Source organism: Pogona vitticeps, chromosome W, assembly GCF_051106095.1.
Source record: "Pogona vitticeps strain Pit_001003342236 chromosome W, PviZW2.1, whole genome shotgun sequence".
In the NCBI taxonomy this organism is placed as follows: Eukaryota; Metazoa; Chordata; class Lepidosauria; order Squamata; family Agamidae; genus Pogona; species Pogona vitticeps.
The window spans coordinates 4,026,180-4,097,409 of record NC_135798.1 but is presented as its reverse complement, the minus strand read 5'-3'; the positions used below and the strand labels follow the sequence as shown (position 1 = coordinate 4,097,409).

General features: G+C 46.9%; 2 protein-coding genes and 2 long non-coding RNA genes across 4 annotated transcripts in view; 2 read left to right on the top strand and 2 right to left on the bottom strand.

Annotated features, from left to right (window-relative positions):
- Positions 1–12,345: 12,345 nt before the first annotated feature.
- On the bottom strand, positions 12,346–17,579 carry LOC144583046 (uncharacterized). The gene is made up of 2 exons (XM_078382484.1): positions 14,456–17,579; positions 12,346–12,362 (listed from the first exon to the last, which is right to left on the bottom strand). Exons 1-2 carry the CDS (start codon positions 17,172–17,174, stop codon positions 12,346–12,348), a joined length of 2,736 nt encoding a protein of 911 aa, XP_078238610.1. The 5' UTR covers positions 17,175–17,579.
- A 4,420-nt stretch (positions 17,580–21,999) lies between these two features.
- On the bottom strand, positions 22,000–59,397 carry LOC140702918 (uncharacterized). Its single transcript, XR_013539529.1, has 4 exons — positions 58,823–59,397; positions 58,136–58,203; positions 25,137–25,220; positions 22,000–22,094 (listed from the first exon to the last, which is right to left on the bottom strand). It is a non-coding gene; the product is annotated as an uncharacterized LOC140702918 (long non-coding RNA).
- On the top strand, positions 55,648–56,354 carry LOC144585025 (jupiter microtubule associated homolog 1-like). Its single transcript, XM_078382466.1, has one exon. It carries the CDS (start codon positions 55,749–55,751, stop codon positions 56,214–56,216), a length of 468 nt encoding a protein of 155 aa, XP_078238592.1. The 5' UTR covers positions 55,648–55,748; the 3' UTR covers positions 56,217–56,354.
- An 8,528-nt stretch (positions 59,398–67,925) lies between the features above and the next one.
- The window catches only part of LOC144585047 (uncharacterized), a 5,910-nt gene continuing 2,605 nt past the window's right edge, over positions 67,926–71,230 (top strand). The window contains exons 1-2 of the long non-coding RNA XR_013539535.1: positions 67,926–68,375; positions 71,050–71,230. The exon at positions 71,050–71,230 is cut by the window's right edge and continues 2,605 nt beyond it. This is a non-coding gene — a long non-coding RNA (uncharacterized LOC144585047). The remainder of the gene's footprint in view (positions 68,376–71,049) is intronic.

Here is a 71,230-nt window from a genome sequence, read left to right as displayed (position 1 = left end):
ACTGCTGTGAATGGAACAAGGAACTTCGGCAACAGGCGCTGCTAAAAAAACTGAGCCACTCTGACATATGCACTACTTAGGCTGATGAAGAGTTCTGGAGGACTCCAAAGCTTACACACCAGGCTCGAATTTAATTTGGCCCCAATGAAGGAAAGCTCACCCACTGGACCACCAACCCCCTGTGCACAAACAGACCTCTTCGCTCTTTGCTTTTCTTCCAAAGCACACTGGGGTAAAGATGACTTGAAATTTACAAGATGTATTTAAAATGAATTCGGATTGTTTGAGGAATGAGATAAGTCAAAAGATAAAGGAATATAAAGCATGAAACATTTTGTGGTTTGGCAGAAGTGCATGAATTAAAATGAAATAGATCCCTAAATTATATTTCCTATTCTGGATGTTACCAATAAAGATTTTGGGTAAGTAGTTAAAAATAATGGAGAGTGATGATTCATACATATTGCAATAATACTAAGAAAGCGAGAATTAATAAGAAATGTTGGTAGATATTACAAAAAGATCGTCAGATAACCAGTATTAAATGTTATTATATAGCAAATCAATTGAGATATATTTCAGGTATTATAACCAACAATAAGGATTTAATATGAAAATGTTTAGAAATGCATGGAAGGGAGGGAATTTTGGATAAAAACATTTTTCTTAGAAAACATTGGAGAAGAGGTTAAGAGGATTGATAAACCTGTTCTTAAAAAAATACTGTATTTTTCCATTTATAAGACGCCTTTGTTTAGAAGACCCATACAGGCTATTTTCTAACCCCAAAATTAAGATAACTTAGCTTTGAGTATTCAGCCTTTGGGTTCAGAATGCTCAGACATTAGGAGTCCCTGTGGCTTCTGAGCCTGCAGTCTCCACCTCCAATGAGATGTGTCCCAACTGGCTTGTAGAGCATCAGCTGATGTCAGTTCCAGGGATGCAGGTTGTGGGGAGTTCCAGCTGGGCTCCCCCCTCCTGTCTACCCCTCCAGGGTGGGCTGGGGGAGGGGGAAGGGTGGGGGGTGGAGAGGGGGAGGGGAAAAGGGGCAGAGGCTGCCAGGTGGGATGGCAGCCAAAGGGGACTGGGTCAGGCCTCCCTGCGGACCCATCTTCTCCACCCTCCAAGCCCCATTCCTCTGGGCCCCTTCATATCCCTCCACCCCCTCCACCCACCCACCCATTGCAGCCTCCTCCTCCCCCTACCAAAAAGGCCTCCTCCCCACTTGGGGTTTTCCAGGAATTTCCCCCAAGCTTTGGAATAAAAGGGGTTTCGGGGGGGTCATGCTCAGGCTTTGACTGGAGAAGGTGGGGGGAGGGAGAGGCGAGCCTGAGTGGACTCACTAAGAAAAACACACAAACACACACAGGTACACAAAGGGGGCCCGGGTGCCTTGCTTGGGGGGGTCCTTCCTGTCCCTTAGGAGTATCGGGATCTCAGCCCCGCCCTGACTTTCCATCTCTCTTTCCCCCCCAAACAAGCCCCACTTGGGGGCGGGGGTATATTTCTCCCCTTTGGGGGAATATCTTTCTAGGGACACCCCCCCTCTCTCTCCTCTCCCCCCCTGGGGCCATTGCCCACCTCTATCTGGATCTTCAGGCAAAGTTTCTGTGTAGGGCGTGGGGGCATAGGAGGGGCCCCAGAGAAATGGGGCTTGGAGCGGGGGAAGATAGGGGGTTGGCTGGGAGCGAGGGATGCTAGATTCAGGCCCCTTAGTCTGCCCTCTGGCCAGACGGCCTCTGCCCCTTTCCCCCTCCCCCAGGCCAGCACTGGAGGGGTAGATCCTGCCGGCCAGTTCCTCTGGTCCCCCCAAGAAAGGAGATCTCTGCTGGAACGTTTTCTCCTGGCTGCCAGGAAGAGCCCTTTCTGGGGGTCGGGTCCCAAAGGCCCCCTCCAGGGCCAGCCCGTTTCCCAAAGTCTGGCTCCTCGTTTCCAAAGACGAACCACCTCTCCTGCGGCCTCTGATTTTGGAGGCTGCTCTTGACGGACAGATGGAGGGGGCTTTGGGAAGGGTCAGAAGAAGAAGAGTCGTCCCTCCTAGGTGGAGGGCTGGAGAAAATAAAAAGAGAAATGCAATCCAGAAAGAGTCCCTCCTCAGAGGGATCATTTCAGCCTTTGCATCTGGAGGTGGGTGGGAGGCAGGTCTTTTGTAAAGCCAATGGCTCTGAAGCATCCATTTCAGACCAACCCAGGCATCACAATGGGAGGGGGGAGCCCAGCTGCAATACCCCACCACCTGCGTCCCTTCCAGCTCCTGCGAGGGTTGTGAGTGAAGTCAGAGAGAAGCACAGGAGTGGGTAGGTTGGAAGATAACTGGGAATGTGGATGATGATGATGATACTTCATTTCTATGGTGTCCATCTGGCAGCCAAGGCAGCTGCTGATGCCCCTGCAAGGGAGGGAAGTTCCCAGCACAGGAACCTGAATCCTGACCCTCCATCCCCCCCATAGCAATGGGGGCAGGAGAGCCCCTGGGGAGAGGGGGTACCCATTTCCTACACTAGGAAAAGTGTGTGTGTGCTTGTGCGCGCGTGCACGGATGTGCATGTGTGTGTAGTCTTGTGTGTGGTTTGCTGCTGCTGATTTTGGGTTCAAAAAAATTCTCAGGAAATTCTCTGAATCTCCTCTTGGTTTCCCCGTTTCCTGTATATCTCATACTGTAGATGTTGTTGTTGTTTAGTCCTTTAGTCGTGTCCGACTCTTTGTGACCCCCATGGACCAGAGCACGCCACAGGCCCTCCTGTCTTCCACGGCCTCCTGGATTTTGGTCAAATTCATGTTGGTAGTTGTTGTGGGTTTTTCAGGCTCTTTGGCCCTGTTCTGAAGGTTGTTCTTCCTAACATTTCACCAGTCTCTGTGGCCGGCATCATCGGAGGACAGGAGTCAGAATTGCACCAGAGCAAAGCTTTCCGACTCCTGTCCTCTGAAGATGCCGGCCACAGAGACTGGCGAAACATTATTTATTTATTTATTTATTTATTTATTTATTTATTTATTTATTTATTTATTTATTTAAATTTAATTTATATGCCGCCCACTCTACCCAGAGGTCTCTGGGCGGCTTACAATAATTAGCAAGAACAACCTTCAGAACAGGGCCAAAGAGCCTGAAAACCCCACAACAAACATGCAAAAGTATTCAAATTTTAAAATAAATATATACAAAGTAAAAAAGCACTATTTGGCTGTGTGTTGTTAACACAGAGAAAATTTTTTTCTCACCCCTCTGTGTGTAAAATCCATTGCAGGCTGTCACTGCCACATGGTTATCTTTCCGCTCTTCCAAGGACTTTCACCCGGCATCAGTTCCATCGTCTGTTGTACTCCATGAAACCAAAAATCTATGGTTCTCAGTTCCTTTCTAATAACAGTTTGTGGGAGGACTCTCCCAATTTTTATATTCCTTTATTCTGCATAAGCCAGCCTCTGTGAAGGTCAGATGTTAAGGATCAAAGGATTTGGTCATCTCTGACCCAGTGCAGTCCAAGGCCCGAAGAGACCATACTTTATACAGTGGTGCCCCGCATAGCGAGGTTAATCCATTCCGGATTAACCCTCGCTATGTGAAACATCGCTGTACGGAACGGAAAAACCCATTGGAACGCATTAAACTTTGTTTAATGTGTTCCAATGGGCCCCAAACTCACCATTCAGCAAAGTTCCTCCATAGCGCAGGTAGCCGGCTCAAGGTTGACTCAGCCTTCCATCCTTCCGAGATCGGTAAAATGAGTACCCAGCTTGCTGGGGGGGCAATGTGTAGCCTGTATAATTAAAATTGTAAACCGCCCGGAGAGTGCTTGTAGCGCTATGGGGCGGTATATAAGTCCAATAAATAAATAAAATAAATAAATAAATTTTCACACCCTCGGTAAGCGAGGGCAGGGCGCGAAAACGCTGCGCGTGGCCATTTTGGGTGTCTGGTGGCCATTTTGGAACCGCCGATCAACTTTTCCCCCGACATCGCTATGCGAAAAATTGGTAAGCAAAACACTTACCGATCATCGCACAGCGATTTTTGCCCATAGGTGCCATCGCTAAGCGAACGCTCCAGCGATGGCCCCGGACCCCTCGCTAAGCGGTTTCATTGCTTAGCGAAGCGCTCGCCAAGCGAGGCACCACTGTATGTGTGTGTGTATATATATATATATATATATATATATATATATATATATATATATATATATATATATGTATATATATATATATATATATATATATATATATATATATATATAGGTGCTTCCTTATCTGGCTGGCCTGACTCCAACCTCCCTGCCTTCCTCCAACGCAAACATGCATTCAGCTAAAGCGAAGAAAAGGCAGCGAACCAGCCCCAACAAGGGGGAGGCCAATGTTGTGAAGAAGAAAAAGAAAGGAGGAAAAAAACAACAGCCTTCTCATCCACAGATAACCCCCTACCTTTCTACGGCCTCGCCGAACGCTAAAGATGCCAAGGATGTAAGTGCCAAACCCCCCCCTTCTCCACCATTCCATGCTGTAGCCGAACCTGGTCGCCTCCCCCCGGACTCTGAAACCAGGGAGGAACTGGGAAGGGAAGGGGGACCTACCGACTCTATGTTGGAATTTGACTCAGAGCGGGAGCAGCCCTGGTTGGAAGCAAGTTCTCCACAGAAGATTCTTACTCAGCAGATGAGAGACACATGTATGATATCTGCTCGTACCCTGCTCCTGATCCTTGAAAGGCTGGGTGAGATCGGAAGTCAGGTACAAGCAGTATCTCAAAACATCTCCCAACTTGCTAATTGGTGTAAAAGGCAAGCTGCTACTGAGAAGTTCGCCACCCCCCCTCATGCTGTGGACAACAAAGTGGGTAATAATTTACTCCCAGCAGACAAACCTGAGAAATTTCAGCTGTCATTATCTCCTTCAAATATTGTGCTTCATTTCCCTTGCCGGGATGCCTCATTATGGTCCAGCAAGCGAAGAGTTAATAACTCACTAGAACAGCTGCTGGGCCTTGCCTTAAGCCCCAAGGCCCTAAAAAATTTCTTTTTTCTTCCAACTTGGGCCCAACGTAAAAGAATTTTTCTGTCTTTTAGCTCTGACCAAATACCCAACAGGTTACTAAAACTCAGAGCTCATTTAGGACTTTACGATATTTCCATTCAAAGAGTGTTCAAGCAAGCAGCCTCTATAAGGATATTTAAAACAAAATTTTCCAGAGTCAATCACAAGGGCCCACAGCCACTCACTTGCTCCCCCTTTTCCTTGGGTCATCAACCTAACAATCAATCAAACAAAGCGAAGCCCACCCTGTTCTGCAGTGAAGCTAGTGCTCTGGATAAAGTGGGAGAACACTTAGAACCTAACCAGAGACCTTCCAACGATTTACTTACTAACCTTGATACGGACTGTTCTTACCCAGGTCTAGAAGGTTCCTCACCCCCTTCAAAGTGCTTCTCACTTGTGAAAACACTGAACTCTCCATCAGCATCACATAAGACCCCTTGCCCTAAGGCCAGTGCCAGAGCTACTGCCGAAACATTCCCGCCTGCCCTTAACAGCAAGTTACTGGAAGCAAACCTGGTACACAATTCTGAGGAAAATTCAGTGAGACCGCTGTCTCCTAGGCTGCTCCAACAGACAGATACGTACCACCGGATCTCTGACTCTGGCCTCGGGCCTGATTCTCCTGCACCCAACTCAAAAGCTTTAAGACCAGGGTCTATTTTTTGCCATGACCCACATTTTGATAGTCTTACCAACTTGTTATTCCCGACTACTCTGGCCAAGAATGAACTAGAGGCAGGGTCCTCGTCAGTAAATGCCAACCCGGACACTAAGGCGATCCATCTACGCCGTGATCAGGTGTGTAACTTAAACCCAGAAACAGTCCTTTCCCCCCTATCCCCAACAGAATCTATCTCCACCCTACCTCCAACAGTATCGGTCCCTTTATGACCCCCTATGGAAGTATTAAACACATTCCTTAACAACCCAACTTTTCCCCTTAGCCTAGAAGAAATATTAACCATCCCCGTTTCCTGCACCAAGCCTAATCAGTCAGACTTTACTAGCTTCCCGTATGAGCTCTCCACTTCGGACTCTTCTCACATCAAGACCAATTTAACCCTCACCCCGGCTCTACAAACTCTTAATAAATCTTTGACTATCGACATTGAACCACCTATTTCTAAACTTACTCTCTCTTCCTCTCAAGCCTCTCGAGAGGTGATCTCTATCGTCTCCTGGAATATAGCAGGATGGACCTCAAAACCTTTGGATTCTGATTTCATCAAATTTTGCTCTAGTTTTGATGTCATCCTCTTCCAAGAGACATGGTCAATCAAACCCACACTCCCTTCTCTCCCTGGCTACACCTCTCTCACTAACCCAGCTACTAAAGTTTCAGCTAACGGACGTGCCAGAGGGGGCCTGGCTACTTTGATCTCAAACAATAAATTCCACAAATACGAGGTCTTAGATATCTCCAACAGTTCAAATCTCATGGTTTCATGTGTAACACACACATCTTCTTTTAAATTTCTTCTGCTTAATATATACTGTCCTCCTTCGGATCCTCTTCGTCTAGGATCGCCAATGTTCCTGGAATTAAATCAAGCCCTGTTAATTTTGTATGAGAAATATCCGGACACTAGAATACTGATTGCTGGCGATATGAATGCCAGATTGGGACCAAACAACACCAATATCGGAAACTCTCTGGGCCTGTCGTCTGAAGATCTTCTATTTCTCCCTAATAGAGTATCTCCTGATCTGGTTGTGAATCCTGCGGGTAGAGCCCTTTTCAGCCTGATTTTTAAATTTCATTTATTTATTTGTAATGGATCAACCACTGACTTGGATGCCTCCTCATTTACATTTCACGGTCCAAGGGGCAACAGTGTGATAGATTTCATGCTTCTTTCTTTCCCCCTCTCGACCTATTTTCAATCTTTTAAAGTCCTATGCAGACCCGAAAGTGACCACATGCCAATTTCTTTGACTCTTTGCTTACCTCCAGGCCACAACCCAATAACTAACAAACAACGTGTTCCCACCCCACCCTACTGCCTAAGAAGGCTTCCATGGAATGAGAAAATTCAAAACCAGGTTCTACTTCTACTTGATTCTCCTAATATGCTCGCCTTAAGAGATTCTGTTTCCGATACTTCAAACCCCTTGGATACCTTTAATGAAATTACAGCAGCAATTAAGCCTCTCCTTGTCTCCTCTAAACCCCCTAAATATGACTCTTCTTCAGCAGGCGGCTGGTTTGACAAAGACTGTCTAATCCAGAAGCGCGTACTTTTAACAGCCCTCAGAAGACTCCGCAAGTGGGGTTCTACTGCTAACTATTATGCCTTCACTCGACTGAGGAGGGACTACAAAATCCTGCTCAGAAGGAAGAAAGATGAACACACTAAAAAGTCATGGCAGGCCTTATCCTCGGCCGCCTTACACAAGGAACCTGCCAAATTCTGGGCCTTGGTCAACAGAGGTATGAAGTCTTCATTTGAGCCCTTGGACCATCAGATTTCTTCTTCCCAATGGCACCAGCACTTTTCCGCCATTTACCGGGAAAAGGATGATACCAACTCGCTCACTCACTTACTCGAGCTGAATGTCCCCGCACTTCACCTGCTACCTGAATGGGACCCAGTTTCTAAGGAAGAACTAAAGGAACTTATTACCGCCATTGCTAACAACAAAGCCCCTGGACCTGACATGCTGCCAGGTGAACTCTTCAAATGTAACCCAGACTGGTGGTCTGATGTTTTATCCAAAGTGTTCTCCTTCATTAACCACTCAGGTGAATTTCCCTCGGTGTGGTTAGACAGTATTGTCTCCCCCATTCACAAAAAAGGATCCAAATTGGACCCAAAAAACTACCGTCCCATAAGTCTTCTTTGTGTGGTTTCCAAACTATACACGAAGTTCCTGCTCCTTAAGCTGGAGAAATGGGCATCAGAGAATTCTATTATCGCTAAAGAACAGGCTGGCTTTCAAAAAGGGAAATCAACGCTGGATCATTCCTTTGTTATCCACCATTTGGTCCGTAAATACACCCAGGCGGGGAGGAAAAAATTGTACGCTGCCTTTGTCGACCTATCCTCGGCCTTTGATACAATAAATAGATCCCGTCTATGGCGGAAACTTGCAGAAACCAATATTGACAAAAGACTCCTCCTTCTTCTTATAAAGCTTCACACAAACACCAATCTCAGAGTTAGACTCGGCCCACATGGTATGCTTTCAGAGGAAATTACTACCGAAAAGGGGGTCCGCCAAGGTTGCTTACTGGCTCCGTTTCTTTTCAACTTTTACATAAACAACATTGTACCTGAGCTCCAAGGTCTCGATTTCTTTCCGCCGACAATTGGGGACATAAAACTTCCAATATTATTATATGCCGATGACATTGCTCTTTTTTCACTCACCCCGGTTGGGCTACGCAGACTACTGGCCAAATTAAGTACCTACTGCAGCCATGAAAAACTAACAATAAATCACGCAAAAACCAAAGTGATGACCTTTGGGAACCATCGCAGAAAACATACCTGGAGGCTTGGGGACTTCCCAATCGAGCAAGTGTCAGCCTTTCGTTACTTGGGTATTATTTTTGGCCCTCATCTTTCCTGGTCAAAACACCTGGACTCAGCAAGGCTCAAAGCCGCCCATGCCATCCAAGCCCTCCTACACTTTACTAGGTCTAAAGGAGGCAACTTGGTTCCCCCCGCTACTGAAATTTTTGCCAAAAAACTGATCCCCCAAATGACCTTTGGGGCCGAAATCTGGGGATACACAAATATTTCGACCCTAGACGCCGCACAGAACACCTTCATTCGTTCCATCTTGTGTGTCCCGCGGAGTACTCCAGCCTCCTTACTTAGGGCAGAAGTAGGCCTTATCTCTGTAGCTGCCACCTGCCATTTAGCACTAGTCCGGTACTGGCATAAACTGTCCCAAATGAATGATACCAGTTTACCTAAGATCTGCTTCAGAGAACAACTGGCCAACCCCTCTCTTAAATCCTGGGTGAGTGCTGTGAAACAAATAACTGACTCCTATGGCATCGACTTAGATTCTTTAACCGCTCTTCCGCTCAAATGTGTGAAAGCTAGTCTCAAGGACACAATTCGCCTCTTTCATATCAGAAGTGACCTCTGCACCATCTCTAGCTCACCTTATTCCTCTTCACTCCCACTCTATAAGTCAACCTTTGTCATGGAAAATTATTTGACCTGGATAACTACATTCGCCCTTCGCAAGGCCTTCACCGCTCTACGTTTTCAATGTATGCCTTCAAGAGTGTTAGAGGGCAGACACGAGAATCTGCCCTATCATCTAAGAATTTGTCCTTGCCACCTGGGAGAAGTCGAAGACATCACTCACTACCTTTTGAGATGTCCACATTACCACTCCCCTAGATCAAGGTTTTTGGCAAGTTCTCTGACTTCCATCCAAGACAGACCTGATCTCGCCCAGGTCTGTTGGCTCCTGGCTGACATCAACGCCAATACCACCTTAAACGTGGCAAACTTTGCCTTGGCTGCAATCAACATCCGAGCTCGCTTGTTTCCTGTACATCTGTCCTTTTGATTCCTATTTACGTCTCATTGTATTTGCTTTTTAATTAATTATCTCACCTGCTGCTTTTATTTTATTTTAACGTATTTTAATGACTTATAGTTGATAAATAAACTCTGCTCTCTCTCTCTCTCTCTCTATATATATATATGTATATGTATATGTATATATATATATATATATATATATATATATATATATATATATATATATATATATATATATATATATATATATATATATATATATATATATATATAATAGAGAGTACAGATTCATTGGTACCCTCTTTAAAACTCAATTACTATTATTATTTTTGAGGGCAAAGCTTTATAAAACAAATGACAGCTTCTCTCTCTTCACTACTTGCTTTTCTTTCATCAGTTAGCCTTAGAAAATCCATCCTTTTCTCTATTTACACTAATTTTGTAAAAGCTTCCATTGCACAATATGTGCTTATTTTAATGTTTTAGCACAAGGTTCCACATCTATTTTGTGATATCTCTCTGTTAATTAACGATGGAAGTAAAACACATCACAAGAGGCACTTCAAAATGTACTCCATTTATTCTCTTTTCTCTCTGTTTTGCATTACTTCAGCATTTTGTTGTTTATTCTTTCCAGTGGAAACCAGCACAAAATTGAATGAGCTCCTTATGCCTTCTTAACTTATCAGGAGCTCTGACTAAAGCTCTTTCCACATTCCATGCATTTATGTGGTTTCGACCCAATGCGGGTTCTTTGATGTTGTAAGCTTCAACAGTCCTCCTAAGAGAATCTGAAAGCCGGAATAGAGAGGTTATATGTCCAATGTACCCCTATTTGGATTGAGATGAGTCCTTGTCTCACCCAGGGCGTCCCACTGGCACTCATACACCAAGTCTATTCCCAATTTAAAATCATTGAGAAACCAAAATATAATCATGAGTCTTAGAGTCATTCAGAACTCCCAGAACTCAAGAAAATATTGGACTCAAAGTACCATAGTTTGTGGCCTGTTAGAAAATCAAATGAAGTATGGTAACAGGTTGTCTGTTCAAGACACCAAACAAAAGTTCTTAAGTATAATTGTTTTATTAGAAAAATAAAGATTTAGATGAATTCAGTATATTTGCAAAGCATAGCATTCAAAATCATTTCCATAACTAAGGCAATTAGAAACTTTGCAAACTCCAGCTACAAAAATAAAATAATAAAATCACTATCTAAGAAAAATACTCACTAGATAAGGAATAGGTAAGGCAGAGCCCTCCTTTCCATTCTCCTACTAAGAACTACATCCTAGCAAAATACTGGAAACTCCCATAAGAAACCCCCCTTCTTCTCTCTTCACTCTGTTCACCAATCAGGACAAAGGACTGCTGGTCTCTCTCTCCGCCTTCCTTTCGCATGGGACTGCAGGTGCTGTTTACATTTTCCCTAAGTTTTGGCTCTTTCTTCGGCCTTGGCCAAGCTAACTGCAAGATAACATTGCTAGCTGGCTGTGAAGAAAAACAGCATCTTGATGCTTCTAGTAAAAATGACACAGACCCAAAATGGATTCCTTCTACATCATTCCATGACTACAAATCCCATTTAGAAATTACATTCTAGCTTCAATAACCTATATCATGACAGATGTAACCTAAGCTTACCACTCTGACTAAAGCTTGCGAGCACCCAGGGGCTTCTAAAAGAACACCTGATGCTTGAACAGAGAATTCCAGGCGTAAGTGTACTCCTAAAACATTTGAGCAGAGTCCAGGCAACCCAGCCAGGCAGTACCACTTACCCTTTTCCCAAGTCTGTTCTAATGAGCAATTAATTGAGAACAACCAAAGCTAGAAATCATGAGTTTTAAAGTCTGTCAAGACAAACAAAACTCAAAGTAGTAATGGACTCAAGTAGCATCTCTGTGGCCTGTCGCTTAGTATTTCAGATTTGCTGTTCAAGAGACCAAATTTAGGATTTTAAGAATTATTGTTTTATTAGAAAAATAAGAATTTAGAGATATTCAGTTTGTTGCAAAAGCATAGCATTCCAGTACATTTCCATGAATAATACAGTTAGAATCTTAGCAAATTCCAGCTACAAAAATAAAATAAAAAACTCTAAAAATAGCTTAGAAAGTAAGCTAGGCATAGTCCCCTTTTCTGTATGCTTTCTCTGAACTACATCCTAGCATAACAGCAAAAACTAGCATTTGGAACTCAAAACTCCATCCTAAAATCAATACTAAAATCATTCCAAAAATCCAAGCTCTCTCGGTCTCCATTCTCCATTTTTATTTCATGCTGGGACCACCCTTCTTCTCCACTGTTCTGTGATGTTAACCAATCAGCATAAACGGCCGTCTCTTCACACTCCACCTTCATTTCCCACGGGATGTGCAGGTGTTGTTGTCCTTTGTCCTGATGATGTGTCTTGGCTCCTTATTGTCTCTGGCCAAGGCAGCTTCATGGAAAATTCCAGTTAGCTCTAGGAGAAACAGCTTCTCGAAGCATCCAGTTATGCTAACACAGACCAATATGGATTCCTTCTACAAACTTCCATGACTTCAAATCCCATTAGTAAATCACATTTCAGTCTAAATAACCTAAACCATGACATGCCACCTCTGGGAGTTCCAAAAATCTGAAACAGGAAATCTAGTTTCCATTTTTGGCTACTAATTACAATAATAAGCAGTAATTAGCTGGTTACATAGTGCAAATACTAATGATTAACTTTAACACATTCAAAATAGCATTTAATCTAGCAAAGCATTGAGGTAGAAAAACATTCTAACAGCAACATGTAAATACATTCTTTAGGTTAAGCGCTTCTACTATCTGAAAAATAGAAAAACAGTCATGTTAGTAATACTCAATCCAGTACGCACTCTACATGTGCTCAGGAACATATCAGCAGTGAAACAGTGAAACATTAACAGTGTTTCAACGGTCTGTCACATCTTGATCTTCACAATACATTCTGGAAAGACCATCTGCCACAACATTCAACTTTCCAGCAATGTGCTGAACTTCAAAATCAAAATCTTGTAATGCCAAATGCCATCTCAGCAATTTCTGATTGTGAGATTTCATCTTCTGCAACCAAACCAAAGCTCTATGATCTGTCTGCAGAGTGAATTTACATCCCCACAGATAAGGCCTAAGAAGATTAAGAGACCAGATAATAGATAAGGACTCTTTTTCTGGAACTGAGTAATTTCTTTCTCTTTCTAAGAGTTTTCTGGAGAAATATGAGATTGGATTAGGAATCCCATCTTCCGCTTTCTGTAACAGTACAGCTCCAAGACTCAAATCTCAAGCATCTGCTTGTAGAATGAATGGTATGTCAAAGTCAGGGGATTTTAGTATAGGTGCAGCACTAATCTTTGCCTTTAAGGCTTCAAAAGCACCTTGACACTCAGGTGTCCATTTTACCTTGACAGGCTGTCTTTTCTTAGATAGCTCCGTCAAAGGCGTTGCCAAATGACTGAAATCAGGAATGAATTTTCTTTAATAGCCAAATAGGCCCAAAAAGGATTGAACTTGCTTTTTAGTTGTAGGAATAGGCCAATCACTTATGGCTTGCAAAGGCTGGATTTCTCCTTGTCCAATTAAATGACCCAAGTACATGACTTTTCCCTGCATCCACTGACATTTAGTCGCTTTGACTGTCAATCCTGCTTGCTGGATTCTAGACAACACACTTTCAATGTGTGGCATGTGAGATTCAAAATCAGAACTGAAAACTGCAATATCATCAAGATAAGCACTAGCAAATGTAAGACCATGCAAAAGTTTGTCTATCCTCTGAAATGAAGCACCGGCGTTTTTTTTTTAAAAAAAGGTAAACCATGACAAAGCTCTTTCCACATTCCATGCATTTATGTGGTTTCTCCCCAGTGCAGGTTCCTTGATGTAACCTAAGGGCATCACTGCGACTAAAGCTCATTCCATTCATTTATGTGGTTTCTCCCGAGTGTGAGACCTTTGATGTACCCTAAGGTTACCACTCTGACTAAAGCTCTTTCCACATTCCATGCATTTATGTGGTTTCTTCCCAGTGTGGGTCCTTAGATGCGGCGTAAGGTCACCACTGCGACTAAAGCTCTTTCCACATTCCATGCATTTATATGGTTTCTCCCCAGTGTGGGTCCTTTGATGTACCCTAAGCTGACCTCTCTGACAAAAACGCTTTCCACATTCCATGCATTTATGTGGTTTCTCCCCAGTGTGGATCCTTTGATGTATCCTAAGCTGACCCCTGTCACTAAAGCTCTTTCCACATTCTATGCATTTATGTGGTTTCTCCCCAGTGTGGATCCTTTGATGTATCCTAAGCTGACCCCTGTCACTAAAGCTCTTTCCACATTCTATGCATTTATGTGGTTTCTTCCCAGTGTGGGTCCTTTGATGTGACGTAAGGTCACCACTGCGACTAAAGCTCTTTCCACATTCCATGCATTTATGTGGTTTCTCCCCAGTGTGGGTCCTTTGATGTACCCTAAGCTGATCACTGCGACTAAAGCTCTTTCCACATTCCATGCATTTATATGGTTTCTCCCCAGTGTGGGTCCTTAGATGTGACGTAAGGTCACCACTGCGACTAAAGCTCTTTCCATATTCCATGCATTTATGTGGTTTCTCCCCAGTGTGGGTCCTTTGATGTACCCTAAGGTTACCACTCTGACTAAAGCTCTTTCCACATTCCATGCATTTATGTGGTTTCTTCCAAGTGTGGATCCTTAGATGCGGCGTAAGGTCACCACTGCGACTAAAGCTCTTTCCACATTCCATGCATTTATATGGTTTCTCCCCAGTGTGGGTTCTTTGATGTACCCTAAGCTGACCTCTCTGACAAAAACGCTTTCCACATTCCATGCATTTATGTGGTTTCTCCCCAGTGTGGGTCCTTTGATGTATCCTAAGCTGACCCCTGTCACTAAAGCTCTTTCCACATTCCGTGCATTTATGTGGTTTCTCCCCAGTGTGGGTCCTTTGATGTGACATAAGAGCATAACTGCGACTAAAGTTCTTTCCACATTCCATGCATATATGTGGTTTCTCCCCAGTGTGGGTTCTTTGATGTGACATAAGGTAACCACTGCGACTAAAGCTCTTTCCACATTCCATGCATATATGTGGTTTCTCCCCAGTGTGGGTTCTTTGATGTGACGTAAGGTAACCACTGAGACTAAAGCTCTTTCCACATTCCATGCATTTATGTGGTTTCTCTCCAGTGTGGGTCCTTTGATGTAACCTAAGATTACCACTCTGACTAAAGCTCTTTCCACATTCAATGCATTTATGTGGTTTCTCCCCAGTGTGCGTCCTTTGATGTAACCTAAGATTACCACTGTGACTAAAGCTCTTTCCACATTCCATGCATTTATGTGGTTTCTCCCCAGTGTGAGTCCTTTGATGTGACCTAAGATGACCACTGTGAATAAAGCTCTTTCCACATTCCATGCATTTATGTGGTTTCTCCCCAGTGTGAGTCCTTTGATGAGACCTAAGATGACCACTGTGAATAAAGCTCTTTCCACATTCCATGCATTTATGTGGTTTCTCCCCAGTGTGAGTCCTCTGATGTGACCTAAGATGACCACGGTGAATAAAGCTCTTTCCACATTCCATGCATTTATATGGTTTCTCCCCAGTGTGGGTCCTATGATGTCTCCTAAGCTGACCACTCTGACTAAAGTTCTTTCCACATTCCATGCATTTATATGGTTTCTCCCCAGTGTGGGTCCTTTGATGTACCCTAAGGTTACCACTCTGACTAAAGCTCTTTCCACATTCCATGCATTTATGTGGTTTCTCCCCAGTGTGGGTCCTTTGATGTAACCTAAGATTACCACTGCGACTAAAGCTCTTTCCACATTCCATGCATTTATGTGGTTTCTCCCCAGTGTGGGTCCTTTGATGTGACGTAAGGTCACCACTGCGACTAAAGCTCTTTCCACATTCCATGCATTTATGTGGTTTCTCCCCAGTGTTTGTTCTTTGATGTTTCCTAAGGTCACCACTGTCACTAAAACTCTTTCCACATTCCATGCATTTATATGGTTTCTCCCCAGTGTGAGTTCTTTGATGTGACCTAAGGTGACCACTCAGACTAAAAGTCTTTCCACATTCCATGTATTTGTACGGTTTCTCCCCAGTGTGAGTTCTTTGATGTGTTCTAAGGCCAGAACTCTGACTAAAGCTCTTTACACATTCCATGCATTTATATGGTTTCTCCCCAGTGTGAGTTCTTTGATGTGAACTCAGGTGACTGTTCTGCCTGAAGCTCTTTCCACATTCCATGCATTTACATGGTTTCTCCCCAGTGTGAGTTATTTGATATGAACTCAGGGAATTGTTGTGACTAAAGCTCTTTCCACATTCCATGCATATATGTGGTTTCTCCCCAGTGTGGGTTCTTTGATGTGACGTAAGGTAACCACTGAGACTAAAGCTCTTTCCACATTCCATGCATTTATGTGGTTTCTCTCCAGTGTGGGTCCTTTGATGTAACCTAAGATTACCACTCTGACTAAAGCTCTTTCCACATTCAATGCATTTATGTGGTTTCTCCCCAGTGTGCGTCCTTTGATGTAACCTAAGATTACCACTGTGACTAAAGCTCTTTCCACATTCCATGCATTTATGTGGTTTCTCCCCAGTGTGAGTCCTTTGATGTGACCTAAGATGACCACTGTGAATAAAGCTCTTTCCACATTCCATGCATTTATGTGGTTTCTCCCCAGTGTGAGTCCTTTGATGTGACCTAAGATGACCACTGTGAATAAAGCTCTTTCCACATTCCATGCATTTATGTGGTTTCTCCCCAGTGTGAGTCCTCTGATGTGACCTAAGATGACCACTGTGAATAAAGCTCTTTCCACATTCCATGCATTTATATGGTTTCTCCCCAGTGTGGGTCCTATGATGTCTCCTAAGCTGACCACTCTGACTAAAGTTCTTTCCACATTCCATGCATTTATATGGTTTCTCCCCAGTGTGGGTCCTTTGATGTACCCTAAGGTTACCACTCTGACTAAAGCTCTTTCCACATTCCATGCATTTATGTGGTTTCTCCCCAGTGTGGGTCCTTTGATGTAACCTAAGATTACCACTGCGACTAAAGCTCTTTCCACATTCCATGCATTTATGTGGTTTCTCCCCAGTGTGGGTCCTTTGATGTGACGTAAGGTCACCACTGCGACTAAAGCTCTTTCCACATTCCATGCATTTATGTGGTTTCTCCCCAGTGTTTGTTCTTTGATGTTTCCTAAGGTCACCACTGTCACTAAAACTCTTTCCACATTCCATGCATTTATATGGTTTCTCCCCAGTGTGAGTTCTTTGATGTGACCTAAGGTGACCACTCAGACTAAAAGTCTTTCCACATTCCATGTATTTGTACGGTTTCTCCCCAGTGTGAGTTCTTTGATGTGTTCTAAGGCCAGAACTCTGACTAAAGCTCTTTACACATTCCATGCATTTATATGGTTTCTCCCCAGTGTGAGTTCTTTGATGTGAACTCAGGTGACTGTTCTGCCTGAAGCTCTTTCCACATTCCATGCATTTACATGGTTTCTCCCCAGTGTGGGTCCTTTGATGTGAACGCAGATTTCTTCTCCCGCTGAAACTCTTTTCACATTCCATGTTTTTGTATCATTTCTCCCCAGGGTGAGTTCTTTAAACTGAACTAGTGGCACTGGTCTGAAGCTGTCTCCACACTTCAGGTGTTTAAGCCATTTCTCCTTTAGCTCATGGGTTTTTCTAAGCTTTTCTTCCCAGCTTCACACTTGACTGTTTTCAGGGCCAGAAGAAGTATAATTCTGGCCATCGTGTGTTACCTGATAGAGAAAAAAGGAGATGTCTTGAGAATGTAGCACAGAGCAGAATCTAACTGGAGGTCAAACCAAAAATTTGCTGTCTTTGACTCCTTTGAAAGGCATATGTCTCCTGAAGGCTTTACTGGCAACATTTGAAAAATTAGCCGTATTGTGCAAACAACATGGACTCCCCTTGCCTGAACTGATACTTCCAAAGGGACAGGGATGGGAAAACATAGTTGATTAATATTAACCACTATCCGAAATATTAAGCATGGGCCATCAAGTCAATTCTGACTGATGGCAACCCTTTTTTCAGGGGTTTCTAGCTAGAGAATACTCAAAAGTCGTTCCCCATTCCCTGCTTCTGGGACCCTGCAGTTTTCCGAAGGCCACACAGGCTGACTTTGCCCGTGGGAGACACAGCGGGGAACCTCGGGTTCTGCAACCAGATATTTAAACCACTGACCTATCCAGCCAGCTTACTCAGAAATACAAGGATGGGGTTTGATTAGAATTGAGGTTTTACTGGAAAAGTTCCATGGTTTACTTGCAAATTTCTTCCACTGTACAGTACTTAATTTAAAGGCATTGCAAATCCATAAATATATTGAAGATGGTGAAGCCATGAAAAGAGAAAGGGAAGGAAGAGCTGGAGAACCTGGATTAATAAAAAGCCATTGTTGGCTCATATTTAGCTTGAGATCTACAACAATTCCAACATCCCTCTCGCTCGTAGTTTTGCTGAGCCAAGTATCCCCCATCTTGCAATTGGTTTCTTTTTCCAAGGTGCAGGACTTTGCACTTGACCATGGCCAGGTAGGATCTTGCCAAAAAGAGAGGGGAAATATTATTAAATGTTGGGGTGAGGGTTTTTGGATTAGGGTTTTTTTAAAGGAAAATTGGGTGTTGCTTTGCTGGGGTATGTCATCAGAGTATGGGACCAAATGGAGATAGGATGCTAAAATGGAATGGTTTAAAGTCTTGATAAATAAAGATAAATGTTAATGGATGAAGAGGAAGATAAATTAAACCCTACCAAGAATGAAAGAAGGTATAATATTATCATATGAAATAAACTGATAAATAGAACTGACATGCAGGATTTTTGGAGAGAAGTGAAAGGAGATGTAAATAAGTTTACTTTTTATTCATCAGCATCTATGTTATTTTAGGATAGATTATATATATTTGCATCTAGTGATTGTGATTTAGAGTTTGTAAGACAGACGTAGGGTTAATAAAAGTAGCAGTGTGATAGTCTATATGGACACTGGGTAATAACTTCTTTCTCTTGGCTAATGCAGATGATTGTGGACTGTTATGCTGTTGCTGCTGTATATAAATGTCAATAGACTTAGTTGCTAGAAGTCTAGTGTCTCTGGGACTGCAACATGGGGCTTCGGCAACAGTCACTGCTAAAAACTGCGACACTCTGACATAAGCACTACTGAGGCTGATGAAGAGTTCTGGAGGACTCCAAAGCTTGCACACCAGGCTGGAATGAAGAAAAGCTTACCCGACCAACCACCAACACTCTGTCCATGGAACAGACCTTATTTATTTATTTTCTTCCCTAGCACACTTGGGTAAATGTTACTTGGAAATTACAAGATGAAATTAAAATCAATTCAGATAGGTTGAAGAACAAGATAAGTCAAAAGATAAAGGAATATAAAACATGAAACATTTTGTGGTTTGGCAGAAGTGCATTATTTAAAATGAAATAGATCCCTAAATTATATTTCCTATTCTGGATGTTACCAATAAAGATTTTGCGTAAGTACCGTATTTTTTGCTCCATAAGACGCACTCCCCCCCAAAATGTGGGGAGGAAAGTCTGTGCGTCTTATGGAGCGAAGGCAGCAATTCCGTCCCCGCTGGCCCCGTGGGGGGGAGCGTAGCAAGGGTCCGGGTGAGCCTTCCAGGACCCATGCGATGCTCCCCCCAACCCCATGAGGCCAGCGCGGGCAAAATCACCAGCTTCCAGGTGGGGGGAGCGTCGCAAGGGTCCTGGAAGGCTCACCTGGTCCCTTGCGACGCTACCCCCACCCCCGCACAGGGCCAGTGCCGGTGAAATTGCCAGATTCTGGGCGTCTTTTGAGGCTTGGGAAGCCTCAAAAGACTCCCAGAACCTGATGGTTTCACACCCCCCCGGCCCCGTGGGGGGTGTGGGGGTAGCGTCCCAAGGGTCCGGGTGAACCTTCCAGGACCCTTGTGACGCTACCCCCACCCCCGCACGGGGCCAGCGCCAGTGAAATCGCCAGATTCTGGGCGTCTTTTGAGGCTTGGGAAGCTTCAAAAGACTCCCAGAACCTGGCAGTTTCAACCCCCCTGGCCCCGTGGGGGGTGTGGCGGGAGCGTCCCAAGGGTCCGGGTGAGCCTTCCAGGACCCTTGCGACGCTACCCCCACCCCCGCATAGGGTCAGCGCCGGCGAAATTGCCACCTTTTGGGGCTCTTCTGAAGTTTCACAACTCTCAAAAGAGCCTCAAATGGTGGCGATTTTGCCCCCTCTGGCCCCCAGGGGGGCAGGGCGAGTCTCCAAGGGATCCTGGAACACACCCTAGGACCCTTTGGAGACTCACCCTCGCCCCCCGGGGACCAGAGGGGGCAAAATTGCCACCTTCTGGGGCTCTTCTGAGGCTTGGAAAGATTCAGAAGAGTCCCAGAAGGTGGCAATTTTGCCCCCTCTGGCTCCTGGGGGGGCAGGGTGAGTCTCCAAAGGGTCCTGGAACACACCCTAGGACCCTAGGGTGTGTTCCATAAGATGGACCTCTCCATAAGGCTCACCAAATTTTAGGAGAAGGAAACAGATTGTTTTTTTCCTGTTTTCTTCTCCTAAAAATTTGGTGCGTCTTATGGAAAGGTGCATCTTATGGAGCAAAAAATACGGTAGTTAAAATAATGGCGAGTGATGATTAATACATATTGCAATAATAGTAAGAAAGCTAGGATTAATAAATGTTGGTAAATATTACAAAAAGAAGGTTGTCAGATAACCAATATAAAATATAACAAATCAAATAGGATGTATTTATTTATTTATTTATTTACTTATGTATTTATTTATTTATTTGTTTGTTTGTTTGTTCTAGTTGTACCCCGCCTATCTGGTCAAAACGACCACTCTAGGCTTATAACCAACAATAAATATTTAATGTGAAAACAATTAGAAACGCATGGAAGGGAGGGAATTTTGGATAACATTTTTTTTTTCAAAGAAAACATTGGGGAATTGGCTAAAAAGACTGATAATCCTGTTCTTACAAAATACTGTATTTTTCCATTTATAAGACACCTTTGTTCATAAGACCCACACAGACTCTTTTCTAACCCAAAAATTAAGAAAACATAGCTTTGAGTATTCAGCCTCTGGGTTCAGAATGCTCGGACATGAGTAATCCCTGTTGCTTCTGAGCCTGCAGTCTCCACCTCCAATGAGGTGTGTCCCAATCGGTTTGTAGAGCATCAGCTGACGTCAGTTCCACAAGACTCGTGATTGGATCAAGCTAAGTTTACTGACTGTACGAAGTTAAGCCTCATGATTGAAGGAAGACTGTTTACAGAGGCAACATACGTGCCCTTTTTTGTTTTCTCCATCCTCTCAGCTTACTTCTGTGTAACCAGTGAGGTGTGGATAAAATACCATCTTATACACGGAAAATTACAGCATGTTAGGAAGTTGGTAGGGAAGTATTAAGTCCACCAATCTCCCCTCTGACCAAAGTGGTTGAGAAATTATCCAGAAAATTTTAAATGGGTTTATAAAAAAATGGATGAAACAGATACAAGATAGCAAGCAAATAGGAAAGACAGTGGGAGAAGAGAGGATGTCATGACTAAACATAGTTCAATTAGAAAAATGGGCAAAAGAATAGTAAAGAAAGGAAGGAGAAGGTAAAAAATTAGGAAAAATGAGGAGACCATTGAAAAAAGACTGAAGCTCGAGGCAATGAAAAACAGAAAGGGGATCATAAATGAAATGACTTGCATCCTATTTTATTTTCCTTCTCTCATTTTTTTCCTCAATAATGAAGAGGTCCATCGGATCCTATACTCTCTGTCTCCATTTATATTTCACCCCTTCATCTGATGTTGGGATTCAAAATGGAAACATTTTCTTTTGATGTCCTCTTATGACCAAAGATCATCCGATAACTTTATTTCAATGACGTTTCTGCCACAGATTCAGTATGTTTTGGGGAAATGGTGGACAAAGATCTTGACAATTTTTTAAAAAAAACTCTTTGGGAACCTTAGGGGAGAAATCCTCAACCCACATTTATGTACGTATGCATGTATGTGTGTGTGTTTCTGTGTGTGCACGTGCTCCATCTACCACTTGCTTAAAGCAAGTGGCACCTTCTCTAAAATCCATGCCTGGGGCCCGATAAATGCACAAACACCCACCAACTCAGTCTCCTTTGCACTGTCACGCCCATCTTGGTGGCAACTCTTGCACTCACCAGGCACCATGGAAGGTCTGGTAGAAGGCGCCCTCCAAACGCTCCTGATGCTTTCTGTGATTGGGCTAAAATTCTCTGAAATACTGATGTAATTCAGGATTAGCATCCTGTTAATCATAGGGTTATCATTTAATAAATAAACAAACACAGTGGTGCTTCTGGTCCCAAAGAATGAAAGAGATCTCACCTGCTATTCAAGTTTTTGGGGGGCTTCGGAGTTTGATTCTTGTCTTTTCATCTAGAGAAACGCCGGAGAGCATCAGCGGAGTCTCACCCCGTCCTTGGGAGAGAAAAATAAAAACAAATCATTCTGGAGCCTTCTCGGATGGACAAAACCAAAAGCCTTCCCTTAGCATAAAAGCCTTTGTCTTTTTGACAATCTGGAGAATTCAATTCTTCCAAAAATACCCTTTAGTTTATGAATGTGTATGTGAGGGGGGTTGTGTGCTTCTATACCCAAGATGCCAAAAGCCAGGAAATAGCCCAAAACTGCTGCACAATCCCGTGCCCGCTTTGCCAGCAGGAAAAAGGAGGCCGAGCCTAACAGAGCAAAGGGAGGCTGAAGGGTGGCCACACCCAAGGCAGCCGCCCAGAGGGTCTACAGCAGGGGGTCCCCCCAACCTTGGGCCTCCGGATGTTCTTGGACTTCCGCTCCCAGAAATCCTGTCCAATAAAGGGGGTGGTGGAGGCTTCTGTGAGTTGCAGTCCAAGAACCTCTGGAGGCCTGAGGTTGGGGACCCCCTGGACTCTGCGGGAGACCCTCTTCTGCTCTTTGCCCTTCACAGCCCTGACCATGCCTTTGTGCCTGGGGGAGGAGTGGTCACTTGATGAAAAGGGGAGCCAGTTTCTGGGATGGTCCCTCGCGTGGTGTCACTCTGGGAATGGCGGGGGTGCTGGGGGGGGACTCCTGTTCACCCCTCCACCCTCAGCCTGTGGAGTGTTTCAGGTTTCCATTAATTCCCCGTACTATTTCACAGAGGCATGAAAAACCGGAAAGAGGCTATGGAGAAGAATGTGGTGGTCCGGCACCCCCCGTGTGATGATGATACACAACCTCCGCCTGCTTTCTAAGACCTTCCAGGAGGACCTTTGCTCAGCCCCTCAAGCCCCAAGGTCCGGCCATCCAGCCGACCACCATCCCTTGCGCCAACGAAAACAGTTAAGACATAAAGAAGCAAAGCGGGGAAAGGCAGGATAAAAGTAATTTTGAATAAATGAATGCATTCTAAGCTAATTAAGAATCTAATGACTGAATTTCCTGCCTCTAAGAAAGTCTCTTCCTGGAAACCAAGAGGAGATTCAGACAATTTCCTGAGAATATTTTTATAAACCCAAAATCATCATCAGCAAACCTCACACAAGACTCCATGCACGCACGCACACATACACACACACTTTTCCCAGTGTAGGAATCGTGCAGCCCCTCCCCCCCAGGGGCTCTCCTGCCCCCATTCCTGTGGGTGGGAAAAGCATGGAAGGGGGGGTGAAGGGTCTGGGTTCAGGTCACGGCCTGGTTCCCGTGACAGGAACTTCCCTCCTTTGCAGGGGCTTCAGCAGCTGCCTTGGCTGCCATAGAAATATCATCCTCATCATCCACACCCCTCCCTCCCAGCTGACCCCCTGTCTTCTCCCTCCTCCAAGCCCCATTTCTCTGCCCTGTCCTCCCCCCACCCCCTCCTCCCACTCCCTTGCACCCCCACCCACCAAAATGGCCCCCATTTCCCACTTGGGGCTTTCCAGGAAATTCCCCCCAAGAAAAGTGGTTTCCTGGGGGGGGTCACGCTGAGACTTTAGCTGGAGAAGGTCGGGGGGGGGAAATAACCACAACAAGGGGGGGTCGGTGTCCCTCCTGCCCCTTCGGAGTACCGGGATCTTGGCCCCGCCCTGACTTCCCGCCTCTTTTCCCCCACAAACACACACAAAAGATTCCACAGAGTGTGAGGAGTGCCTCCCCCTCCCCCTCCACCCCCCCAAATAAAATGCCCCAAATCGCCCCCACCTCCATCCAGACCCTAAAGCGGGAAAAGAGGCCGGAAAGAAACAGCGAGAGAGAGGAAAAAAGGGGAGGGATAAGGGGGCACGGCCTCGGCTTCCAGTTCTTGTGGTGGGGACGAAGCCCCGGAAACAGCCCCTCCTCCACAGCTTTTGTAGCTCTACGTTCTCCCCCCTCCCTTTCCTCTCAACGAATCACCGTTGAGAAGAGGAGGGGGGAGCAGGAGTGGGAGGGGCATAGATTCGGTAACTTTTAGTCTCCATCCTCCGGAAGGACGTAGAGCTACGAAAGTTTTAGAGGAGGGGGAGGAGGGGCTGCTTCCGGCGCTGCGTTCCCCCAATAGAACCGGAAGTGGGGGACCGTGCCCCCTCCCTGCCCCCACTTTTCCTCTCTCGCTCCGCCCCCTCCCCGACCTCTTTCCCCGCCTGAGGATCCCAACGGAGGGGGGGCGATTTGGGGGCCTTTTGGGGGGGGAAGAGGGAGGGGGAAGGGGTGTCCCTAAAAATACATTCCCCCTGAAGGGGAGAAAAATACTCGGTGGGGGGGCGGAGGGGGCCTTTCTGTGGAATCTTCGGCGGGAGGGGGGATCTTTAGTGGGGCTTGTGTGTGTGTGTTGTGTGCGTGTGTTTGTGTGGGGAAAGAGGGGCAGGAAGTCAGGGTGGGGTCCGAGATCCCAATACGCCAAAGGGGCAGGAGGGACGCCCCCCCGGGGGCCCCCTTTGCGTGTGTTTCTCACGGAGTCCCCTCAGGCTCCCCTCTCCCTCCTCCCCGCCCCCCCCCGCACCTTCTCCAGCCTGAGACGACTCCGTCTTTGAGGCCTTTGTTTTCTTTCCGGTTCCTCACAAAGACGCCAGCTGCTTCCTCCTCCTCCTCCTCCTCCTCCTCCAAAGGCCACAAGATGTTTTAAATTAAACACCAATCAATTCAGGGACAGACCAGTGAACAAAGGCATTCAGTTCATTCATCAGGGCGGGCTTAAATGATTGGTTGGGAATAAACAGAGTCCATCACAGGAAGCAAATCCCATTGAGATCAACCGTTTATGTATTTAAATAACGCTTCAAATCCTGACATTTCACACCAACTCAGTCTCCTTTGCACTGTCACGCCCATCTCGGTGGCCCCTCTTGCCCTCACCAGGCGCCACGGAAGGTCTGGTGGAAGGCGTCCTCCAAACGCTCCCGATGCCTCCTGCGATTGGGCTAAAATTCTCTGAAATACTGATGTCAGCTTTACAACATCTCGCATCCTGCTAATCATAGGGTTATAATTTAATGAATAAACAAACACAGTGTCGCATCTGATCTCAAAGAATGAAAGAGATCTTACCTGCTTTAAGGGGGGGGGGCTTTGGCTTTCTCTTTTTCGTCCAGAGAAAAGTCGGGAGAGCATCAGCTGAACCTCACCCCGTCCCTGGGAGAAAAGGGGAAAAAATCATTCTGGAGGCTTCTCGGATAGACAAAACTAAAAGCTTTCCCTTAGCATAGAAGCCTTTGTCTTTCTGACAATCTGGAGAATGCAATTCTTTTAAATAATATCCTCTGGTTTATGAATGTGGTGGGGATTGTGTGCTTCTATGCCCACGATTCCAAAAGCCAGGAAATAGTCCAAAACTGCTGCACAATCTCGTGCCCGCCTTGCTAGCAGGAGAAAGGAGGCCGAGCCTGACAGAGCAAAGGGCGGCTGAGGGGTGGCCACACCCAAGGCAGCCGCCCAGAAGGTCTAAAGCAGGGGGTCCCCCAAACCTTGGGCCTCCGGATGTTCTTGGACTTCAACTCCCAGAGATCCTGGCCAGTAGAGGTGGTGGTGAAGGCTTCTGGGAGTTGTAGTCCAAGAACATCTGGAGGCCCAAGGTTGGGGATCACTGATGTATTTAACTCCTATTACTTCAATATATTTCCCAGTCTCTGATCTCTCATCTACCTCAATCATTCCGTCTTTGAACCTCTGATCTCAATCTCTTTTCAATCCTCTCACTCTCCTCTCTCTCTCTCCTCACCCTCACACCTCCTTTTCTCTCTCTCTCTCCCCCCCGGACCCCTGCTTTTGTGCCCCCCTTCTTCTCTCCTGCTCCCGCCTTCTGTCCTCCTCATTGGCTCTCCTGCCAAGGTTCCCTGGTGACGGACAGGTGCTGACTGGGGTACCCGCTACACCCTTTGTGTGTGTGTGTGCTTCTTGCGGAGTCCCCTCAGGCTCGCCTCTGCCCCTCCTCCCCCCCCAACCTTCTCCAACCAAAGTCTGAACACAACCCCCCTCCCGAAATCACTTTTGTTGGAAAGCTTTGGGGAAGGGCTCCTTTTTGTGGGGGGGGAGGAGAAGGGGGAGAGGGGGGCTGCAAGGGGTGGGTGTAGGGGGTGGGGTGGGGAATCGGATGGGTCCCAGAGAAATGGGGTTTTGAGAAGGGAGAAGATAGTGGGTTGGCTGGGAGGGAGGGATGTGGATGATAAGGGTGATACTTCATTTCTATGGCAGCCTGCAAGGGAGGAAGTTTCTGGAACGCGAACCAGGCCCTGACCTGAATCCAGAACCTCAACACCCCCCGTTTTTACCACTCAGGGAGGAGTGGTCACTTGATGAAAAGGGGAGTCAGCTTCTGGGATGTTCCCTCGTGTGGTGTCGCTCTGTGAACGGCAGGGGTGCTGGGGGGGCAGATTCCTATTCAACCCCTCCCACCCCTTAGCTTGTGGAGTGTTTCAGGTTTCCATTAATTCCCCATACTATTTCACAGAGGCATGAAAAACCGGAAAGAGGCTATGGGGAAGAATGTGGTAGTCCGGCACCCCCCGTGTGATGATGACACACGACGTCCGCCTGCTTTTTAAGACCTTCCAGGAGGCCCTTCGCTCAGCCCCTCCGGCCCCCAAGGTCCGGCCATCCAGCCGACCACCGTCCCCTGCGCCAACGAAAGCAGTAAGTCATAAACAAGCAAACAGGAGGAAAGTAATTTTGAATGAAGGCATGAAAGAAAGAATGAATTCCAAGCTAATTAAGAATCTAATGACTGAATTTCCTGTCTCTAAGAAAGTCTCTTCCTGGAAACCAAGAGGAAGATTCAGACAATTTCCTGAGTGGGAAGAGGGTCTGGGTTGAGGGTCTGGGTTCAGGTCAGGGCCTGGTTCTTTGGCCGGGATCTTCCCTCCTTTGCAGGGGCATCAACTGCCTTGGCTGCCAGATGGGCCGCATAGAAATGAATCACCATCATCAACATCCCTCCCTCCAAGCCCCGTTTCTTTAGGCCCCCTCCTATCCCCCCAACCCCTTGCAGCCCCCCCTTTCCCCTTCTCTTCCCCCCCCCAGAAAAGGCCCCCAATTCCCACTTGGGACTTTCCAGGAACTTCCCCCCCAAGCTTTCCAACAAAAGAGGGTTCCGGGGGGGGCTCAAGTTCAGACTTTGGCTGGAGAAGGTCCGGGGGGGGGGAAACAACCACAACAATGGGGGGGAAGGAGAGGCAAGCCTGAGGGGACTCCGGGGGGGAAAAAACCACACACACACACACAGAGAGAGAGAGAGAAGGAACGGAAAGGCCCTCCTGCCCGCCAGCCCCCCCGAGGAGTGGGGGGAGGGGGCGGCTATTTTTCTACTTTTGGTGGGGAATATCTTGCTCCGGCGCCCCAACCTCGCCCCACTGCTCTCCCCCCTCCCTCCTTCTGCCCCCCCTCCAAAATAAAGGCCCCCCCAATCGCCCCCACCTCCGTCCGGATCCTCAGGCGGGAAAGAGGGCGGAAGGAACATCGAGAGAGGGGGAAAAAGAAGGGAGGGAAGGAGGGAGGGGGACGCGGCCCCACTTCCGGTTCCGGTGGGGGGAAGGACACAGTGCCGGAAGCAGCCCCTCCTCCTCCTCTTCCTTCTTGCCCACTTTCATAGCTCATCCTGCCCGTCCATCCCCCGTTTAGTCCACGAGGGGGGGCGCCGGGAGAGGGGGCCCCCCAGGAGATGGTGTGTCTGTGTGTGTGTGTGTGATAGAGAGAGAGAGAGAAGAGCCCATGGATAGCCCTCCCCTCCCCCCGAATCCTCTCCCGTCTTCTCAGGATGATGGGAAGAGAGCCCCCCGCCCCCCTTCCTCCTCTCCAAGCCCTCCCCCCCGCTGAGAGAACCCCCCCAAAGAGGGCTGGGAAACCCTCCCCCCCTCCAGCGCCTCTTCTTCCCCCCCCAGAAAGAGGGGCACCCAATGAGCCCCCCCACCCCGCTTTCTTCTGACGATGAGCAGGAGGGGAGAGGGAGGGAGGGGAGGAAAGAGCTTCAGTCAGAACAGTTCCCCGAGTTCCCATCAAAGAACTCACGGTGAGCCTAAAATGCATTGACCTTTTTGGTAGCCACATCCGACCGTTGGCTCTTATTGAGCTTGCGATCCACGACAATTCCCAGATCCTTCTCGTTCATAGTTTTGCTGAGCCCTGTATCCCCCGTCTTGTAAGCGTGCAATTGGTTTCTCTTTCTGTTGTGCAGGACTTTGCACTTCTCCTGGTCCAATTTCCTTCTGTTGCTTTCGGCCCAGGGCTCCAGCCTATCAAGTTCATTTTGAATTTCTTCTGTCGTCCAGTGTATTAGCTACTCCACCCAATTTTGTGATACAGCATTTGCAAGTTTGATTAGCATCCCCTGCATCCCCAATCCACATCATTAATAAAAATGTTGAAGGGCACCGGGCCGAGGACTGAGCCTTGGGTAACCCACTTGTGACCTCCTCCCAATTAGTGAAGGAGCCATTAATCACCATCCTCTGAGTACGATTATGTAGCCAACTGTGTATTAATTAGAAGATTGTGGACCACTTGGTCAAAAGCTATACTGAAGATAACAAAGAATATGTCTACAGCATATAGGAGGGAGGTGACCATCTTTTACCATCTCCACACAAGAATTGGAGGTTCTTCGTGACTTTGTGTACCTCGGCTCAATGATCTTTGACACTCTCTCCCTAGATGTCGAGCTGGATAAACGCATTGGCAAAGCAGCTACCATGTTCTCAAGACTCACAAAGAGAGTATGGCTCAATAAGAAGCTGACGGCATATACCAAGATCCAGGTGTATAGAACCTGTGTCCCGAGTACACTCCTGTACTGCAGTGAGTCCTGGACCCTTTGGGCTCGGCAGGAGAGGAAGCTGAACACGTTCCATATGTGTCGTCTCCGACGGATTTTTGGTATCACCTGGCAGGACAAAGTTCCAAATAGAGTAGTCCTAGAACGAGCTGGAATTTTCAGCATGCATACATTACTGAAACAACAACGTCTATGTTGGCTTGGGCATGTTGTAAGAATGGCTGACGGCTGGATTCCAAAAGATCTCCTGTACAGAGAATTAGTGCAGGGAAATTGCCCCAGAGGGAGACCACAGCTGTGATACAAGGATATCTGCAAGTGCGATCTGAATGGACCTCAACAGATGGGAAACCCTGACCTCTGAGCGTTCAGCCTGGAGGCAGGCGGTGCATCATGGCCTCTCCCAATTGTTCAGCAGGCCGAGGCAAAGGGGCAGTCCCGAAAGCAGCCAAATCAGGAAGCTTTTCAGGGGACAAATTGGATTTGTCTTCAGTGTGGAAGAGATTGTCACTCTCGAATTGGCCTTCTCAGCCAGACTAGATGCTGTTCCAAGTCCTCCATACAGAGCACGTTACTGTAGTCTCTCGAGACTGAAGGATGCCTAATCGAAAGGTGACAAATCCACCCCAAGTCATCCCTGGGTAGAAGCAATAGCTCCTCTCTTTACACACCTCCAATACAGGAGAGAAAATCCCAGTCTGTTCCACTATAGGAGGGCTCCAGTGCTGATTAAATGGGTTGCCTCTCCCAGATCCCTGCTGAGGGAACGGGAAAAAAAAATGGAGAGAGAGAGAGAGAAGGGGGCAGGGGGTCATGAGGGGCCGGCAACCTCTTCACCCCCCCAGTGGGCGAGAAGCCAAGTTGGCCACACCTGTAATTGATTTGTGAGGACATGGAGGGTGGGATGTGGAAGCATTATGTCCACAACCCCTGAGTAGAGTGTAAGATCACCCGTGGACTGGAAGCCGAGTGAGGCACACAAGTGGCAACCCTAAAGGCCTGCATGTTGGTGTAATGCCATTTTGATCCTGAATCTCCTTGGTGGGTGAGCGGGGTGAGCCTTGGGATGGGGTGGGATTCAAGGACCACTTGGAAGAATGGCATGAATGCAAAGAATGAATATTCACACACAAAAACCGCCTCCGAGCTCTTCTCCCACCTGACTGCAGGGAGGAAAGCAAGCGGAAAAACACACAACCAGGAGCCATTTTTTCTGTGGCAGAATCCAGCTCTCTTTCCAGGACTCCTCTGGCTTTCCACCTGAGGCACGGTGGGTGTCTAAACAGGGTGGCATGGAAGGCCTGCCCAGGTGTCCACCACACGCGGACACCAAGAAGTCACAAAGCCCGCTTTAAAGAAATTTAAAAGATGGAAAGTGAGCTCTGTAGGATACCCTAAGGAGGGCTGGAAGAAATTGCCACAGAGACCAAGGAGCCCCAGTGGGGAAAAATTGAATTCAAAGACATAGAAGCTGAACTTTTGCTCAGATTTATGAGATAATCCTGAGGGAAGAAGAGCCTCCCTCACGGGGGGAATTTAAAAAATTCTCTCAAGAGGAAAGAATGGAAGAAATCCCCCTTTCCTCCTTCCAAAAACACGTCCCTTTTGAGGAGAGCTTCTGTCCTCTGAGCCTGGAAGAAAGTGTGAGAGAAGGTTTGAGGAGTAATGAGCTTAATTAAGACCTTGGTCATTCTAGGGCAGGGGTCAGGGAACTTTTTCACCTTTTACCCCCTAAAAAATGTATATATGCCGACATTACCCCCTTGATTTGAAAGGAAGGATCTCGGTCACGCGCGGCCAGTCAAGCACCGCCGCTGAAGCCTCGCCACCCACGCCCAGGCCTCCGTTGCTGCCGCCTGGCGGGGCGCACTCAGTCCTTGGCCCCATGGGGGCGGCTCCCCTTCTCCGCCCGCTGGTGGCTCCTGGGCGGACGTTGAAGAGCAGCAGGTGGCTCGCCCTCCGGGGCCACCTCCCGCTCTCGCACTGGCTCTGGCAGCTGCTCGCCGCGGTGGCCGTGTTGGGCCTCGGCGTCAGGGCTCCCGCAGGCCTTGCCATCGAAGCGGTGCGACAGCTGCCGCATGGAGGGGAAGAGGCTCCACCAGGCCTGGCCGGCGCGGAGGCACTGCCGAAGGAAGCCACGCAACCGGGCAAGCGCTGCCGCTGCCGCCCAACAGACTCCTACAGGGCCCGTCGCCGGCCGCCATCTGCCGTGGCTTGGTTGCAGCTGGGCTGGAGAAGGGGGCGGGAAGGGGGAAACCGGGGACCCCCCTCCAGGCAGAGGAGGAGCGAAGGGGGTTATGGTCGCGTCCTCATTACCCCCAGGATTTTCATTTTTACTCTATTTGGGGTAATTTATCCCTGTTCCCTGACCACTGTTCTAGGGAAAGAGATGGTGGTGGTGGTCGCCTTTGTTTTCAAACAAAGTTCCTGTGGAACTTTTCCCAGTCAGAAAGGAATGTAAAGGGAAGAGAATATCCCGCTTCTCTCTCTCTTGCTCTCTCTCTCTCTCTCTATATATATATATATTTGTTGTGTTGTTAGTTCTACGCTCTACGTTCACCATATATATTATATATATATATATATATATATATATATATATATATATATATATATATATATATATATATATATATATATATATATATATATATATACACACACAAAACCAAAAGGTTGACGGTGAGGGCAGAGAAACCCCTCCCTTGGCAAAGGAAGCGCCTCTTTTTGCTCCTGAAGGGAAACAACCTCGGGCGAATCCCCTCAGAGAAGGAGGCTCCGAACGGGGAGAGCCTTCCAAGGGAAGGGAAGGGAGAACCACCCCTCCACCCCCGCTCGCCTCAGTATCCCTTCCTGAGGGGGGGGAAATAGTGACCGAACCCGCCCCTTCTCTCCCTCCCCCACCAGAGGACGGCTGGTCCCTGACGCGCCTGCGCCCTTTGGGGGCTTTCTCTTCCTTCCCGCCCTTTTTCTCCTCCCCTCCCCCCCTCAAGGCCGGCGGTTGAAGAGAAGCCCGGAAGGAAGGAAGGAAGGAAGGTGGGGGGGCTCTGGAGAGAGAAAAGAGGAGAGGCGCCTCACAATCCCCCCCTCGGAAGTCCCTGCCCCCCCTCCCTCAGCGACGATACCCACCCTGTCTCTCCTTCTTGACCTCAGGTATGCACAAATTGGGGGGGGTGAAGAGGTCGCTGGCCCCTCATGACCCTCTGCCTCCTTCTCTCTCTCTCTGTCTGTCTCCATTCTTGGGGGGGAGAAAGCGGGGGGGAAGAGAGAGGAACCTAGAACTATGAAGGCGGAAGAGGCGCTGCTCTAACAGGAAGCGGAAGCCCCCCCGGAGGTTGCCCCCCCTCCTGCCTCCCTCTGCTCCCCACCTCTATGGGGCTCCGAGGATCTTCCCCCCCATCGGGTCTGGGCAGGAGGTGGGAAACGTGGGGGGGGCGAGGAGGGAGGGAAGAACGGGACGTGGCATAAGCTGTATGTGGGGTGGGGGAAGCAGAGACAGAGAGGGGGGGTCATTTCCATAAACAGTGGAAAGGAACCCAGATGGCAAATCTGACCCCCAAAACACACCCACACTCACACACACCCTCCCTCCCTTCGGTCAAGGCTGGCCTTTCCCTTCTTCTGGGTCTCCTCCAACAAAAGCACAAACAAGCCAAGGCCAAGGAGGGAGGGCAGGGCCTCTGGGGCCCCGATCCCAGGCGGTGGGTGGAGAGGATCAGTGTCGGGGGGGGAGGCAGTGTCCAGCCTTGGGGGGGAAGGAGATAAGATCAGGACAGGACATATGAGGAACCGGGCAAGCGAGACGTGGCAGGAAAGGCTCTTTGAAACAAGACTTTTTGTGGGGGGTGGGTGGGAGTTCTTTCCACCTCCCTCGGGGTCTGCCAAGCTTCAGTCCCTGTGAGAGTCGGTGCGTTTCGGGTGGCGACTCTTTCTGCAACCGGCTTGCACGTTTTTGGGGGAGAAATGACAGAACGAAGGTATTTCTGGTGAAGAGATACCCTTCCAGGTCACCAGAGTTGTTCGTTCTGCATTCTGACAGGACGATTTCTGTGGTGTCCAACCTTGGCCCTCCAGATGTTCTTGGACTTCAACTCCCAGAAATCCTGGCCAGCAGAGATGGTGGTGAAGGCTTCTGGGAGCTATAGTCTAAGAACATCTGGAGGGCCAAGGTTGGACACCACTGCGTGTAGCTCAAGGGAAGCCGCGGTCATTCATTTCTGAACTTCAGTCGCTGCCTGTTTCTCTCAGCCTTTAGGCCGGATGAAGGAAAGGGAGGTCAACCTCGGGAACGCTGATTTCTCCAACGCCCGTCTGCTCTGTGGCCCTTTTGTGTGGGAGGTGCTGTTTTCTCCTTTTTTAAACCAGCACTTCCACACACACTGTCCATTTGCCTTTTAAAACCCAGAGGACTGTTTTTAACATTTTGGGCAGCCTTAGGCCCTTTGACCAGGAGAAAAGGGGGCTGCGAATGAGAATTCCTAAATCCTGAAGGAAGAAACAGATATGTTTGCTTAGCCCAGTTGCCTTGGCACAACAAAGAAATCAAAGGCCTAAAGGCTGCCCAGAATGCTTAAAAACAGGAAAATTGCTGAGCTGGAGAAGTTGAGCTCCTTGCCTTCAAAACATGCTGAAGGGACTAATGGGCAGCCGGAGGCTGATGAAGAATTGAACTCAGGTTGTAAACTCAGAAAGTGGGGGAGGGAGTTCTTTCTGCTCAGGCAGAGGTTTCTGCCTCTGAGCCGGGCCATTTTTCCGGGACGTCTGTTGGGAGCCTCAAGGTGGGTGTTGTAAGCAGCCCCGTATCTCCAAAGAGATTTATGGGGGTGCCGGAAATTGGGACGAGTACGAAAACCAGACAAACCTCTAACTGCTGAGCAGAGCCACTTGAACTCAGCCAGGTTCTGTCTAAATTTTCTTCCTCAGAGGCCAATCTCCTTATTAAGAAAGCAACACAGACATAACCATGAGATATACTCAGAATGATTTGGCTCTGAAAGTTTGGTAGCAAACCCACGTGGCCAATTAGACATTCAGCTAGTCTGTTCAAGAAACAATGCTTCTAGATAGAAATCAATCATTACTGTTTTATTTAAAAGAATTACTTTAGAAAAGGTTTCAGTTGATAGTAAAATAGTTCAGTAGGTACATTTTCATTCAAGACTAACGGAACACTCCACTCCCCCCACTCCAGCTAAAAAAATAAAGAAATGAAACTATGCTAACTAATATAAAGGATAACATAGTCCATCTCACGTATCTTGAGTCTTCAAAGGCTGATGTTAGATGAAAACCTGTTGACTTCCATCAGTCCAAGGTAGGAAAAATAGCCCATTAAGGGAAAGCACGTGTCTGCCCCTTTCTCAGGCAAACTCCATCTTTTTCTCTCTCCTCCTCTTCCTTCTCCTTCCCAGAATGCCTCCTGGGTCTTGTTGTCCCGCCTAACTTTCTCATGGAGCTTCAGTTGTTTTCATACTTTGTGGCAGAATTATTTTGACTACGAAATTCTCTGCTCTCTGCTCATCTTAGCAACGAGATAACCAGAGAGCGAAGCTTCTCTGAAACAGCATGTAAAACTTTCCTACTACAGAACAGACTTTAAATCAAAATGGATGCTATTGGGACAATCTTAGGACTACATATCCCATTCTAATACACATAAAAACACAAATCATCACATGCCCCCCCCTGATTATCGTTAAAATTCAGAGCAGTTAATCTGATCTAATTTTAAGTAATCAAGTAAAAGTAACTAAAAAGTAATTCAAAGTAATTAACTGGTTACATCTCAAAATTCAACTACAGATTAACTATTACAATACTGAAACATAGCACACTGTTGAATACATTGTTTCAACGTTCAGGTTCATAAGAATCTTCACAGTACATTCTAGAAAGACCATCTGCCACTACATTCAATTTTCCAGGAATGTGTTGAACTTCAAAATCAAAATCTTGCAATGCTAGACTCCATCTCAACAATTTTTGGTGAGATTTCATCTTCTGCAACCAAACTAAAGCTCTGTGATCTGTTTGGAGTGTAAACTTACGACCCCATAGGTAAGGTCGAAGTAAATTGAGAGACCAAAATATAGAAAGAGCTTCTTTTTCAGGTACTGCGTAACTTCTCTCTCTATCCAAGAGTTTTCTAGAGAAGTATGAGATAGGGTAAAGGTTCCCATCTTCTCCTTGCTGTAACAAAACAGCTCCCAGTCCTAATTCAGAAGCATCAGTTTGTAAAATGAATGGTTTGTCAAAATCAGGGGACTTCAGTATAGGTGCATCCATAATCTTAGACTTTAAAGCTTCAAAGGCACTTTGACACTCTGGTGTCCACTTTACCTTGACAGGCTGTCTCTTCCTAGTGAGCTCTGTCAGAGGTGAAGCCAAATGACTGAAATCAGGAATGAATTTTCTGTAGTAGCCAACTAGGCCCAAAAACGAGCGTACCTGTTTCTTAGTTTTTGGAATAGGCCAATCATTAATAGATTGTACTTTAGCTTGCAAAGTCTGAATTTCTCCTTGCCCAATCAAATGACCTAAGTACATGACTTTTCCTTGCATCCACTGACACTTGCTGGCTTTGACTGTCAGTCCTGCTTGCTGAAGTCTGGACAAAACAGTTTCAATGTGAGACATGTGAGAATCAAAATCAGAACTGAAAATGGCAACATCATCAAGATAAGCACTTGCAAAAGGTAAACCTTGTAAAAGTTTATCTATCATCCTTTGAAATGACGCACCTGCGTTCTTCAAACCAAATGGCAATCTGCGGAAACGGAAAGTTCCCACGTGCGTGATGAAAGCGGTCTTATCTCGTGAATCTTCAGCTAAATCTAACTGCCAATAAGCATTCTTTAGATCGAGAATGCTGATAAACTTAGCCTTTGAAAGATGTTCAATTAAATCATCCATTCTAGGCAATGGGTATGGATCTGGAACAGTAACACTGTTTAACTTTCTGTAATCAACACAAAATCTTACTTCCTCGAGAATTTCACCCAAAGCGTTACGTTTTGGCACCAGAACCACCGGAGAAGCCCAAGGGGAGAATGACGGTTCAATCACCCCCAAAGATAACATCTTTTGTATCTCTTGTTCAATTTGGATAGCATGATTACCAATTGCTCTATATGGGCTAGACCGTATGGGCTGGGCGTTGTTCTCAGTAGTTATCACATGACTGATCAATTTGGTGTAACCTGGTTTATCTGAAAACACATCTTGGTATTGTTCTAAAATTTGAAACAACCTCTCTTTCTGATCAACGGTACCTGTTAAAACAAGATTATCAGACCATGTACCTGCATCTTGCAATTCAGATAACATATCAATAGGTTCATTTGCAGCATGAAAATATTCAGCATGACATTGAAAAACCATTGCAGATCTATCTTTGTACAGTTTCAAACTATTGACATGGTAAAGAACAGGTTTCTTATTAGAATCCAACATTTTGACAAGATAATTGACATTTCCCAATTTTTGAACAATTTCACCTGGACCTTCCCAGACAACTTCTAGCTTAGAAGGTCTGAGTGGGTTCAGAACAAGTACCAAATCACCCACAGAAAATTCCCTGTGTCTGGATCTCTTGTCATGGAAGAACTTCTGACTTGCTTGAGCGTCCAACAAATTGTCTCTGGCTAACTCCTGGACAGCCAAGAGTTTCTCTTGAAGTTTTCTTACAAAATCAGCAACTGGCACAGTACTACTTTTAACCACACCTTCCCAATCGGATTTCAGGAAGTCCAATGGTCCTTGTAGATTTCTTCCAAACACCACCTCACTTGGAGAAAAGCCACCTAGTGAAGAATGGGCTGAGCTACGGTAAGCAAACAAAGCAAAAGGCAAAAGCTCATCCCAAATGTTTCCATATTCTTGGGTCAAAGTTTTAATCATCCTAAGCAAAGTTTGTTGACCTCTTTCCACCATACCATGAGATTGAGGATGATGGGCCGTGGAAAAACTGATGGTTATTCCACTTATCTCGCAGATCTTACGCATAAGTTCACTTGTAAAGGCTCCTGCTTGATCACAAATTATTTTGGATGGTACTCCAATACGCGAGCACAAGTCCACGATGATTCTAGCTATGGTGGTAGCTGTCAGGTTGCTAATAGCATAAGCCTCGATCCACCTACTGGCAGAACAGATGAAAGAAATGATATATTTCTTCTTAGATTTAGTAGGAACAAAAGGTCCTAGCACATCCATTTGCAAACAGTGGAACACTTGGTCAGGAATTTCCATAATCTGCATTTCAGCCTTTACCTTGTCAGTTTGATGGCCTGTGCGTTGGCAATAGTCACAAGAACTGACATAGTCCTTTACAGTTTTTGAAATACCAGGCCAGTAAAAATGTTGAGAAATCCTCTTTAGGGTTTTTTGTATTCCCTGGTGCCCACTACTCGGATGGTCATGAGCCATTTCTAGTATTCTCAGTCTATATTCAGTAGGCACGACTAACTGTTGAACAGGTTGGGCATCCAAGTTGGATTTGGGGAAATATTCTCTGTACAAAAGTCCATTTTCTCCCCACAGGAAACCAACTTGCTGATGCGCAGGACGTTCAGCATAGTTGTCTGCTTGTGACCTCAAAGAAGCTAGAGAGGGATCATTAAGTTGCTTCAGTCTAAAGTCCTCTGATCCCTTAGGTATCACCTCCTCCATTTTAGTTTCTGTTGTAGCTGCACTATCAGGTTCGGTCACAAGAGGCTGCTGTTGGGTAAGGTCTCCATCTGAGTTATCCTCAGTGGATTCCTGCTCCCGTTCAAGATTATGCATCTCTCTACTTTGAGAACGCGTAACTACCGACATTGAAGTTGCATTTTGACTCTGCATGTGATCCAAAAAAGCAAGATCATTTCCAAGAAGAAAATCAGGTTTTCCCTCATGGGTTAAAATATGTTTTGCACCTGACCAAGACTTATAGGAAATTTTGACATAAGCTAAAGGATTGAAACGCTGATCAGTCTCTACAGATCCATAAGTTTTTACTGGACACCTCAGGTTGTTCAAGATTAAGGTGGGGTCTAGAAAACGTTTGCTTATCGAAGAAATGTCGGCACCCGAGTCACGAAAAGCACTTAAAGCCATATCACCTCCAGGTGTGTGAAGAAAAACCACCTCAGAAAATGTGCGGGTTGCCCAGTCCCTTTGCGCAGTTGGTACTATGCAATCAGGATCCATAACAGAAAACCTTTCTCCTGATGCAGTCTCTTTTACAATTTCTGAGGAAATTGAAGCAATTTGTAAGTCCAAAACTCTAGGCACATATTGGTTTACTGCTGCCTGCATTCCACTGGCTTGCGAAGGGGTTACAGTTAAGTTAACTCCTTCCTGACTCTGTGAAGGCACAATGCTTGACTGGTGAGGCACAGAAACTGCATTACTGGCAGCTGGCACTTGCTGAGTTCCTGCTGGTACAGAACTTACATACGCCATCTTGGGTGTGCCTGCTTTAGATCTGCGTGGAGCTGGCACAGGTGTTTTCCTAGCTGGCTCCTTAACTTGGCTAGCTGGCACATTCAACCTTGGGCAATCTCGTCGCAGATGAGAGCCACCACATTCAAAACATTTAAGAGGCGTTTTACTCTGGCTAGGAGCTAGACTCCTGCGTTGCTCAAATGAACTTTGCTTGGGCTCTTGAGGAAAAGACTTTCTAAATTCAGGCTGACTCTGTCTCTTAGGCGCTACTGGTGCAGTCTTTGGCCTAACAGCAGATTCATGCGTTTTAAAGGAGAGAATTTCATCAGTCTTTAAAGCAAGGGTTTGCAAGTCTTTGTATCCTCTCTCCAACAAAGTACTCCTTATTTCTGAAGGCACTAAATTAAGAAAATGCTCCATGTACAACACAGTTCTTAAATCCGCAAAAGTACTGGCGCCCAAGGAGCTCAACCACTGATCACCTAGATGTTCTATTTTGTCAGCTAGTGCAGAATAACACTCATTAGGCTGCTTTTTCAGTTTTCTAAAGTTCTGCCTCAGTATTTCCGAAGTGAAAGCAAATTTTCTCTTTACCACCTCTTTAAAAGTAGGCCAGTCAGGGTCCTCATCAGATAATTTGGCTACCAAGTTGGCAAGTTGCCCAGAACACTGAGTACGCAGTAGCTTGAGGTGCCAGGCCTCCGGTATCTTAAGATCTCGACACGCCTGTTCAAATATCGATAAAAATGCTAAGATATCATCGCCATCATGGTAGTAAGGTAGACTGCTTCCATCAACACTGGCTATTGAGTTCTTAAACTCCTCTTTTTCCTTCATCTCATTAACCAAACGCTCCACCTTTGCCTCTCTGTACTGCTTCAATAACTCATCAGCCATGCTCTGATTACGAATAGTTTGAGTGTGACAAGCAACAAAATCAGCAAACATCATTGCTAACTTATCCACTGGTGATAGACTCTTGTTAGGATCAGGACCCACAGCACCGGCTGCTGCTGCTGCTGCTGCTCCTGCTGTCCCATCAGAAATGCCTCTGCCTGGCACTCCCCTCCCTACTGGAGTGCTGGCACCCGCCATTTCCTCTGCCTGATCCATCTGTTGCAACTTAGTCCAAGTCTGATCTGAATCAGATCTAAGTAGATCCTGGACGTCCTGTGCTGGGAGTTTAGCCATTATATTTCCCTTTTGTAATTCCCTTCTCAGTTGTGAAGAATCATAAGTAATCCTTTGCTTAGCTCCACTTGGAGTCAAGACGTCGTGCTCAAGAGCCTCCAAAAGCTCTTGGTGCCAGGGCTTCGTATCTGTACTAACCAAAGGCAGCTTAGCAGATGCACTACCAATCTTAACTTTTCTCTGAGTCACAAACAGCTCTCCAGGCAATTCCAAAAATTCTTCTGCTGCTAAGTGTTGCTCCATATAAGCTGCAACCAACGCAAACGCCAAGCTGACCCAAAAGGAAAAATCTCTCTCTGCCCATGTAGCCGAAACTGTAGGGCGAGAGCAAAGCCATAAAACACTCTGGCAGGAACAGCCCTAAACTGGAGCTTCCGAAGGGCGACCGTTTACTTGCATGAAAATGCCCACTCATTAAACAGCCCAATTAAACAGATTTTAATGTCTGTTAAAACCTAAGCGTTGTTTCTTATCAGACCTCACTGCAGCTAAGTCTTTCCGTAAGATCCTTAGCTGGAAAGAGAAAAGCAATTTGGCTAATTTACAGCCTGTCAGCATGCACGCACTCCCTCAGCCAAGGCTTCCGGAAGAACGCCTGCAGCTTCACTTACAAAGCAAGCACCATAAATCCATAAATCACACTAAAGCACGTGTCCCATCCCACCGCTGCCACCATGTAAGCAGCCCCGTATCTCCAAAGAGATTTATGGGGGTGCCAGAAATTGGGACGAGTACGAAAACCAGAGAAACCTCTAACTGCTGAGCAGAGCCACTTGAACTCAGCCAGGTTCTGTCTAAATTTTCTTCCTCAGAGGCCAATCTCCTTATTAAGAAAGCAACACAGACATAACCATGAGATATACTCAGAATGATTTGGCTCTGAAAGTTTGGTAGCAAACCCACGTGGCCAATTAGACATTCAGCTAGTCTGTTCAAGAAACAATGCTTCTAGATAGAAATCAATCATTACTGTTTTATTTAAAAGAATTACTTTAGAAAAGGTTTCAGTTGATAGTAAAATAGTTCAGTAGGTACATTTTCATTCAAGACTAACGGAACACTCCACTCCCCCCACTCCAGCTAAAAAAATAAAGAAATGAAACTATGCTAACTAATATAAAGGATAACATAGTCCATCTCACGTATCTTGAGTCTTCAAAGGCTGATGTTAGATGAAAACCTGTTGACTTCCATCAGTCCAAGGTAGGAAAAATAGCCCATTAAGGGAAAGCACGTGTCTGCCCCTTTCTCAGGCAAACTCCATCTTTTTCTCTCTCCTCCTCTTCCTTCTCCTTCCCAGAATGCCTCCTGGGTCTTGTTGTCCCGCCTAACTTTCTCATGGAGCTTCAGTTGTTTTCATACTTTGTGGCAGAATTATTTTGACTACGAAATTCTCTGCTCTCTGCTCATCTTAGCAACGAGATAACCAGAGAGCGAAGCTTCTCTGAAACAGCATGTAAAACTTTCCTACTACAGAACAGACTTTAAATCAAAATGGATGCTATTGGGACAATCTTAGGACTACATATCCCATTCTAATACACATAAAAACACAAATCATCACAGGTGTGGCATCTCTCTTTTGCTCCACCTCTTTCCTCTATTAACCTCTAGCTCAAACTCAATCCTGCCAACATCAGATTCAGCATCCTTGGTCCTACGTGACAACTTCCAATCTTCCTGGACTAAGATGGCACAAGAAAAGCTGAGACACCTGGCTGTTCTGGTTATGGACATAAACCACACAAAAACTGACCCAAGACAAAGAGCATGGGACACACAAACACACACATACAGAGCGATATTAATCAATGCCCCAACTTCTTAGCAGCAGAGGATAAGTAGGCAGCTGAGCAAGCCACATACCTCTCATGCTTAGAAATCCCACACCACAGGACAGCCTTCTTCCTAGCCAGATGGTGAGTGCTCCCCTCAGCCATGCTTGAAGGCCATTTTAAAAGGACACCCCTTTCAGAACGGGTATGCCGTGTGGCTCGGGGGAGGTTGAGTCAACAGAGCACGTTCTCTCCCAGTGCCCACAGTAGAAGGGCATACAGCAGAAATATATTTCACCCCTAACCGGGAAAATGTTGGGCCCTACAGATACATGGATTGCTGCCTTGTCGTGGCGAAGGGGCTTGAGCAACTCAGAGAAGCTATGGGCTATGCCGTGCAGGGCCACCCAAGACGGACAGGTCATAGTGGAGAGTTCCGACTAAATGCAATCCACCTGGAGTAGGAACTGGCAATGCCACTCCAGTATCTTTGCCAAGAACACCCCATGATCAGAAACAAAGGGCTAAAAGATATGACGCTGGAAGATGGGCCCCTCAGGTCGGAAGGCGTCCAACATACTACTGAGGAAGAGTGGAGGACAAGTACAAGTAGCCCCAGAGCTAATGAAGTGGTTGGGCCAAAGCCGAAAGAATGCTCAGCTGCAGACACGCCTGGAAGTAAAAGGAATGTCCGATGCTGCAAAAAAAAATATTGCATAGGAACCTGGAATGTAAGATCTATGAACCTTGGGAAGCTGGAGGTGGTCAAACAGGAGATGGCAAGAATAAACATTGACATCCTGGGCGTCAGTCAACTAAAATGGACAGGAATGGGTGAATTCAAATCAGATGATTATCATGTCTACTATTGTGGGCACGAATCCCGTAGAAAGAATGGAGTAGCCCTCATAGTCAACAAAAGAGTGGGTAAAGCTGTAATGGGATACAATCTCAAAAATGATAGAATGATGTCAATACGAATCCAAGGCAGACCTTTCAACATCACAATAATCCAAGTTTATGCACCAACCTCCATTGCTGAGGAGACTGAAATTGAACAATTTTTTGAAGATTTACAACACCTTCTAGAACTGACCCCAAAGAAAGATGTTCTTCTCATTCTAGGGGACTGGAATGCCAAAGTAGGGAGTCAAGAGATAAAAGGAACAACAGGGAAGTTTGGCCTTGGAGTTCAAAATGAAGCAGGGCAAAGGCTAATAGAGTTTTGTCAAGAGAACAAGCTGGTCATCATAAACACTCTCTTCCAACAACACAAGAGGCGACTCTACACGTGGAAATCACCAGATGGGCAATATCGAAATCAGATTGATTATATTCTCTGCAGCCAAAGATGGAGAAGCTCTATACAGTCAGCAAAAACAAGACCTGGAGCTGATTGTGGCTCTGATCATCAGCTTCTCATAGCAAAATTCAAGCTTAAACTGAAGAGAGTAGGAAAAACCACTGGGCTACTCAGGTATAATCTAAATCAAATCCCTTATGAATACACAGTGGAAGTGAAGAACAGATTTAAGGAAGTCGATTTGGTGGACAGAGTACCTGAAGAACTTTGGACAGAGGCTCGTAACATTGTACAGGAGGCAGCAACAAAAACCATCCCAAAGAAAAGAAAATGCAAGAAAGCAAAGTGGCTGTCCAAGGAAGCCTTACAAATAGCAGAGAGGAGAAGGGAAACAAAATGCAGGGGAGATAGGGAAAGTTACAGAAAATTGAATGCAGACTTCCAAAGAATAGCAAGGAGAGACAAGAGGGCCTTATTAAACGAACAATGCAAAGAAATAGAGGAAAATAACAGAAAAGGAAAAACCAGAGATCTGTTCAGGAAAATTGGAGATATCAGAGGAACCTTTTGTGCAAGGATGGACATGATAAAGGACAAAAACGGAAGGGACCTCACAGAAGCAGAAGACATCAAGAAGAGGTGGCAAGAATACACAGAGGAATTATATCAGAAAGATTTGGATATCCCCGACAACCCAGAGAATGTAGTTGCTGACCTAGAGCCAGACATCCTGGAGAGTGAAGTCAAGTGGGCCTTAGAAAGCCTGGCTAACAACAAGGCCAGTGGAGGTGATGGCATTCCAGCTGAACTATTTAAAATCTTAAAAGATGATGCTGTTAAGGTGCTACATTCAATATGCCAGAAAGTTTGGAAAACTCAACAGTGGTCAGAGGACTGGAAAAGATCAGTCTACATCCCAATACCAAAGAAGGGAAGTGCGAAAGAATGCTCCAACTACCGCACAATTGCACTCATTTCACACGCTAGCAAGGTTATGCTCAAACTCCTCCAAGGTAGGCTTCAGAAATATGTGGACCGAGAACTCCCAGAAGTACAAGCGGGATTCCGAAGGGGCAGAGGAACTCGAGACCAAATTCCTAACATGCGCTGGATTATGGAGAAAGCCAGAGAGTTCCAGAAAAACATCAACTTCTGCTTCATTGATTATGCAAAAGCCTTTGACTGTGTGGACCACAGCAAACTATGGCAAGTCCTTAAAGAAATGGGCGTGCCTGACCACCTTATCCATCTCCTGAGAAACCTATATGTGGGACAGGAAGCAACAGTTAGAACTGGATATGGAACAACTGATTGGTTCAAAATTGGGAAAGGAGTACGACAAGGCTGTATATTGTCTCCCTGCTTATTTAACTTATATGCAGAATACATCATGCGGAAGGCTGGACTGGAGGAATCCCAAGCTGGAATCAAGATTGCCGGAAGAAATATCAACAACCTCCGATATGTAGATGATACCACTCTGATGGCAGAAAGTGAGGAGGAACTAAAGAACCTTGTAATGAGGGTGAAAGAGGAGAGTGCAAAAAACGGTCTGAAACTCAACATCAAAAAAACTAAGATCATGGCCACTGGCCCCATCACGTCCTGGCAAATAGAAGGGGAAGATATGGAGGCAGTGACAGATTTTACCTTCTTGGTCTCCATGATCACTGCAGATGGAGACAGCAGCCACGAAATTAAAAGACGCCTTCTTCTTGGGAGGAAAGCAATGACAAACCTTGACAGCATCTTAAAAAGCAGAGACATCACATTGCCAACAAAAGTCCGAATAGTCAAAGCTATGGTTTTTCCTGTAGTGATGTATGGAAGTGAGAGCTGGACCATAAAGAAAGCTGACCATCGAAGCATTGATGCCTTTGAACTGTGGTGCTGGAGGAGGCTCTTGAGAGTCCCCTGGACTGCAAGGAGAACAAACCTATCAATTCTAAAGGAAATCAACCCTGAGTGCTCCCTGGAAGGACAGATCCTGAAGCTCGGCTCCAGTACTTTGGCCATCTGATGAGAAGAGAGGACTCCCTGGAAAAGACCTTGATGTTGGGAAAGTGTGAAGGCAAGAGGAGAAGGGGACGACCGAGGATGAGATGGCTGGACAGTGTCACCGAAGCAACCAACATGAATCTGACCCAACTCCGGGAGGCAGTGGAAGACAGGAGGGCCTGGCGTGCTCTGGTCCATGGGGTCACGAAGAGTCGGACACGACTAAACGACTAAACGAAACGAAACAGATACAGAAAGGGCCAAGCTGCTGCTTCTGGGATCCAACCCACAAAGCAGTGTGCCAGTTTCTTGGCAGCAGTCTGTAAAACTCATAAAGCCCTTTTAAGTCTTAAGAAGAGATTCTAAGGGTGATGAGCTAATCAACGGTCACATAGTAAGGATTCAGTTTTAATGTAAATGTTCCCAATTTATTGGAGCATGTCCTTTTAAAAATGTGTACCATATCTTTGTATACTTTATTTAGTTTTACTGGGTCTTTGACCGCAATAAATTTGATTGTACTTAAGTTTCCAGGAACTTAGAAAGGAATTTCTCAAAGTTGATTAAAGAGGAAACAAATATTTGAATTTAAGGATTGTTTAGCAAAAATGAATAACAAGGGGGGGAAGGATAGTGTTAGAAAGGAAGCGTAAAAGTGGATGAATGCAGCTAGATCACTGGACTCAAGAATGAGTAAAGAGCAGTTAGTGGTCAATGCTGGGAACTGTCAAAAGTCTGCAAAGATTATTATTCAGAGGGAGAAAAGACAGGTGCACAAAAGGGCTGGGATGTAGAATTTATAAAATGTTATTACGGGTAGAGAATCATGAGGCATTTCTGGAAACAGGACAGGAAGCAGAGATGGCCAGGGAAATAGGTACTGAGTTAATAGAATCTTAGAACTGCAGAGCTAGAAGGGAAGTGAACTCCCAAACTCTGGCTCCAGAGTTAGATACCTAAACCAATGCACAAGAAAGGGTGGAGAAGGAATTTGAAAAACCACATCTGTGAGAATAAAAGCAAAAATTTAAACACTGACATTCAGAAGGTATTTGACCCCAGCTAAATTAAATATTACAAATTCTAAATGCTGCATATTACAGTAGTACCTTGGTTTATGAAATCAATGTGCCCTCCAGGACGTCATGTCATGCGAAAAATATATGAACCGCAATGCGGGTGGCCATAGCGATGGTGGCAGCGCTACAAACCTCCAGGTGCACGGAAACTTCCTTCACAAAGTGAAAGAAACGGGGGAAAAGAAACGTAGACCGAAGCATTATTTTGAACTGATTTCCATTCATAAATCAGAAATTACGTAAACTGAGGCGTACATAAACCAAGTTATTACTGTACCTGAAAGGCAGTGTTCTCAGAACTGCTCTATCTGTTCCACGCACAGGGCCAGCTAGGGGTCTCAACGTGTGGACCAGGCTCGTCTATGTGGCACACATTACACACTTCTGAAGCTTATAGGACTAACCTCAGGGAATCAAGGTAGTAGTTTTTGTTCCCAGACAGACTCCCTGATCAGGATCATTGTCTCTTTACAGACACGAGATCATTACATATGTCGCTACCAACAACTTCGGGAAATGTAGCCACGAGGTCCTGGAAGCCAAATTTAGGTGGTTAGGGAGGGAGCTCAGAGCCAGGACCTCAAAGGTAGCGCTCTCGGAAGTGGTACCTGTTCCGCGAGCTCAGGGGTCTGAATGCGTGAATGAGACGGTGGTGTCAAGGAGAGGAGTTCAGATTCATTTGGCACTCATTAATGTTTTGGGACAAGCCGGGCTTGTATAAGAGGGACGGGCTTCACTTGATTGAACATGGAACTGAACTGCTCTCGCGTAACTTTTAAAAGGTGGCAGAGCAGCGTTTAAACTGAATCCCAGGGGAAAGCAGACAGGAGCCGAGAGGCGTTCATTTCGGGACTCCTCATCCTTGTGGAATGAGGATGGGGAGGACAGAAAAAAGCAAAGTGATGACAGTGTAGGAATTAGGCCTGGGAGCATGATGGGATGGGATTGTTGGTCCACTGGAAGGAGAAGCAAACAAGCCACCCTTCTTGGGGGACCCCGTACGCAGGTGCTTTTATGCAAATCTCCAAAGCGTCTGAGCAAAGATGAGAGAACTGGTGCATGCTATTTATATAACTTTTTTATTTACTTAACTTCTATTTGGAGGGTAGATATAAGATTGATAGAATGGCCATAACAGAAACCTGGTGGGATTCGGAGAACCAGTGGGATACCACAATCCAAGACGATAAACTCTAGAGGAGGGACAGGGAGGGGCGTGTGGGAGGTGGGGTTGCCATCTAGGTCAAAGAAGGGGTAGAATCCAGCAGAATGGCGATGGACGGCGGATCTGACTCCATCATAGAATCACTGTGGGTTAAACTGCCAGCCCCAAGGAACAATGTGATAGTGGGTTGGAGGGCTTGCCATCATCCTCCAGATCAAAAACTTGAGGGGAAAATGTTGGGAAAAACTTGAGCAGGAAAATTTGATAAGTGGATAGAAATCAGGGAGGTGTCCCAAAGGCACAAGATCGTAAACATTGGGAACTTCAATTATCCTCACATCGACTGGGCCAAGGTATGCTCGGGTCAAGAAAGAGAGACCGGGTTTCTTGACATGCTAAATGACTACATCTTGGAGCAGATCGCTGTAGAACCTTTTCCCCCAAGATGGCGCCAGAGGTGGGCAGCTAGCGCTTCTCTCCGCCGCAACGGCTTGCCTCTTGGATTTTCCTCACTATTTTGTTTTTTCTTTCCTTTTTCTCCCCTTTCCTTCTCCCCCCCCCATTCTTTTCTTGGTCCTCCTCCTCCTCGCCTCCCTGATGACTGACTGAGCACGGGGTTGTGGGGCTGGAGCCAGAGCTCTAACGCGGGGCCGGAGCTGGGGCTCGATTGGAGCCTTCCGGCTTGTCAGCAGAGCTCGGAGGCTCGGAAGCCCTCGCCAGCCCGCAGGAGGTGGCGTTTGAGCGCTGCGGGGGAATGGGCTCTCCGACCCAGGCTGACATCGGCGGCTGCCTTGGAGGGGAGAAGACCTGGAGCCTCATGACTCGGCGCCCGCCTCTTCCTGACGAGCTCTGTCTTGACTGCATGGTTGAGGCTGGAGCCAGGACTGCTGGGTTTCCTGTAGCTAAAGGAGGTGGCTGTGTTGCCCAGGAGCTCCGTGTGCCTCGTGTTGCTGTGGTGGAGAGGTGGACCATCCCAGGCACCGGTGGTGAGACGGCGGGGGGAAGACCCTGGGCGGCTGTGGGGAGGAGAGAGCCGACTTGCCAGGCGGCCGCCATGTTGGTCTTCCTGACAGCAGCCTCCTTTCCTGGATCGGACTGTTCACTCTGCCCTTCCCGGTTTGGTCACAAAGAACCCTTACCTCCCTTTCGAGGAAGGGAAAAGGGAAAGCCAGGGACTGAGAACTTGTTTGCCTGGACTTTATTGCTTTTGACGCTGCCCACGCTCATCACTGTAATGCAACTCGTAACATCCTCACTCCGACATTTCCCTTGCCATTAACATCTATATTAACAACCTCTGAAATAATAAAAACACTAAGACCGGTAAAACCTAAAAGGACAAGGCTGCGAGGCGGAGGAGGACAGACTTGGACTAGATGAGGCGGTAACTTCTTGGGTACTTTTTAAAAAACTTAATACTATTTTTTGTATTCGGAGACAATGGTAAAATGGGCAAGGGATTTCGGTTATAACACTGACATTGATCACTGGACGATGATGTGGAAAGACTGTTATAAAATGATTAAGCCAGTAAATCTAAGAGAAAATACCCTCAAAATGTTTTACAGATGGCATTATACTCCTATAAAATTGGCAAAAATGTCAGAAGGTAGCAGCAATATCTGTTGGAAATGTAAAAAAAAGGTGGGGACTTATTATCATATGTGGTGGTCATGTGAAAAAGCTAGGGGCTATTGGTTACAGTTGTGGGAAATGATAAAAGAAATTATTCAAAAGAAATTAAACCTTAAACCTGAAATAGCATTATTAAACATTATGCCAGAAACTACTGACAAGAAAATTAAATATTGTTTGATGCATATATTGATAGCAGCTAGGTTACTCTGGGCCCAAAAATGGAAAAGTGAAGATGTACCTACAATGGAGGAGCTCCTGAAGAAGATGCTGGACATTATAGAACTGGACACACTATCAGAAGCGCTACCAGATCAACCGAGAGACCATGAAAAACAAAGTTGGAACTTAATACATGCTTGGGCCCAAGGTCGAACTTGAAGATAGGGCAAAATGATTGATGGGCTTTGTTTTCTTATTTAGTTTTTTCTTCTTCAATGCTCTCTGGAGTTTTGGGAAAGTGGGAAAGTAATGAGGTCTGGATCCCTGTCCTCAAAGGGGGGGAGGGTTTGGGGTGTTTGTAATGTATGTTAGATATGTGTTTGTAGTTTAAAAAATAATTAAAAATGCAATTTAAAAAATACTATTTTTTCTATTCGGGATTTTTAATTATAACACTGTATAATTTTGAACCATATTGTATTTGTCTTTGCACTTTGTTAAATTGTGGTATTATTTAGGATTCTGCTTTTCTATTTTATTTATTTTTTTCTTTTTCTTTTTATCTGGCATGGAGTGGGAGGCTTGCTTACCCAGTGAGGGTCCTTTTAACATCCCTGTGGTCATGGGCAGAGGGAGATATGGTGTTGGCACAGTCCCTACTTGTGTCAGAAGAACAATGAACAGATGCTTGAAGGCTGTTCATTGTTCTGAGACTGTGACCAACCCCCAGTATCGAGGTAGCCAGTCCAGCCAACCTTCCACTCTAAATCTGGTACTGTTGAATGCCAGGTCTGTATCCAACAAAACCCAGGTGATCCACGACTTTATCCTGGAGGAGGATGCAGACCTGGCATACATAACCGAGACGTGGACTGGCGGGGAGGGGGTCCTCCGCTGGCTCTCATCTCTCTACCCGGTTATGCCGTCCAGCACCAGGGTAGACTGCAGGGGCGGAGGGGAGTAGCCATTGTTTATAAATCCAGCTTACAGGTTACTAGGTGCTCCTCGGTGGTAAAGCCGGGTCTAGAGGCACTCCACGTGTCAGCTGGGGCCAGGGATGGTATTGGGATTTTGCTGGGCTACCGCGCTCTCTGCAACCCAGCCACTTCCCTTCCTGCATGCAGGGGCAGAGGCCTCTGGGCCAGCTCTTGAGTTCTTGGAAACCATGGCTTCCTTGAACATGTTCCAACATGTCAAGGGCCCCACCCACGTGGGTGGCCATACGCTGGACCTGTTTTTTTCCACCAATTGGAGCGAGTGTGGTCTGATGGTGACTGACCTCGTGTTGGTCCCCTTGCCATGGTCAGATCACCATCTGGTAAAATGTAACTTCACAGTGGCTCTCCCCCATTGCAGGAAGCAGGGACCTATTGTCATGGTCCGTCCTCGAAGGCTCCTGGATCCGTTTGGATTCCAGGATGTCATGAGAGGTGTTATGCCTGACCTGGCAAGCGCTCCTGTCAGGGCCATAGACACGATCGCACCCAAATGCCCTCTCCGGCGCAGAACCCACCCGGCGCCCTGGTTCAACCAGGAGCTTCGAGTGATTAAGCGAATAAGGAGAAGGCTAGAGCGTAGATGGAGGAAGAACCCGATGGACCATAACTGGATAGCTGTTAAGGTCGCAACTAACCTTTACCTGAATAAGGTAAAGGCTGCATGTCGATCATTCTTCGCTAAGCGGATAAGCGAAGTGTCCAACCAGCAGGCGGAGTTATTCCGTATAGTGCGCAACCTATCCGGAACGGGTCCAGGTTATAGGCCTCCCCCTAGTTTCTCACCTGACCAGTTTGCAGGCTTTTTAAAATCTAAAGTGGAGGCCATCCGCCGGGAGCTCTCTCCTTTTTTAAATACAGTGAGTCGAGCAGAGATGTCCAGCGCTCCGTCTTGCCCGGTAACTTTTAACACCTTTCAGCCTGTCACGCCTGATTCTGTAGCCAAGGTGCTTGACCTCTGTCGAGCCACCACCTCCTCCTTGGACCCTTGCCTGGCCTGGCTAATCAAAGCAACCAGGCCGATAACAACAGAATGGGCCACTGCAATAATAAATGGGTCTTTCCTTGAGGGCAGGTTTCCATCTGCCCTCAAGGAGACACTCATTAGGCCCATAAGAAAGAAACTGAACTTAGCAGTGGACGAAATTGGCAATTACAGGCCCATCGCCAATGTTTCTTTCATGAGCAAAGTGGTCGAGAGGGTGGTGGCAGACCAACTTCAGGCTCTCTTGGAGGAAACAGATACCCCGGACCCATTTCAGTCAGGCTTCAGGCCACGCCACGGTACAGAAACTGCATTGGTTGCCCTGTACGATGACCTGTTGAGGGAGGCCAACAGTGGCAAAATGTCTCTGCTGGTCCTCCTCGACATCTCGGTGGCCTTTGATATCATCGACCACGATATCCTCCTGGGGAGGCTCTCCAAGTTGGGAATTGGTGGCTCGGCACTTGCCTGGCTCCGTTCCTTCTTGGAGGACCAGCCCCAGAGAGCACAGCTTGGGGAGAGTGTTTCAGCCCCGTGGAGTTCCAATTGCGGGGTTCCACAGGGGTTGATTATTTCCCCAATGCTGTTTAACATCTACATGAGGCCGCTGGGTGGGGTCATCAGGGGGTGTGGAGCATTGTGTCATCAGTATGCGGATGACACCCAGCTCTACATCTCCTTTTCACCAACTGCAGGTGATGCTGTCCTGTCCCTTCAGTGCTGCCTGGGGACCGTACTGCAATGGATACAGGAAAATGGGCTGAGGCTGAACCCGGACAAGATGGAAGTTCTGAGGGTGGGGGCCCCCACAGCTGGTGGCCTGGGCGACTCTCTCTCTCTCGTTTGGGGGGGTGGCCCTGTCTGCAAAGAGCAGGGTCCGCAGCTTGGGTGTGCATTTGGACCCGGCGCTTACCATGGAAACACAGGTGGCATCGGTAGTCCATACTGCCTTTTCCCACCTTTGGTGGATAGCCCGGCTGCGGCCCTACCTTGACACGGGGGCGCTCATTACCTTGGTGCATGTGCTCGTAATGTCAAAATTAGACCACTGTAATGCACTCTACGTGGGGCTGCCTTTGAGGTTGATGCGAAAACTTCAAGTGGTGCAGAATGCAGCAGCCAGACCCCTTACTGGAGTGAGAAAACACCAGCACATTTCTCCTATTCTGGCCATGCTGCACTGGCTGCCCATCCGTTTCCACGTTGACTTCAAAGTCCTAACCCTTACCTATAAAGCCCTAAACGGTTTGGGACCTCAATACTTGGCGGAACGCGTGCTCCCACCAAGATCTACCCGGATCACCCACGCGAGCCAGGAGGTGAGGTCGAGGAGCCTGATACCGAGGGAGGCACGGAAGGAAAAGACACGAAACCGGGCCTTCTCGGCTGTGGCTCCTCGCCTCTGGAACAACCTTCCTCCGGAGATTTGTGAGGCCCCTATGCTGGGTATATTTAAAACCCAACTAAAAACATGGATGTACATCCAGGCCTTCCCTCCTGCCAGCACTTAATTCTTTCTCCTTTTGCTATCTATCATTTATTATATTTTGCACTGTTTTTATTATGGATATGTCAATGGCTTTGTATTATTTAATGAATATATGTTTGCTGGTAGCCTCCCAGAGTGGTAGAATATACCAGATGGGCGGGATATAAATCAAACAAACAAACAAACAAACAAATTTCTCATGGATCCCAACGGAGGACAGGTGACTCAGGACCTGGTTAGGGACAGGAATGTTACTGAGTTGCTAGGGAATAGTGACCATGCTGTCTCCACCACGGTGAAGGAGACAGGGAAAATTTGTTGGGCACAAATCTAACAACCAGGCAACTCCGTGCATGGAACAAGGTAAGAAGAGTGGACTGTTAAATATTGCCTTGGTGGTTGGGATCGGGACTGACTGACGGAGTGTGTTAGATGTGTCTTGGACACAAAGTGAGTGTGGAGTCTTGATCCACGATTCCATTGTATCCGCGAGGAGCGTCCAGCCAGCAAAAAGAGGAAATGGGACAAAAGAGAAAAGGGGAAATGCCATCCCCCCATTTAGGATGTGAAGGGAAGAGAAAAGGAAGGAGACTAGAAATAAGAAGGACCAGGAGCAGAGAGTTAGAGAGAAGTAGAGGCTGGTACGGTGGAGGTGAAGAGAGTAAGGTATTGCTAGAAGGGTGGGAAGGTTTCTGGATGGAGAAAGCATGGATTTATATCTGGGAGAGGATGATTATATAAAGAGAAGAGGTAGAAAGGTGAAGGAATGATCACTCAGCCAGAAAACTTTTCTACTGTGGCAAATGGGAGAGTACAGGATGGAAGGGGAGCGTGGATGCAAATAGCAAAGGAAAAAAGAAAATGTAGAACGGAAGAACCATCACCCACACGGGGCTATGGAATCGCCTCCCCAGAGGAGACGACTGGAGGGGGAGATTGGTGGACTGAGGAGGCCCTGCCCCTCTTGCATCTCCTGGTGTCCACCTCAAGGGAAGCCCCACCTAAAGAGAATTACTGTATTCTTAGAGACATAGAGTTGGAAGAGACCACGGAGGCCATCCAGTCTGACCCCCTGCCATGCGGGAACATCCATCAAATTACTCCCGACAGATGACCATCCAGCCTCTGCTTAAAAACCTCCAAAGAAGGAGACTCCACCACCCTTCGAGGCAGCCTCTTCCACGGCCGGACAGCTCTGATTGTCAGGGAGTTCTTCCTAATGTTCAGATGGAATATTTTTTCCTGTAGTTTGAAACCATTGCTCCGCGTCCTAGTCTCTGGAGCCCTGGAAAATAAACCTGTCTCCTCTTCAACATGACACCCTTTCAAATATTTAAACACAGCTATCATTTCCTCTCTCAACCTTCTTTTTGTAAGGCTAAGCATTCCCGGCTTCCTAAACTGCTCGTCGTACGACATGGCTTCCAGACCTTTATCCATTTTGGTCGCCCTCCTCTGGACACGTTCCAGGTTGTCAACATCCTTTTGGAATTGAGGTGCCCAGAACTGGACACAAGACTCCAGGTGAGGTCTGACCAAAGCAGAATAGAGTGGTACTATCACTTCCCTTGATCTAGTCAATATACACCTATGTATGCAATGAAGAATCGCATCGGCTTTCTTGGCAGCCGCATCACAATGCTGACTCATGTTCGGCTTGCGCTTTACCAAGACTCCTGGATCCTTTTCACGGGTCCTGTTTTTCTAGCCAGGTGTCTTCCATCCTAGATCCTAGATCTGTGCAGATCATTTTTTCTGCCTTGCTGTAGGACCTTACATTTCTCCCTGTCGAAATTCATTTTGTTAGTTTTGGCCCACGACTCTGATCTGTCAAGGTCATTCTGAATTTTAATCCTGTCCTCTGGGGAATTAGCAACCCCTGCCAATTTGGTATCATCTGCAAATTTAATCGGCATACTCTCTATTCCTTCATCCAAGGAATTGCTAAATATGTTGAATAACACGGGACCCAGAACAGAAACCTGTGGCACCCCACAAGTCACCTCTTTCAGTCCACCAATTACAAATCCACCTAACAGTAGCACTGTCCGTCCCACACTGTACCAGCTTCTTTGCAAGAATATTGTGAGGGACCTTGTCGAAGGCCTTACTGAAATCAAGATATGCTAGGACGTCACTTCCGCTCGGGAGGGATGAGCAGCTAAGAAATAAACCTCACCGGTATGTAAAACTACGTTTAAAATGCATTTCTTCCTTTTGAAGATGGAGTTTTTCTTCATAAACCTTTGGAGCGAAAAATAAGGAGTGTGTACATGTCGCTAAATTCTTTTAAGACTGTGTTGGTTTAGAGTTGAACACTACTTTTGTTTTTGAGTCTGGTAAGCTTTTAGGGCTATGCTTTTTATGAGACAATTTCCTACAATAACACTCATTTTGAAACAATTTTTCTATGCAAAAGAATTTTGTCCTTTTACTTCACCAATAAAATTAGTGACTGGAATAGAAAATTTCCCAGTAAACTTGAAGGGATTTGTTGATTTGTTTAAGGATAAAAAATTGCCAGATTGAAGGGCTGGATGATTAAAATGAGCTCAAAGGATCAGATTATAGCTAAACTTGAAACTAATAAACTGTCATGGTACAATTATATCCAATTAGGCAGATGGACTAAAGAATGGTTGAGGATTATTGGCAAATGTAGAGAATGTACTAAGTATGAACAATTTCTATCATCACATGAAGACATGGAGAAGGATGGTTTGAGGAAGGCAGTACTAAGTAAAATTGATAACCTAATTTTGGATCAGGAGGAGAAAGAGAATGAAATAGAAGGATTGATATCAATTTGGGAACATAATTTAAAGACAGAAATCAGAATAGAAGATTGGAAAAAAAATCTGGAAGACGAGAGTTTTAAGATTAATGTTCGTTAAAATAAAGGAGATTTTTTAAAAAATTAGTTTAAGGTGGTACATTACTCCAGTGAAATTGAACAGAAAAAATTCAGAATATTCTAAGGCCTGTTGGAAATGTGATGAAGAAATTGGCACATATTATCATATGTGGTTGGGAGTGTAAATAGATTGAGAAATTTTGAAAATTGATTTTTAAGGAAATATATGATATATTTGGAAAAGAGATTGACCTTAACTCAAAAATTGCTTAGTTGTTAATTTTTGATAAATTAGAGCTTGATTATTACTCAAAGGAATTGATTTATAATTTTATGACAAGTGCTAAATTATTAATACGTAGCTAGACACGGGAAAGACAAACATGATATCATAGTAGAAGATTGGTATAATGAAGTAGGGACATTTCGTTAAATGACAAATTGACTACTGAAATTAAGGTGAAAAGAGGGGAAATAAGTTTGAATATTTTTAATGCTATTTGGGGTAGATTTCTTGAATGTGAATTAGTGAAAGGAAAGTAATAAAAGAATTACTCCAAAAGGTCCCGTGGGCATGGGGGTGCACTGGGTTTTAGATTGTTGGTAAGTATTTTGTATTGTTGCATTTGATTTGGAAAATAAATATTTTTTTAAAAAAAATGAACTCAAGATATCCTACATCCACAGGATTCCCTTCATCCACCAGCCCTGCAACTCTATTAAAAAAGGAGATTGAAGACTGCAGTTTTCGCCGGCAGCAACTGAGGGAGAGGTGCGGGAATATCATCTTCCGCTAGCCTCGTCACTCGGGCGGTTTCTTCATTCCGGCTCTTCCCCGCCATGACAACCACAACCACATTTAAGGGGATGGACCCCAGCGGACGTAGCAGCTCTAGGGTTCTTCGTCCGCCAGGTGGTGGTTCCAATTTCAACCTTGGATTTGATTTGCCAAAAGAACAGCAAGGAGGAAGAAGGAGCAAGATGGCATCCAGTATCTTTGGGACCCCAGAAGAGAATCCACCCTCCTGGGCTAGATCAACAGCCAAGTCCAGTGATATCAGTGAAAATCCTGAAGAACTTGGCTCAGACAGGATAAATTCTTCTGATGCAAATTCTGGTGATTGTGTAGATCCAAAGAGCGGGGAAGGCGAGGCTCCTGAAAACACAGAAGTTGAAATAGAAGCTGCTTCAGGCCTGAGTGAAGAAAAGCCCCTGCCGGCTGCACCAGTGCCTAGCCCAGTAGCCTCAGCACCAGCACCATCTAGGAGAAATCCACCTGGCGGAAAATCCAGCCTAGTCCTCGGTTAAAAATCATCCTCCTTTGCTCCTTCTTATTACTTGGAACTCATGTCTGTCGTTCTTTCTTTTTTTCTTCCATGCTTGTGAACTGCACAACTTGAGCCTGACTGTACTTCTCAAGCTATCATTAAAGAAGCACTTTATGTACTTCATCTTTTTTATTATTATTATTTTAAAGGAAGGTGTTTTTTTTTCTTTCCCAACTTCTGTATTGTCCCCCTTGGGTCTAATGGAAGTAGCATGTGTGATTCCTCCCCCCCCCAGTGGTAGATGTAGAGCAGTGGTACTTATTATGCAGCCTGTGGCTGACCAAATGGTTTCTAAGGTCTCTTATAGTGGTGTGTTTTATCAACTAGGCTGGTTGGTTCTAAGTGTGCTAGGTGGCATTTTTGTCTTGAAACACATAGAAACCCCTCAGTTGGCTTAGGAGGACTGAAAGTTGGGGGTGTACATATCAGAAGGTGGGTAACAAATGTTCTTTTTCCTCTTTCTCCCTTACCCATTTCTGCAACACATACTGGTTGGTTATCCAAGGTATTGTTCAATAACTGGCAAATGTCTGAAGCCCTGTTGTGCACTACAGAACAGTAGAGTTGTGGTGCTAGTAATCAACCATGCTGTCTTAAGAAGACTCTTGATTCAGCCATGAGAAAATGCGGCCAGTGCCAGTTATGACTGGTGACATGAGCCTGCTGTTCTGTTCCTTGAGTATCGGTCCCCTTTAAGCGATGGTGGAATGGACCACATGGAAGTTAGCTTTGGGTGGAGACAAATCTCAGAAGGGACATTCTAGTCCAAATGACTCCAGTGCTATGCATGATCATGCTAGTGCTTGACCATGAGGTGAGAATCTCATCCTTCTAATTGTGTGTTGTATCTTGATAAAGCTGGATTGTTGCTTAAAAATAAAGGATATAGAAATTTTGAAAAAAAAAAAAAAAGGAGATTGAATTAGTCTGGCATGACTTGTTTTTTGAAAAACCCGTGCTGACTTCTAGTAATGACAGCATTGCTTTCTAAGTAAATGCAAACTGTCTGCTTAATGATCAATTCTAGACTCTTTCCAGGAATTGATGTCAGACTGACAGGGCAATAGTCCTTTGGGTCTTTTTTTTTCTTGCACTTTTTTTTTACACTTAGCTGAGTTGAAAGCTCTTTAGTCAACCTTTCTGGCTTCTTTAGAGACTCTCTGTGTGTGGACCCATCCGGGGAGCCACAGGGCATCCAGGGAGGGACCCAGCTGGGCAATTCGTCTGAGAGGGAAGTGAGCAGATCGGACCGCCGGCACCACCTGGTTCAACATTGACAGCGTTGGGTCCAGAAGGACGCCTAGCGAGTGTTGGGAACCCTGCAAATCACAGACCTCAGGGGCACCCAGTTGGAAGACCCCCCCCATCCTGAATGGGGGCTGAACCCCCATTCAGCCTCCGTCTACCGTCCCTTTTATCCTCCCATCGAAGGAGAAGGTGGGGACAGAACTGAGGTTCCCTGTTGATCGACTATCCTAAGAGTTTTAAGCAAAAGTTGACGGCGCAAAGCAAAATCCCCCCACTCTGCCTTGTCTGTTCAGGGAGAAGAAGGAGGGAGCCTTGAAGGGGAACCCCCCCCACACACACACACACCCCAAATCAGGACGACCAAGGCTTGCCTCTTGTCAAGAGGACCTGCCCTTGGTGAGCATGGGGTTGGGGTGAGCAGGACTGAGATTTTATTTTAAATAATACACCTAAAAAAGATAAAAAGAAAACCGTACCCCCAAAATCACCGCTGGGCACATGTTCAAAGAAGAACTGTGGTGTCATGGATGGAGTACCAGACGGGAAACCAGGAGACCTGGATTCAAATCCCTGCTGGGTCAGGGAAACTGAGACACTAGAGAGTGTGCGTGGGGCAGGGCTACTTCAGCCTCCTCTTGAAATCTCACTGACCTTGCAAACGATGGAGGGATCTGGAATGTGGTTCTTTGTTTTTGGTTTTTGTTCAGTCTCACCCCTTCCTAGGAGAAAAGAAAAACAGAAAAGATCATCCGGGAGGCTTTACGGATAAAGCAAATCAAAAACATTTCATTCCGGGATGTGCCTTCCTCATGTTTCTATTGGAAAGAAAGAAAGAAAGAAAGAAAGAAAGAAAGAAAGAAAGAAAGAAAGAAAGAAAGAAAGAAAGAAAGAAAGAAAGAAAGAAAGAAAGAAAGAAAGAAAGAAAGAAAGGAGGAAGGAAGGAAGGAAGGAAGGAAGGAAGGAAGGAAGGAAGGAAGGAAGGAAGGAAGGAAGGAAGGAAGGAAGGAAGGAAGATCTCATGCCGGGCTCCGAGATAAAACCTCCACCAACCCAGGGAGGAAGGGGGGCAACAGGCGGGAACCAGAGAGCAACAGGAACCATGCTTCCCGCGGACACCTGCGATGAAAGCACCAGCATACAAGATGGTATTTCTCCCACTATTTATTTGAAATATTTTACCCCACCTTTCTCCTTAAAAAAAGGTCACAATGCAGCTAATGTAAATCTTTAAAACACAAGATTTGAACGTTCTTGAAAACAGCAAGTCTACAAACCTTAAAGAGAATCAAACCAAAGCTACACTAAAAATGGTAAACAAAATCAACATCTAGAAATCACCAGAGCCCGTGTGATGTGGTGGACCTCTGTTCTCAGGGGACCAGTTGTTACTTCTTGTCACCTCACGGGGTTGAGAACGGCGGCCACTGAGGGTGGGGGTGGTCTTGGTGTCAGTTGCCCCTGCAGTAAACGAAAGCGTTTTGTGGTCACTTGGTCTGGAACGGACCCTTCAGAGCCATTCACTCCACAAAAGACCCGCCAGGAGAAAGAGACGCCCCAGAAGGAGAGGCTGGGCTGCCTTTTCTGGTCCTTCCTTCCTCCTGCCCTCCGTGTGGAAGGACCAGAGCCTCTTCCGGCCTCTTTCCAAAGCCCCTTTTCTGCTCCACCCCACGGAGAGCCAGGAACTGGAGGCAGGAGGGCGAATCCCCTGGGAGGAGGAGTGAGGGGGCAGGTCTTTTGCAGAGCCGACGGCCCTCGATAGCGCCTTCAGGAACCAAATTCCTGAAGCGTTTTTGGGGGGGGGGAGAACAACTTCGAAGAAAAGACCATTCCTGGGGAGATGGATCTCCCTTTCAGCCTCCGCTCCAGAAAGATCCCTCTCTCTCTCTCTCTCTCTCTCTCTGTGTGTGTGTGTGTGTGTGCGCGCGCGCAAAAGAGCAAGAGGTCCGACAGACTTTTTTCTCCCCTTCCTCCCTTTCACTCAGCAACCCCCTTTTCCCTCATGTTGCCAGGGATGGGGCCTCCTCCCTCCTGCCCCCCCAGCACCGCCTCCCATTTTCCTCCCCAGCCCCACCTAGGACTTTAAGGGAGGGAGGGAGGGGGGCATCCCACGTCATGAGAGGGAGGCACGCGGGGGGGGGGCAAAGAGATGGGAGGCAAGTTACTTTCTCCCACGTTCCTCTCTCCCCACCCACCGGGGCGGTTGCTGGCAGGATTCAGGGGGGAAGGGGAGGGTCTCCTCGCAGGGAAGGAAACTCCACCCACCCAGTGGATGATGAAGCCCTCCTCTGGCTAGATAGGCGGGATATTAAATAAATAAATAAATAAATAAATACTAGGGCCTTGCAGCGGTGGGTGGGGTCTCCCTACCCATGGGGGGGGTCCCAGATCTGGACCCCAGAGATCCCCTCTTCCTCCCCCTTTGAATCCCCCTCCCCCTCGAGGAGACCCAGAAGGAAAACGGCCTTGCAACCACAGGAGGAAACCTCGGCCATGTCCGGAGATGCCGCCCCCCTCTCCCCTCCCAGAGAGTCAACCCGTAAAAGATCTACTCACTCATGCAAATGTTGCCATCAGAACAATCCCAAGCAACACGCAAAAGGAAACTAGTCTAGCACAGCGAGCGCAGTACAACAACCGCAACCACTGTAAGAGACTGAGTGTGCCTGCGATTGACAACCACCGCCGCCAAAGGGCAGCGAAAGCTCCCCGACTCCCTCCAGAGGAGAGCAGAAAGCAAGGCGACTCACTCACTGCCCACCCTCGCCCTTTGAGAAGAGGGAGCCGACTTCGTCTCTGCAAGCACGCTGGGGGAAATCCAGAGGAATAAAACAAGGCAAAAGGAGACAAAACGAAAACAGACAAAACCATGGGGCACCGTAGAGACTGTTCTGAGGAGCCCCCTTCAAACACCCGAGACTTGGGGGGGAATCCAGAGGACACTCAGGATAGCAGGCCAGGCATGGGGGGGGAAGGAGGGGAGCCCCATCGCCCCCAGCTGACCCCCCTCTTCACCCCCAAAGCCCCATTTCTGGGACCCCCCCCCCCTCGTGTCCTCCCTTTGCAGACCCCCCCTCTCCTCCCCACTGCATCCCGCTTCCGATCTGGGGGGGGGGTGAAGTTTGGGGGAGGGGGTTCCTGGAGGAAGGAGACATTGGAGGGAAGAGAAACAGCAAGGGGGACCGATTCCCACCTTTCCCCATATCCGCCACCCCCTCCCAAAAGAGGCTGCCTGCAGGATCTGGGGAAAGACGGGGGTCGAGGAGGACCCCCCCCCCGACCCGCACAGAGAGAAGGGGCCCCCCTCCCAATGTAGCCCCGCCTCCATACGAGGAGGAAGAGGAGGAGGAGGAGGAGGAGGAGGAGGGCAGGGAGAGAAACAAAGGGACCCCCCTCCCCTCCCCCTCCCCTCCCCCTCAAGGCCTTTCGTGCTTCGCAGACCGAGCGGATTGTGGGGGGTCTCCGGGGTTGGCAGGGGGGGGGAGAAGAGGCTACTTCTGAACCCCCCCCCAAAAAAAACAGCGGTCCTGCATTTCCCCCCCCCCCCGACCGAAGATGGCTCCCCTCCTTCCCGGTCCTCTGGCGGGAAACTCGCGAGGAATCCCCTCCCCTCCCCCCTTGCAAAGCGGCCTCTTCTTCCCCCCCCCCGGATCCTAGAGGGTGGGGGGGCAGAGAGCGGGGCTCCCCACCTCCGGTTCCCCTTCGACGCCGCTCCTCTTCTTCTTCTTCCTCTTCCTGTTTTTCCCCTGAATGGAAAGGGGGGGGCGATGGGGGGAGGGGAGGTCGAGGACGAAGTGGGTGGGGGGAGGGGGGCGGAGCAGAAGGGGCGGAGCCTGAAACGGGGGGGGGGCAGAAAAGATATTTTTCTGTCTCTCTTGAGAGAGGAATTTTTTAAAAAAATCAACGGCCGCTAAAACTCGCCCAACCGCCTTCCTGAGGGGAAGACCTTATGGCCGCCTTCTCCACTGCGCACGCGCCACAGACCCCCTCCCTCACTGGCTAAACCACGCCCCCCGTGGGGAAGAAGAGCGCATGCGCAGGAGTAAGAGCCGAGCCGCCAGTGAGAGGATCTCGCGCGTGCGCAGACCGAGCCCTGGGTGGGGCTTGGAGGGCAGCCTGTCAGCCACTCGACGGGGAAGAAAGGGGGTGAGGGGGAAACGGGTTTTTTTGCCCAGCCAGCCCTCCAGGCTTCTGCCTTCCAGAGGGAGGGGCTTCTGCTCGGAGACAGGTGACGCGAAAGGAGCAGGAGGAGGAGCGAGCTCTCATTGGGCCTCCATTGTACTCTGGGCGGAGCCAGACTCTCTCCCCTGACCGTCGCTGGGTTGCCGGGCAACCCCCTTCATGGACGGCATAATAACGCAGGGGGACGCGGAATTGCTTGAGCCCAGCAACGGGTGACACGCAGGAGGACCGCGTTCTCATTGGGTCCCCATTGTTCTTCCCTGGGCGGAGCCAGAGGCTGCAGACGGACTCGGAGTGGGGCGGGGGAGGGGCTGTGGCGCCTGCGCAGTGGAGAAGGCGGCCAGAACGTCTCGCCTCAGGAAGGCGGTTGGGCGAGTTTTAGTAACCGCTCATTTTTGAAAAATTCCTCCCTCAGGGGAGAGAGAGAGAAAGAGAAAGAAAGAGGGGGGGGGTGCGCTGTTGTTCTCCGTGGGGTTCAGGGGTTCACTCGTGCCCGCCTCTTACCTGTGTGTCCTCCTGTCCACACCCCGCCCTTCTAAAGGCTTCCGTGACAGGCAGAAGTTCAACAGGGCGGGGCTTTTCCTCCGGTCCCAACCGTCTCCTCTTTCCCCACACATTTGAATGGGGCAAGAGAACAAATCCCTCTCCCCCAGGGACGAGGCTGAGCGGGAGAGTTGTGGTACGAAGGAGACGTGGGCCAGCCCTGGGCTTTGGGGGGGGGCATTGACATCTAGGAGTTTGGGGGGGGAAAGCCCCCCCCAGAAAGGAGGCCAGGAGTGGAGAGGGAACTCACTGCGGAGAAGGACCACTGACTCCACTCAAACTGGACCGGGTTTCTGGGCGGTTTCTTTCCCAATCATTCAAGCTCAACTCAGAACCCACCCAACCTCTCCCCTTTTTCTGAGGAAAACAAAAACCTTTTTTTAATAGGGCCCCAAACTTGTTTCCAAGGACTCAGACTTTGGATTCAAGGACTTTGACTCAAACATGGGACTTGGATGACTCCTTCTAGAAGACCAATCCACCCATAAAAAGGGGGTCCCTTTCCCCCCATCTCTGCAAAGAGACCAGGAATTATGGCAAGGGGTCATCAGTGGGGCAGAAGACAAGGTGGTGGAGTTGGGGGCAAAGAAAGGAGCAGGAGGGGAGAAAAAACAGGTGACCTTTAGCCACTCAATTCTTTTTTTTCCAGTTCTTTGGGAAAGAGAAGAAAGAGGAGCAGAAAGGCATGGCAAGCATTTGCAAATTAACAGATTCTGGTGCTTTCTAGGAAAATATTCTGCTCCATTCAAAATGGTGCCACTCATGCCAAGCTCAGGCCATGAGAGTAAAGGACACGGGCACTTCTTGGTGAGTGATGCCCAGCGTTGTATAATCCTCCATTTCAGCCATATGGTCCTCCTCGACATCTCAGCGGCCTTCGATACCGTTGACCACGGTATCCTCCTGGGGAGGATCGCTGAGTTGGGTATCGGTGGCTTGGCTCTGGCCTGCTTCCGTTCCTTCTTGGAGGACCGCCCCCAGAGAGTGCAGCTTGGGGAGAGTATTTTGGCCCCGTGGAATCTCAATTGTGGGGTTCCACAGGGGTCGATCATCTCCCCAATGCTGTTTAACATCTATATGAGGCCGCTGGGTGGGGTCATCAGGGGGTGTGGAGTATCATGTCATCAATATGCTGATGACACCCAGCTCTATATTTCCTTTTCACCAACTGCAGGTGATGCCGTCCTGTCCCTCCAGCGCTGCCTGGGGGCCGTACAGCAATGGATGCAGAACAGGCTGAGGCTGAACCCGGACAAGACGGAAGTTCTGAGGGTGGGTGGCCCTGTGGATGGTGGCTTGGGAAACTCCCTCATGTTTGGGGGGGTGGCCCTGGCCATGAAGAGTGGGATCCGCAGCCTGGGGGTACACCTGGACCTGATGCTCACCATGGAAACGCAAGTGGCATCGGTAGTCTACACCGCCTTTTTCCACTTTTAGCGGATTGCCCAGCTGCGACCTTACCTAGACATGGGGGCGCTCACTACCTTAGTACATGCGCTCGTAATTTCTAGATTAGACTACTGTGACGCGCTCTACGTGGGGCTTCCTTTGAAGCTGATGCGGAAACTTCAAGTGGTGCAGAGTGCGGCGGCCAGACTCCTTACTGGAGTGAAAAAACACCAACATGTCTCTCCTACTCTGGCCATGCTGTACTGGCTGCCCATCTGTTTCCGCATCGACTTCAAAGTGTTAATGCTTACTTATAAAGCCCTAAACGGTTTGGGACCTCGATACTTGGCGGAACGCTTACTCCCAACTAGTTCTACCCGTGTCGCTCGTGTGAGCCAGGAGGTGAGGCTGAGGAGCTTGACGCCGAGGGAGGCCCGGAAGGGAAGAACTAGAAACCGGGTCTTCTCGGCAGTGGCTCCTCGTCTCTGGAATAACCTGCCTCCGGAGATTCGCGCTGCACCCTCGCTAGGTACTTTTAAAAACCAATTAAAAACGTGGATGTTTAGGCAGGCCTTCCCTGCCAGTTAATTCCTGTCCTCTTTCCTTTTTTCTCTCTTTATTTGATTTATTTTGTATTTTTCCCATCTTGCTGAATCATTTAATTAATTAATTGTTATAATTTTTTTTTAAACTTACTATGCTTTATGTTGTAAGCCGCCTAGAGTGGTCGAAATGACTAGATAGGCGGGGTATAAATACAATAAATAAATAAATATCGAATTAGGAGACAAATTGGAATCTGCGTCTGCTTTTCCGAAGATTAGTCACATCCTGCCACTGTATGCAAATCAAATATTGAAAGTGTTTGCTCATTAGAAGAGTCACAAGGTAAGAACATTATGGCAATGAACAAAATGATCACCTATCATTAGGGACGTCTGTAAGGGTTCCCCAGTATTGAATTTCAAGAGCTTCCTCAGATCAAGTTCACTTCCACCTACAGCATTTTTAGCAAAATGTTACTGGATTCCCATTTGGGCAGCTAGGTTTTCTTTCTGTCCTTTTTTGATTAGGCTAGCTAATGATTTAAAGAAAGAAAAAAACAATGGATGGTGATCCCATGATTCCAGACAACCCATTTCACCCTCTTCCTAAGCTTCATCTCCTACCTTATCTACCTGGACTACAAGTGTTTCCTGTGGGAAAATCCCTGAAATAAGGTTGCAGGTAAAGACCTGACATTTTATTTATGTATTTATTTATTTGACTTATATGCCGCCCACTCTATCCAAAGGTTTCTAGGTGGCTTACATAATTAAAATTCAATTAAAATACAATAAAAGATAAGATGATTAAAATACAATTAAAATAAATACTCTAAAAATTGCCATCAGGACCCACAGTTCATATTATTTCAATTAAAAGCCTTCTGGAACAGGAAGGTTTTAACCTGGCGCCGAAATGTCATCAACAAGAGCCTCGTGGCGCAGTGGTTAAAACGCTGTACTGCAGCTAAAACTGTGCTCACGACCTGGGGTTCAAATCCCAGGTAGCCGGCTCAAGGTTGACTCAGCCTTCCATCCTTCTGAGGTCGGTAAAATGAGTACCCAGCTTGCTGGGGGGGCAATGTGTAGCCTGTATAATTAAATTGTAAACCGCCCGGAGAGTGCTTGTAGCACTATGGGGCGGTATATAAGTCCAAAAAAAAAAAAAAAATCGGCGCCAGATGAATCTCAGTTGGGAGGGCATTCCAAAATCTGGGGGCAGCTGCCGAAAAGGCTCTTTGTCTACAAGCCCTTCCTCTTACCACCTTGAGGGATGGCTCTTTCAAAAGGGCCCCCTGGCTAGATCTTAACTGCCGGGTAGGTTCATATGGAAGGAGGCGGTCCTTCAGGTATCCAGGGCCCAAGCCGTTTAGGGCTTTATATGTCAAAACAAGCACTTTGAATTGGGCCCGGGCAGCAACTGGTAAACAATGTAACTTAAACAGTTACATTGACGTGTTCTCTAGCAGGCCCACCACTCCATTTTTTTCAATTTGTCACCATCCTTCTTGAAGGGTGGTATCTAGACCTGGACGCAATAATCAAGGCGACACCAAAACTCTGCTGAATTGAGGACTAGCACCTTGCAGGATTTCAAAACTATATTTCTGTTACTGCAGCCTAAAATAGCATTTACCCTTTTTTTTGTAGCTGCATCACATGCTGTCTCCTATTCAGCTTGTCATCTGTGATGATTCCAAGATGTCTCTCTCTCTCTCTCTCTCTCTCTCTCTCTTTTTTTTTTTTTTTTTTTGCTTATAGTGTTGATGAGACAAGGATACCCCATCATGTAATTGGGTGACGGGTTTCTTTTTTTCAAGGTGCAGGACGTTTCCCTTCTCCTTGTTAAATTTCATTAGCAGGTGGCCTATTTAGGAATGCCGCCAAGAGGCCAAACACACGTAGAACCATAGAATCATGGAACAGTGAAGTTGGAAGGGGCCCAGAAGGCCACCAAGTCCAGCCCCCTGCTCAAGGCAGGAATACTGTCAAAGCAGATCTGCCAGGGGATGGCCTAAGTTTTCCTTGAATGCCTCCAGGGTCAGAGCACTCCAAAATAGGCGAAACAGAAAACCCAGAAGGGAGTTGGAGGCATCGCTCTGCCTCACTCCCATCTGCTGACTTCTGTTCCAGGCTTGGGAGTGAAGTCCTGAGAAGTCCAGGCTGAAACGTTCACCTCCCTTTCTTACGTAACTTTTAAATCCTTACTTTGGTTCCCCAAAGCAGAAGTTCCTTCTTCAGTTCCCTCTTCAGGATCCCAAAAGGGGGAAGAAGAGACTCACAAGAGCCCCATTGGGAGAAAGGGGGCAAGATGGTCCTACCCCCCCGACCCAAAGAAAGTGGAGGGAGCCCAAGCCAGCAAAGAAGGGAAAGGGGACAAAGAGGAAAAGGGGAAACTCACCCACCCCTGTCGGACATGAGGGGAAGAGAAATGGAAGGAGACGAGGAGTCAGAAGGACGAGGAGCAGAGAGAGCGAGTGAGTGAGAGAGAGAAGTGAGAGGCCAGAAGGGTAGAGGGGAACAGAGCAAGCTCTTGCTAGAAGGGTGGGAAGGTTTCTAGATGGAGAACCCGTGGATTCCTATCTGGGGGAGGATGATTAGACCAAGGGAAGAAGCAGAAAGGGGAAGGAACCCTCGCTCAACCTTTCCACTGGGGCAAACGGGAGAGTAGAGGATGGAGCCGGAAGATAAGGGAAGAGTGGATGCAAATAGCAGAGGAGGAAAAAGAGAATGTTGAACGGAATAACCATCATCCACGCAGAATTGTGGAATCGCCTTCCCAGAGGAGACGGCTGGAGTGGGAGAGCGGTGGACTTAGGAGACCATCTTGCATCGGCCGGTGTCAGCCTCAAGGGAAGCCCCACAGAAAGAGGATTACGGGAGTCTAATCTTGAGAATATCCGTGCCTGGACCAATCCGGGGAGTGACAGGGCGTCCTGGCAGGGGTGCAGCTGCGCAACCGCTCTAAGAGGGATGCAGGCGGATCGGACCGCAGACGCCACCGGGTTGTCCACTGGCAGCCTCGTGTCCAGAAGGAGGCCCAGCAAGCGTTGGGAACCACCCAAGTCACAGACCTCAGGGGCACCCAGATGGAGGAACCCCCCCCATCTTCTTTGGGTTCAGCCTTGGTCTATTGTCCCTCTCCCCCCTCCCAATGAAGGAGAAGGTGGGAACAGAAATGACGTTCCCTGTTAATCAATTGTCATCGGGGTTCAAAGTACAGGTGGAGGGTGCAAAGCCAAACCCCCCAGTCTGGCTTGTCTGTCGAGGGGGAAGAAGAAGGGAGCCTTGAAGGGGAACACCCCCCACACACACATACACACCCCAACTCAGGACGACCAAGGTTTGCCTCTTGCCAAGAGGACCTGCCCTTGGTGAGCATCAGGTCGGGGTGAGCAGGACTGAGGTTTCATTTAAAAAATACACCTAAATGAAATACAAAGAAAACCGTACCCCCGAACACCCGCACTTTGCACATGCTCAAAGAAGAACTGTGGTGTCATGGATGGAGTCCCAGACGGGAAACCAGGAGACCTGGATTCAAATCCCTGCCGGGCCAGGGAAACTGAGAGGAGAGTGAGTGGGGGGGGGGCAAGGCTACTTCAGCCACCTCTTGAAATCTCACTGACCTTGCAAACGTTGGAGGGATCCTGGATTTGGTTCTTTGTTTTCGCCCCCCCCCAAAAAAAAGGCAAAGGGAATTCAGCTCAGTCTCGCCCCCTTCCTAGGAGGAAAGAGAAAAGATCATCCTGGAGGCTTTTATGGATAAAGCGAATGGAAAAAACCTTTCTGTGACCTCCTCTAGGTCGCTGGCAAACCACGTCTGGAAAGGTCATGTTGACCCTGATTCAGTAGCCAGAAACCAATTAGATCATCTTGCCTTTATCTGGAGCCAAGGCCTTGCATGAAGGCAAAACATTGACAACGCACCTGCTCGTTAGCATTGCTCATTAACGCACAGATGTATGAAGCTTACTAGATGTTAGTATTGTTTTACTTTGTACTATAAAATAAACCTCTCACTTGGGTGAGAGAAGCTTTTGGTTCATGACACTTGTCTCCGTGTATTGATTGCTGGATCCTGGCCTAGGATCCCTCATCAGTTGGTGACCCCGACGTGATCATCCAGCTCCCATCAGCCGAGCCGACACTCTTCTGATGTAGGTTCAGCTCCCATTCACCCTGCTTCCCTCGACTGGAATAGTCTTCGTGCACCCAGCCCACGGGCTCCCCGGGTAAGTATGGGTTGCTTATCTACTAAAGAGCAGCATCAGAATGCTGAGGAGTTAATTGTGAGGCAAAATGACGGATGGCAAGTATCAGGCAAAGAATTAAAGGAACAGGAGCAACACGCTCGAGAGCTAAGTAGGCTCGTTCAGCAGAATTGCAAGAGACAAGTGTCAGATAAAGAAATATTGGAATTGTTAAGTGAGATAGATCAGAGTTGTGCTTGGTATCCTATGCATGGAAGTTTGAAGTTAGAAGTTTGGCAAAGGATAGGGAAAGAATTGCAGTCAGAGCCAAGAGCAAGTATTACATGTTTGTTAACTTGGAAAGTTATTTATGAGGCACTCTCTGTATTTCATGGAAACTACAATTTGCTTTTAAAAGGAGCAGAGGAAAAACTTTCATCTCCGCAGTTTGTGTTAGCCCCCCCTGCTGCTTCTACAGCGCTGCCTCCACCAAATTTAGATCCTTTACCGTCTGCTCCTGTAGAGGAACAAACTGAAGCTTTAAGTGAGAGTTCTCGAGAAGGTTGTGTAGTATCTGGCATACGAGAGACCCCAGTGAGTCAACGTAACATTCTTCTTGCTCCAGAAGGTGAAAGTAATTTGTTTAAACTCCCTCAAATTCTTCTTCCCCTCCCTTCGGCCTCCCTGCTAATTGCTGAACCGCCTGGGATGCCTCGCAGTCTTCCTGTGTTGGACCCTGCCTGTGTGATTTTAGCTCAGAGAGATGAGGCCGCTGTTTCTGTTTGCTGTGACTTGCTCCCATCTCAAGGGGTCTGTGAACTGCAACTCAGTCTTACAGACAAAGGGACAGAGGCTCTCCCCAAATGCTCATCTGTCCAACAGTCAGTCCCTAGCGACTGGAGCAGGGGTCTCCTGCCACAAGAGGAAGGACTCATTTGCCCTAAGCAAATGAAAATTAATCTTGCATCAGCCACTGATGGTCTTCAAAAATCAGAGATAGCCAAAACAGGGGAAACAGCTGACTGCTTGCATCCTTTCTGGCCAGGTCTGGACGCACCAGCCACATTGCTGATGGGGTCGCATTACAGCAGAGAGAAATGGGATTCAGGGCAGCCCCCAGGGCAGCCCCCAGGGGATTTGCGAGAGTTATTTCAGGTCATGTTTGCAAGGGAAGCTTGCTGTGTGTCTTCTGTGCAGGTAGTTTGCTACGTCTCCGAGTAAGGGGGCAGCTGTTACACCTCCAGAGGAGTTGATCTCATGGTTGCTAAATGCAGTTTGCTATATCTCCGAGTAAATGATTGCTTGTGTCAGGAACTGTTTATGTTCTTTTCTGTGGAATGCTGTCGTTAAGGAGCGCTTTCTTCTGTCTTATCAGCTGGCCAGATATTAAAGGGTAATAGGTTTAAAGGGTAATAAGTATTGAATTTCAGAGAAACAATTCTTAGTTTAAAGCTCAGAAAATCCGAAAGCTTTGTCCCTATTTCTTACAGTAGTAAGAGGCAAAATAAATTCAACAGATGTAAAAGTTTTCTTGAGATTACTGTCAAAGAGCCATTATTGCATAGGGTTAAATTTGCTCTGAGTCTATGGCTGTGTTATGGTCACAGCTTCATGATGACACCTAAGCATTTTTACAGGTAATTTTTTGTTATGAGGCCAGTCATTCATCAACAGGTAATTTAATTAGTGACCCAGCAGTAAAAATACTGGGACATGTATGGAAGCTAGTATTCACTTCATATTTATTATAACATGAAAGCATTGTTCCTCTATCATACTTTGCATGGCTTAGTAGTTTCCTAAATATCTCAGCGTGATGGGTCTAATCTCATCCACGGATTCAGTGCAGCCTGCTAGGACATAAAGTCTGTATTGTTTTCCCTGCTCTGTGAAGTAGAAAACTCTAGGTCATAGCCTGGCGTAAAGCCCAGACTTCTTATCAGCGATTCTGGGCGTTCTGCAAGAGAATGCTATTCATCTCGGATAGTCTAAGAGAAAATCATTTGTTAACACTTAACTCCTGTAAATATGCTTGTGCAGCCTCAGAGGGAAATAAACAGAGCATAAAAGTTTTGCATCTTTAACACATCTATTGCATGTCAGTTTTAGCATTGTATACACATGATCTCTCAACAACTTCATCTGCAAGCTGTGATCTGCCAATCTTAGCTATACCACGGCTGTCAATTACAGTTCTCTTCTTCATCCATAACTAGAAGGATAGGATTACAATTAGTGAAAGATGCACTTATCAGACACTCCTTTGAACTTGTACTCCCGCGTTAAAGCAGTTACAGATTTGTGTTGCCAAAGCTTGTTCCAGATAGTGCCGTAATCAACTTTTGCTAATTTTTTTTTGTTGTCTGCAGGTAATGTTGACAAGCGCCTGCTTCTCTGTGTTTTCTGTCAATTAACCATTTGTTTTCTTCCCAGCATCTTGTATTCTCTTCACAGACAGTTCATCTTCTCGAGGTTTTGTTACGTGACAGCTTTTGAATTTTTTTCTATGACTTTGTTACTTGCTTTAAGACATGTGATCCAACACTGTATTTGAATATCTTGTGTGCTCAATAAGGAATCACCCTGAAGCATAGGATTTCTTTTTAAGTCTACAGGGCAAGAAATTGTGGAAAGCGCACATTTAACATTTAATTCTCCAGATATTTCTATGCAACAGTTCTGTGTACCTTAACATTTTCTGCCTTTTTCCTTGTAGCAGTCTGCTGTGTTCATGCACTCCTAGCAATGGAAACAAGGTGATGCTTATGACTCACTGATTGCGCAGAGAGGGATTTTGCAATGGTTCTGCTGATGGTAAAACATAGAGCTTATTAGCTAATTCTGGTTATGTATCTTTCCATATTTAGGTCCTATAGGGGTATATAAGCTAAGCCCAG

Coding starts and splice junctions, on each gene's coding strand:
- LOC144583046 (XM_078382484.1), bottom strand. CDS start 17,174: ATGGAATGTGAAAAGAGTTTCAGCGGGAGAAGAAATCTGCGTTCACAT.
- LOC144585025 (XM_078382466.1), top strand. CDS start 55,749: ATGACAACCACAACCACATTTAAGGGGATGGACCCCAGCGGACGTAGC.